The sequence below is a fragment of the Cornus florida genome, unplaced genomic scaffold, assembly GCF_030987335.1.
Source record: "Cornus florida cultivar Cherokee Brave unplaced genomic scaffold, ASM3098733v1 CherokeeBrave_3.0.0_Hap2_Chr05, whole genome shotgun sequence".
NCBI classification, from domain to species: domain Eukaryota; kingdom Viridiplantae; phylum Streptophyta; class Magnoliopsida; order Cornales; family Cornaceae; genus Cornus; species Cornus florida.
This window is the reverse complement of record NW_026775575.1, coordinates 69,436,530-69,508,618: the sequence shown is the minus strand read 5'-3', so window position 1 is coordinate 69,508,618 and position 72,089 is coordinate 69,436,530. Positions and strand designations below refer to the sequence as shown.

General features: G+C 34.0%; 6 protein-coding genes and 1 non-coding gene across 9 annotated transcripts; 2 read left to right on the top strand and 5 right to left on the bottom strand.

Moving 5' to 3' along the window:
* Positions 1-1,610: 1,610 nt before the first annotated feature.
* On the bottom strand, positions 1,611-6,033 carry LOC132306761 (large ribosomal subunit protein uL14). Its single transcript, XM_059804311.1, has 4 exons — positions 5,884-6,033; positions 5,413-5,697; positions 2,236-2,277; positions 1,611-1,905 (listed from the first exon to the last, which is right to left on the bottom strand). Exons 1-4 carry the CDS (start codon positions 5,894-5,896, stop codon positions 1,823-1,825), a joined length of 423 nt encoding a protein of 140 aa, XP_059660294.1. The 5' UTR covers positions 5,897-6,033; the 3' UTR covers positions 1,611-1,822.
* On the bottom strand, positions 4,271-4,402 carry LOC132310970 (small nucleolar RNA snoR137). Its single transcript, XR_009482797.1, has one exon. It is a non-coding gene; the product is annotated as a small nucleolar RNA snoR137 (small nucleolar RNA).
* An 8,576-nt stretch (positions 6,034-14,609) lies between the features above and the next one.
* LOC132306760 (protein XRI1-like) lies at positions 14,610-18,275 on the top strand. Of its 3 annotated transcripts, none has more exons than XM_059804309.1 (9): positions 14,612-14,974; positions 15,807-15,865; positions 15,954-16,070; positions 16,175-16,314; positions 16,766-16,829; positions 16,919-17,015; positions 17,106-17,146; positions 17,330-17,413; positions 17,656-18,275. In XM_059804309.1, exons 1-9 carry the CDS (start codon positions 14,955-14,957, stop codon positions 17,928-17,930), a joined length of 897 nt encoding a protein of 298 aa, XP_059660292.1. In that variant the 5' UTR covers positions 14,612-14,954; the 3' UTR covers positions 17,931-18,275. The 3 variants fall into 3 exon arrangements, with proteins under 3 accessions (XP_059660293.1, XP_059660292.1, XP_059660291.1); XM_059804308.1 differs by having other exon boundaries at positions 14,614-14,974; positions 16,916-17,015; XM_059804310.1 differs by lacking the exon at positions 15,954-16,070 and having other exon boundaries at positions 14,610-14,974; positions 16,916-17,015.
* A 12,532-nt stretch (positions 18,276-30,807) lies between these two features.
* On the top strand, positions 30,808-38,800 carry LOC132306759 (purple acid phosphatase 15-like). Its single transcript, XM_059804306.1, has 7 exons — positions 30,808-31,147; positions 31,896-32,087; positions 34,960-35,293; positions 35,446-35,663; positions 36,394-36,584; positions 37,019-37,303; positions 38,239-38,800. The coding sequence occupies exons 1-7, from the start codon at positions 30,883-30,885 to the stop codon at positions 38,383-38,385; spliced, it is 1,632 nt and encodes a 543-aa protein (XP_059660289.1). The 5' UTR covers positions 30,808-30,882; the 3' UTR covers positions 38,386-38,800.
* A 294-nt stretch (positions 38,801-39,094) lies between these two features.
* On the bottom strand, positions 39,095-39,970 carry LOC132309421 (uncharacterized). The gene has a single exon (XM_059807731.1). The coding sequence runs from the start codon at positions 39,968-39,970 to the stop codon at positions 39,095-39,097; it is 876 nt and encodes a 291-aa protein (XP_059663714.1).
* Positions 39,971-42,314: 2,344 nt separating this feature from the next.
* On the bottom strand, positions 42,315-44,862 carry LOC132306758 (UDP-glycosyltransferase 87A2-like). The gene is made up of 2 exons (XM_059804305.1): positions 44,278-44,862; positions 42,315-43,336 (listed from the first exon to the last, which is right to left on the bottom strand). Exons 1-2 carry the CDS (start codon positions 44,765-44,767, stop codon positions 42,438-42,440), a joined length of 1,389 nt encoding a protein of 462 aa, XP_059660288.1. The 5' UTR covers positions 44,768-44,862; the 3' UTR covers positions 42,315-42,437.
* Positions 44,863-48,696: 3,834 nt separating this feature from the next.
* Positions 48,697-52,361, bottom strand: LOC132306757 (UDP-glycosyltransferase 87A1-like). The gene is made up of 2 exons (XM_059804304.1): positions 51,729-52,361; positions 48,697-49,693 (listed from the first exon to the last, which is right to left on the bottom strand). The coding sequence occupies exons 1-2, from the start codon at positions 52,207-52,209 to the stop codon at positions 48,798-48,800; spliced, it is 1,377 nt and encodes a 458-aa protein (XP_059660287.1). The 5' UTR covers positions 52,210-52,361; the 3' UTR covers positions 48,697-48,797.
* Between the last annotated feature and the right edge of the window lie 19,728 nt (positions 52,362-72,089).

Sequence of the window (72,089 nt, the reverse complement as noted above, 5' to 3'; positions counted from 1 at the left end):
AAAACTTGTCAAAATTTTAAGGCGTCACAGACTTTCTTAACGTCTTATCGCAGAAGACAGTAAGTGATTTTAGGTTTTAAAATATTTTGTTAATAACAAAAGTACCCTCAAATATTATATTTTTAGGTTCTCCATCACTTTTTCAACTCTTGAAATTAAACATATTGATGTTACCCTTGAAATTAAACAATGACTTTCTATTTCCACTTTCCATTTCTATTCTCTTCCGATGATTTTTTTTTTTTTTTTTTAATTTACTCCAATTGTTTCATTGTACTTTTCTTCTCAAATAATGGAAATATAAATAATATTCAACAAAATATATATATATAAACTGTATGGTTCACTCAAGTTTATAATCAACAATTATGATGCAAATCTACTATAAATAAAAATTGAATGATTTGTGTGTGAATTCTAATCTCCTTTGCATAAATATTTCATTTTCATAAGTTATTCATTTTATATGTTGATTTTGAAATTTTTATGATCAGTTTTGACATAAATATCCATTGTTAAATAGATATATTTCTTTAGTGAAATTCATTATTTTATAAATATGTTTATGTTTTAATATAATATCTTTTATAATAATATTATGTGTAAAACATATTCAAGGCAAAAATGTAATATAAACAACATTCAGATTTCAACTTTTACATTTAACAAACAATATTAATTAATTCAACGCTTAAAATTAATGTAATATCAAACAAGTTTACATATTAATATATTCAGCACTTAAAATTTTCAGTTTAGATGTTCTGGTGTTAAAGTCCCCCTCCCCTCAGGAAAAAAAAAAAATTTTATATATATATATACCAAACTTCCTCAATGTCACTCTACGAAAACTGCAAGTTCTATATTAAATTATATCTTAAATTATATTTAGTAAATAACTGCATTAGATTTAGTAGTAATAATAATAATAATAATAATAAGGTTTTAATACCATATCCATCTCACTTGTTTTCAAACCATATGGATTAGATTTTTAAATTGGGTGCCTCACTTTTTTTTTTATCATATGGCACATATATGTTCTGTGTATACACGTATATACATTTTATTTATGATATTCGCTTGATACTTTCAGCTCCAAATATATGTTCTATCTGAACAAAGAATTGGAATTCAATTCAAGTAAATACCAAAGTTGTTAACAAGACAATTGGTATTGGTATTGGAATTGGAATTGCAGTTCAACTCCACATGAGTTCCAAAGTTGGTCCAATTTGGAAATTGAAAATTGGAACTGATGAATTCCAATTCCATGGAATCGAAACTCCCACTCAATTCCAAAACTGTGCAACTGCACAAAACATAAGAATTTGTAGCGCTTACCTTCGTTGTGATGAATGTAAACATAGTGAATTTGTATGCCTACATTGTGAGGAATGAAAACATAGTGAATCAGAAGACAGACAGTTGAAGCTTCAAAATCCAAATGAAACACGAAACATGGAGAATGGAAGCAAGAATGGATCAATTTGTCTGCCAACATATATGCGCACTCTCCAAACCACCATATGCCACAACTGGTGCTTAAAGGAAAATGTAGCAAAAGAAAAACTTTCCACAAGCAGACACATTTAAACAGTGGTAAGAAATGAAGCAAAACAAAGCCCATTTAAGCATTATCATATTTGGTGTCTTAAACAACAGCTAGACTCCGAGTTCAAACAAAGCCCTATAGCCAATAGCGACCAAATCTATAAAACAAACCATCCAGTTCGAAACTTTAAAACAGACCAACAAAACTTTAAATCAATCTCCTAAACAGTACTTAAAACAGAGCAACAAAACTTTAGAATTCAATCTCCTAAACAATAGCGTTGGCAGCACTAGCAATCCTTGGCCACAAATCAGCACATTCCTTCCCTATTGGCCCCGTAATTGCAGATCCTATAAACACAGAAACGGCAAAAAATATAAGAGAAATAAGACTAGAAAGAAAAAATATTATACGAATGTAAACAATATAATGACAAAAGTTTATTTGTCTCCAATATTCTCAAGCATCCTGTTAGGATGGCGAGTACTGAGTAATAGCCTTTATAAGCAAAACGTTTTTTAGATAGGTGATATATGCAGATATTCATGGATCAGCTTCAAAAATGTTATTCCTTGCTGCATTTTAATTATATTTTGGGTCAAAAAAAAATCCATTTTGCAATTTGCTTCCAATATTAGTACTGTCATTCAATCAGATATGGTATCACAGAGAAACAGTACCTTTCATTTCTCCCTTGGGATTGACAATAACGCCGGCATTATCTGTGCAGATAGTGGAAACAAGAGTTAAAATAAAATTTATCTAAAAAATCATAACTGAATAAGAAAATATTTTATACTTGCGACTTTGAAAAAGAAATTGAAGTTAGAACCATGACATGTGATTTGACATTAAAATCACAATAAGTTAATTATAATCAATGAGTGGTTGCCTAGCCCACATAATGGTGCTGCTAGGGAAAGGGGATGACCTAAGTTAACGTGGGTAGAATAAGGAAGGATGTGCTAACAAGTGTCTTGATGAAGCCTATGCGATTGGATAGAACGGAATGGAAAAATATGATTGATGTATCTGACCCATATACTAAGAAAAAGGTTTTGTTGAGTTGGGTTAATGAGTGGTTGGCTCTGATACATATAGACTATAGAGATTATAATTTTATGCAAGTTGTAACCACCTTTCACTGTTTCAAACCCCCATCCTACCACATGCTACTGGGTTTCACCAGAAACATCGGGTAGCTATACAAAAACCTATGATGCCATTGCTTTAATAATCTGACACCATAATTTTCTCTGATGATAGAAGTTTTGCAACATGTCAGACTGTTCAAACAATTGGCATAAGCAGAATGACCATTAAGAGGGCCATATTATCTAATGTGCATCAAGACTTGAAACAAGAACACCTCCATATTTGAAGAAATGGAACAAGATTCACAACTTGAAGCAGTCATATGCAAATTTCAGAATTAAATTAAGAAAGGATACAATAAATTTGCTATTTGTTCCCCATACAACAGATTTCATTGATTTGAGACTCACCATTTCATAGCTAAAAGTTTAAAGTTTTAACAGTATAGATGAGTATAATCTAGCTACCAACATATTGACTAAAATGACAATTTAGTGCACATCTGCCTTAACAGCTGACAATTTATTAAATCAGGTTGGCTGAGTGAATCCAAAAGAAACATAACTACTACGATGGATATTAGCTAGGAAGCACGGATACTTCTACAAGTGTTACGTGACGTACCCGGATAAGCCTCGGATACTCACGAATAAAAATCCGGTACTTCCTAAACATATCAATGATTAAAATATATATTTTTATTTATAACATGTAACTGATACTTCTCAATAATATTTATAAACAAATCTTAAGAACAATATATATAACATAGACTATATTATTTAAATTTATGCATGAAGAAATATATATTTTTGTACACCTCTACATTTATAAAAGTATATATACTGTCCTTGTGTATCAATATCCTCTTTTTTAAGAATCTGTCATATCAACGGATCCATATCAGATCGTGTCCATATCCCATCTGTATCCATGCCGTACTAACTAATCCAATATGGTTGAGTAGTGAGCGTTAATAGTATAGATGAGATTACTGAATGAGGTTGGCTTCAAATTAGCAGGGTAAATTGTTAGCAGTATAGATGAGTATCATCCAGCTATCTGAATGTTAACGATAATGAGGATTAAGTCCTTCACAGTTTAAAATTTCCCAAATCAGGTTATATGAGTCAACTAACAGTCAACGTGTCTTCACTATGCATATATACAAGAATAATATCTAAAAAATTAGCAACCTTACCACTTGACAGATAAGATAATAAAGTTGATATAGTATTGATTGTTGATAGGTCATACCCATTGGGCATGGGCTGAAAATAGTAAGCTGAGATTGCAATCAGTCTACACCAACAATGTCAGCACTAGAAACATGTTCTAGTTCAGTTCTGTTGCTCTTAATGAGAAGACATCTTTTACATGGAAGGCATGGCATTTAAAAGGTGCCGGACTTTTCTAATACCACTAAGGAGTTCTATGAATTTCTAAACATTAAAATTCTTAATCGAACATTCATCAAGGCTAGAAATAAAAAAATTCAAAACCTCATTTACTTAAACTCTTCCTAGATCCTTTACAATAACAGGTAAACTAAATAAGTCAATGATAAACACATCCAACCGATAATATCCACCAGTATTAGCTCCACAGGGAATACGACAGAAATTTACCAGTAGACAGGTAACACAATGCAACTAAATAACATTCTGCTGTTTAAAACTGGCATTAGATTTTTAGTATATGCTTCCTGATATGAATGACCAATCGTTAAAATAGTCATTCATCAATTTCATCTATAAAAGAAGAAACTTATGAGAAAGGGATATCTACTGAACTGTATAAAGTAGTGACGAGAAAACTGAACAATGCAACAAGAATTCTAAAATAAAAGCATGGAAGAAAGACTCTTAGAATGCAACATCAAACCAAGGAAAGAGATTGGAGAGAGAGAGGAAACAATACCAATGTACACCTGAAACAACTGAATTAGATATTCATTCAAGTGTCACAATCTAAAATCACCAGCACAGAGTCCAGTTTTGATAGATGTAAAATAAAAATACCGTCTTAAAAAGTTAGTAACTTGAACAGAAATTCCATATCAGAATTTACAACCTTTTTTTTCGGAACTGGGGTATCACTAATCCCCAAGACACCGTGTAAAGCATACGGGTCGGTAAAGCTCGGGCATTCACCCGCGGGCGTAACCCCAAGGAATTATTTGCACTCAAGTGGGGTCGAACCTTAGACCTTGCTTCATGAGGCAGCAAGTCCAAGTGACCAACCACTTAAGCCAACCCCTTGGGGTTGATTTTACAACATCTGTGATGACATAATACTGTCATCTGTCATTGACAAACTAGAAATCAGTCTTTTTGCAGCTGCAAAGATAGAATGACCTTATGGTAGCATCCGAACTCCAATGGAAATAAATTCAAACACTATGATGTCATGCTGGAAGGAATTATCAAACAAATATGATGACATGCTAGTAGGGAAAACTATGTCAATGTGCTATGGACTAAGTGACTGAAGTTCATCCATAACATAAGAAAGTAAATTATAGAGAAGCTCCAATACTCAAATTTTAAAATACTTAAAATGAAAATGGAATATATGTGACTGTATAAATTACTTGTTCCAAGTGATAATCAAGCAAATGAATAAAAGACCACAATATCAAATAACCCGGAAGAACCAACCACTAATATAAACAGATAAAAACAATATAATCAATAAAAATGATGAGCAGAGAAAAAAAATTAAAATTGATTATAAAAAGAAAATTATCATAAAAATTTTACCTTCGAAGTACATATAGACACCGTCCTTTCGGCGCCAGGGCTTGCGTTGGCGGACAATGACGGCGGGCATGACCTTCTTCCTGAGATCTGGCTTCCCCTTCTTGACAGTGGCCATCACCATGTCACCAACACAAGCTGAAGGCAACCTATTGAGCCTTCCTTTGATTCCCTTCACCGATATGATGTACAGATTCTTGGCACCGGTGTTATCGGCGCAATTCACAGTCGCCGCCACCGGCAGACCCAGTGACATTCGGAACTTGTTCCCCGCGGAACCTCCGCGACCTGAAACACCAACAGAGAAAGATACAAAATCTTAGAAGTGATCGGATCTAATGAATTTATGGTTTGTTTGGTTTGCGAGAAAATTGTTGGGAAACAAAGAGAGAAATGAGAAGAAAGGGGGTCTTGACAAAACAATGAGTTGTCGATCAGCTCGTAGGAATTGGAAAACTTGAGATCGAGTCTTACCTCGCTTCGACATTGGATCGCCTCTCTCTCTCCTCTTTCTCTTTCTAAGCTAGAAGAATGTCTTCGGCGGCGACGATGTGTATTTATATGGGGATCAACTTTGTGTCTGAGGTAGGAGGTACTAGGGTTTTGTAGGAATTAAGAGAGTGTTTGGATATGATGTCGAACTTGTCCTTTTCAGGAATAATATCATGTCATCGGTTGGTATAACGCTTTTGCAGGACAAATGCCTTCCGAGTAATTTATTTACTCCCTATTTATTTAGTTTATTACTGTATATCTTTTGATTAGAAATTTACATTTTACCTCTCCCAATAAAAGTGAGAGAGGTATTTCGATGATAAATTTATATTTAAGATTGTCGTTATGAAATTTCATTGTAAAGTCATTTTCTTAACATAATATTAAAGAATTTCAGAAAAAAAAAAAAAAAAAAAATTATTTTCATAATTTTGGACCTCTTCTCATTCATTTTCACATCTTTCTTTTCTCAATAATTTAAAATACACACACATTCATGTTTCCACGGTCTTTTTTAAAAGGATGAGATTCAATACTGGATCAACTTTTTATTTCTCACATAATAGAAAAATTATATGCAAATATTTTTCTGAAAACTATTCACAAAAAAATATGATTACTGAGAAATTCAATTCTAGAGTTTTTTAAAAATTGTTTTAAGAAAATCATAGCAAACAGAATCTAAAAATTGCTAATTTAGAAAAAAACGCAAAGGTTGCATTCGCTGCTTATCAAGACTTTAATTTCATACAACCGAACCGAACATAGCTAAAAAAATCATTTCAATCATGACTCAAAATCCCATGAAAATGACAACAAAACGTAAAAATAAACTCCTTAATTTTCCTACCTTATGTTTGGAATGATCGAATTTGACATAATTTAGATTCTAAAATAGCATTCATATGGTTTGAAATGAACAAAATTGGAATTGGAATTAGATTCGACAAGAATTTCAAATTCCAAAATACAATATATTGAAATTCCATGAAAAGTGGTCACGTGACGTTTCCCATTTTTCCTATTTTCCAATTTCAGGGATCTTTCGATTTTTCTGATTATTTATTTTCTTCGCCTCGTTTTACGTGCTAGACATCGTAGGGTGTACCGGATGAGTTCTGAGAGTCAGTTGAGCATTTCTTTGAGTTTAGAACTCTTAGAAATACATCGTTTAACATTTCCGTATTTATCTTTTTCCGTTTTCGGGCAGGGAGGTCCTAAGCAGGACCTGCAACCAGCATTGTTGTGCACAGGGGTTGTGTTAGGGGGGCCATTATATTTTGTCCATTATTAATTGATGTATATTGATGTGGCTATGTGTTTAAACATGTGTTGTGGTATGTTTGGTGTATGTACATTTATATATTAAAGTTATCAGAGATATTTTTTTTAAAGCTGTGGGACCCGCATGACATTAGCCATTTTGATGCCCAAATGGTCATCACCAGACCATTCATCAGGTATTTCTCTCCACGCCAGTTCTCTCTCTACTCCCTTTTTTTTTTTCTCTCTTTTTTCTTTTTCTTTTTCTACCAATTCAAGTCTTGATCTCTCTCTACCCACTTGGAATTTGATGAGGTCATAGAAGGCAAAGTCGAAGAGTTCAACAAGATCTACAAATTGATCGGACCAAAGTTAGAATTGGGTGACCTTGGTGGAATTCGAAAATTAGGGTTTTTGCTTCAAATTGAGGTAGAGTTGTTTAATTATCATATTCCTTGAATTTAGTAGTTAATTTGCTGTCCCCCCCCCCCCCCCCCCCCCCCAGCATGTCAATTTGTGGTTTAATTAGATGGTTTAGTTTTAGGGTTTGGTTTATGCATGAGCTTTGTATAATTGATGTGATAAAGTGGTTATGTGATTGTCTTGAGTATAAATTGTAAATGACATGCTATGAAGTGGTTATGTGACGAATTGTACATTTTTCTTGTATGATCGTTTTATGACATTTTGATTATACACTGCTAGATGATGTTATAAGGTTAAAATATGCTAAGGTTGTTAAATTACTTTGTTGTGCCATGAAATTGTTATTGTATAATGAAGGCATGATGAAAAATTGAACGATTGAAATTACAGTAATCCATATGCATTGTATAAAGGCATTGATGGACTTAATAGTTATGAAGGTATAGAAGAGATGTGTGGATGTGTGAGAGTGTGGAAGTGATGTGTAGATACACGATGGTATGGACGGGATGTGTGAATATGCGAGGGTATGGTGTGACATGTGTTTGCATTGACATTTTATGCATTGCATTGTATGTGATGGTGGTGAGGATTACTTGCAAAGTTGAGTGTCGTATTTGAATCCCTCGCATGACCCCTTACTCATTTTCATATTCATTGTGTGTAAAGCATTGGATTACTTACCTTGTTTGAGGAATGCCACTTAAGCAATCTCTACTGAGCCATTGTGCTCACTCCTCTACATTTTTCAGGTCATGGGGTTGAGTTGGTAGATGTTGATCTTTCACGGGCATGGACGGGACTAGAAAAGATTTATTATTAGTCATTCTGTATTATGATATCTCTTTTGTAAAGTTTTCAGCTATTATATCTAATTGTTTTATTGTTGTAACTTGACAATGTACCTATATTTTAAAACAGCAGTTGCTGTATTTTGGATATGGCCATGGAAGCATGTAATAATTATGTTAGTATATTGGGATGAACGGGATGACTATGGGTTATTTTGGGTTAATTTCATTGATGATGATGACACAGGATGTATATTATTAATGTTGCCAGGTGATTATCTCTTTCGCACCAAGTATTCTTTGTGGGTTAGTTGACTACCATACAGACGCAGTCTATGTTGGGAAACGTGCAAGTTTTGAAAACTTTTTGAGAGATTTTCATACATAGATCTTGATTCATCACATAGAGATAAGTTTTATACAAAAATAAAATATGATGAATCATTCAATTTAGGGATTGAATACTTACATCAAATGTTTGAGTAAATATTTAAATCTTTCCTCTAAAGTGAATGTTCTCACTTATTGTAGATCCCTTTGCTATATGCATTCTACTAGGATCTGCATCTTCTCGATAATGGTTTTGCCATTAGGAATCACCCATAAGCTTCCATAAATGACCTTGGGAAACTAGGCTTGTGGGAGCGTCCATTAGATGAGAACATTAACCCTAAAAATCTAAAGAGATAAAATATATTATTTTTTTCTTCCAAAAGTCCCACCTAAAATATACATGAACCATATGTATATAGGCAATATAAAGATAAGGAAATGAAACAATAAATCTTTCTCAATATCTAATTACCATATCTCAAATGTAATAAGATTCTAATATCAAGTTGGGCTATGAGTGAGAATCCTTTGGGCCTATTATTTTCTTGGCTACAATGAATTAATAATTGGCCCGATTTATGGACCTAATTCAATTAATTCATAAATTAATTTCTATTCCACTAAAAAAAACTTAATTGAACTCCAATTAAATAATAAATAACCTCTAAATCAATGTTGCATTTTGACCCATTTATGCATAATTAGTTATCGGATAAATAAAGTTATCAATCCGACTACTTAATTAATATGCTTATTTTGGTACCTTTGATTATTTCCGGCTTGATTACAATAAAACATTTGTTTGACAAAAATAATAATTTAAATAAATAAATATATAATAAACCATTTTGTCTAAAAACACACGAAGGCCTTCGAATTTACTTTGTGATCAATCATAATCAATACAAAATAAATACAAGTAGCAATGATTCAAATATTGAAAATATAACCCTCTAACTATTAATTACATAATTACCTAAAGTGTCGGTCTAAGGATTCGGAAGATTCCGTCGAACAAATCAAAGTAATTACTAATTAATAAAAGAGTCTATACTTCTCTCATACTTAAGAGTCAAATGCCATGACGGCGATATGGAGTAATTGTATACGACGATTCTCGCAATATATCTCAACCTAACGCGGATCCAGTTCAAGTCTTAGTTAATAATGAGTTTATTCATAATTACCGACTATGAACAATTTATGATTACTATTTATATTTATGTATTGCTCGCCATCACATACATATATAGATATCTCTTGTAATCAAATGGACACTATCAATTCCATAATGAATCGAAACATAATATATTGAATTTACCAATTATATAAATCATAAATATTTCAGATATGTCTGGAACATTTGTCACTATAATCCAAATAGGAATTTGTTATGTCAGGACATATAAATCCCAACAATCTACTGGGGGTTAGTTGACTACCATATAGACGTAGTCTACTGGGGACTACCACACAGGGGTAGTCTACTGGGTGTTGTAAAATATATATATATATATATATATATATATATATATATATATATATATATATATATATTATTTTCTTTTCTTCATTTCATTTCTTGGCAATCCTTTAAGGGTTTCCTAGTATCCATTCACGCACAAGACCTTTATAATTAGGGTCATTCCACCAAAGTGTACTATAAGAATTAGTGAGGTGCAATAATTACTTTTTAGCATTAGAAATGACAAAAATGCCCTTAGATGACCTTAGGTTCGGGTAAGGACCCGAGTAATGATTCAGACCCTCAGGTTCAGGTCGTTACAGGTCGGAATTCATGAGATTTTAAATTTACTTATATTATGTTTGGAAGATCCCAAGTTGCCGTGGTTTGGATTCTAAAATGGAATTTATGTTGTTTGGAATGAATAAAATTAAATATGAAATTGGATTTGAGGGGATATCAAATCCCAAAATATAGTACTCATTAAAAAAGGTCAAATTTCACAAAGTTTACAATTTATGTAATTTCCGAAGGATTTGATTCCAACATAGTGTTAAGGGGTCTATGGCCTTTGGTACCATAAGTAAAAATTCAAGTCGAATAGCAAAAAGTAATTGATGATGTATTTTTTGAGAGAAATTTTTCCTTTTTTTTTTTGAGCCTTTAATCTTACAATTTTTTTAGTCTCCCCATGATACTCTTTTTGTTAATTTTCTTTTTGTGACCCTTTATCTTATTATTACATTTTTATTCTCTCCCGAGGATACAATTTTTCATAATTTCAGTCTCACAATCTCAATTGGTTGGTTCAGAGCTCAGATGCCAAAAGTCAAGGTCTACTTTGTTACCTGATTTTTCACAACTTTTCTTAGAAAATGAGTTAACTAGTTAAAAGAAAATAAATGTACCAACATCCCAGTGACTTAGCCATACGTGGCCCTTATTTTTCAAAGAGAGGTCAGAGATTTAAGTCTCGGTGGAAACATGTGTGTATAAGTACCAATTAAGAAAATAATAATAATAATAACATGATGGTAGAGAATTATTTTCTATAGGTTCTTTTAATACAATTTAGAATTGAAGAACTTGGCACTTAAGTATGGTTGTTTTCGGTGTTCTTCATTCTTCATCTCAGCAAGGGAGATAAGTTGATGGGCGTGGTAGATATAGAGGGTGAGGCGTTTGGTGGTGGTGGTGGCGGTCGAGTACTATATATATATATATATATATATATATCAAGGGAGGATATAGAGAGAAAGTGGGATGAAGGGTAATTTAGGTATTTAATTTTAGGACTTAAATCATAAAACCCCACTATTGCTTTAAAAATTGATCATAAAACCCCAACTTGTTTCCAAAAACCCTTTGACACTTTTAAAAAGTGATCACATTGCCCCAATATTCGAGTTTGACCCGTTAAATATGTTGTGAAATGTCGAATTTGACCTTGTTATTTAATGTTAAATTAAAACTTAAAAATTATATTTTTTAATGATGATTTTACCCTTTCATGCATAACACGCTACAGAAGGTATGCCCACAGGGGATAAAAGCCGCACCTTTATTCCTATTAATGCACACGCAACACAACACATCAATCCCACCTTTTTCGTTCCACTCCTCTCCATCCACACAGTCTGTTTTATTGAACAATCTCATCAGCGACCTCAACAACGTCATTGTGCGTCGTTCACACCCCTAACCACCATTCCACTCAATAAACACCACCATCACCACTGCGAGGGAGCCACAACCACCACCATCAAATTGGTGCCACCATCATCAAATTTATAATCGAAATCATAGAATTTGAAGCAATTGGGATCAAATTGGGATAAAAGAAGGACCAAATAGGTACATGGTGGCAACGATGAGGGTATTCAGTGATGAAGAAGGTGGGAAATTAGGGTTTCGATGGAAGGGGTAGATGGAGGTGGTGGTGGAAGCATTTAAAAATGGTGTTGCATGGTGACGGTGGCACCGGTGGTAGTTGTGAGGTATGAATAGTGGTGGCGGTTCCGGCGATGTAACCAATCTCACGCAGTTGGGTTTCGTTCCGACGACTAGGAATTGGGTTCCGGCGCCGCCCTCCTGGTTCACTTCGCCTTGAGTAAGGCTGTACTCTATGACTAGTACACAACACCAATGAAACGTGTTATTAAAACCACCACCCCTTTGCCTCGAAAGTTAGCAGTGAAGATTCGATCGAGATCGAGAAGAGAGGTGGATTTAAGGATGGTAGTGCGGTGGCCGCCTTTGGTTTGGGTTGTAGTGATAGGGTGATATTACTGTAATTAGGTTGTGTTTGGTAGTGTGAAGTGGTTATTGCGATAGGTGATGTGTTGTCACAATACTATTGGCTCTTCAGATTATATTTGTCACATGAGCAACAACAGGTACTTAAACAATAAAACGATAGCATTCCACTAAAAGGTAATTTTGTAATTTTAAAAAATTATTTTCAAATTTTAATTTAACATTAAATAGTAAGGTCAAATTTGTCATTTTACAACCCGGTTAACAGGTCGAATACATATATTGGGCAATGTGATCACTTTTTAAAAGTGTAAGAGTTTTTGGAAACAAGTTAGGATTTTATGATCAAATTTTAAAAATAGTGGGGGGTTCTATGATTTAAGCCCTTAATTTTATTAAGGGTGTTAAGGCAAAGTAAACTAAATTTGAAGGGTGTGTGATAACAATTTTTGCTTAGATTTAATTAGAGCAATAAAATCAAATCTCATAAGAGTATCAGAGCATTTAGCTGAGAGCAATAAAACCAAATCTCATGGGCAGAGCTTTTAAGTGTGATGGGTAGTTATAGAAATGATGATGTAAAATGAGGGAATTGTCAATGACACCCTTTATACTTGTGTATTAGTTTATAAAATAAGAATATATTCCTTCCCTTCCTTTAATCAAATAAAAAAATATGTTGCCTCATTTTTTTTTATTGTTTTTTAAACAAAAATCCAACCGGCCATTACAAGAGCATCAACAAACAACCAGGAAGCAAACATCAGCGAATACGAACCACATAAGCATCAAAAACGAAAAAACTTCAAAGAAACTAAACAATAAGCTAAGACATGACCACTGCCATGAGAACCCTAGCTTAAACAGTTTCTGTAGGAGTAGAACTCCCTGCACCAACTAATATAGCAATTTTTGTTACAAAGGACTGGGAGGAGTCAGAGGTAACAAAGTCGGTTAGTTGTATCCCCATCCTTCAGATGAGACAGAATTGACACTAGCCAGACTACGTGGCGGACTCAAAGAAGCCATCTGACTCACCTCACCACTTGCTACACCCTTAAGTTGCTTATTCCCCTAAATCTGAGCCGCAGACGAACCACTCGAGACTGTATTTCGACGTTTGCAACCCCTCCTAACCATAGTAGATTCCTGACTATTGAAAGTGGCGGATGAATCAGATCGAGTCCCTATACCCCGAGCTAACTTCACTTTTCCTTTCTTCCTTCCTTTTGCCATTAGGTCCCACCTCTCCAATGGTAAAATTCGACCTTTAATGGGGGACATAACTGGATCAGAATTGATCTTATCCTCCACCCGCATCGATTCAACATGACTTTGAGAAGAAGAACCCCTAATCAGACCCACTTCAGGAGCAGGAATTTGGTCCCCACCAGGAGTAAAAGAGGAAGAACAAAAGCCCTAGTAGACCCTTCCCCATGACCATCTCCACCTACGAACCTATTCGGAATACCCACACTGGACAAGGCAACCACTGCATGTTGCATGTTAAGCGACTGGTTAAAGGAAGGAAGACCCAAAGGTCTCACATAAATCTCACGAGATTCACTAGGCCAGTCCTTCTCTTCCTTTTAATCGAAAAAAAAAATAATGTCGCCTCATTTGTCATTTAGAGCATTTTACACCATCACTTCCACTCATCAAACAAAAACCTAAAATCTTTTTCTTTCATCACCCATCCCACCTCGTCTTCCTTCGATCCTTAAGTTACGTAATTCTTTTCAATGAATGTCATTCACGCGTTATGAATGCAGTGTGCTCTCTCACATTCATTTTCACTCTGTGTAATTTAAATTATTCCGTTCTCGCTTTCACTTTCGTCACTTGCGACTCGCGTTGATTTGTACCAGCCATAATCGGGCCAAATTTTATTTACCAGGCCCATCACCATCAAACAAGTTAGGCCGAAATTAGGCCCAATTGAAAAGGCGACCAAAACGTGTCCATTCGAAGCGGATAAAGCGTGCAACGGCGAAACCGCAGTGTGGGGCCACGTGTCCAAGACAGTTTTGGCACTCATAGTCTCCCATCTCTCAACCACGCGCCCGTGTATCCACTCTCCTACGTACTGACGTGACTATGTTTGGTAGAAAATCAAATTATATCAACTAAATAAAGCAATTAACGCTAGATTTGAGCATGAGATAATTCTCACGAGTAACGGACTTGGAAGGGTCCACTGTGTTCTGTAATGGTTTCCGATATTTCTGTGTCTATATATATACACAGTACTTACTATATTAAATGCTTGTTGCTCAACAAAGAAAAGAAGAGAGAGAAAGTGTAGAGAGAGAGAGGGGGAGGAGTGAGAGTCGGCGCTTTCCTCCATTGCACACATCTCAAGCACCACTCTAATTTATAGAGCATCTATGTTTATGGGTATATATGTATATGGGCGTGAAATTGATCTCTTGTAACGGTTGTTTTTGATGGTGTAGTGGAGGAGGAGAGGGTTGTGATCCTCGTTTTCTGCTTTGGAGATTGGGGATAATACCCAAATGGATTACAACAATGACAAGTATGTGTTGACCTCTATTTCTCTTGATTTTCGGCTTTTGGTTTCTGGGTTTTTTATTGATGGATTTGTTATAGAAATGTGTGTGTTTTTTTTGGGTATTTGTGAATTTCTTTTGACTGAAATGCTGGGTTTATGGGACGAGTTTGCTTGATTTTATGAATTCTCTTCTGGGTTTCGTTTGATTATAGTCCGATTACAAAGCAAAAAATCAGTGTTAGAGTGTAGATTTTGATTCAATGATTGGGTCAATGTTTTTTTTTTTTTTAATGATATATTTTTAATTTAGTTTTTATTAGGCTCAGGGTTAGCAAATTTGTCTAAACACAGATAAACGATCACCTTCCATTTAATTCAGATATGTACTCTCTCTCTCACACACACATACACACTCTCTCTGTAACACACACACACACAAACAGATCTGATTGCTGAATTCATTCCCTTTTTCATGCATTTGAAGTTTCTGGAGGACCTGACTCAGTGTCCCTTTAGTATCCGCTTAATGTTCTGATTTCTCCTAGTAACTGGATCCACTACTACTCTTGCCCTTATTATGTGGTTTATTAAGTTTGTATAGTTCTTTCTTTTTGTTGTCATCCCATTGAATCATTATTAGTATTGTTTTTGTCTTTGTTGGTTCATAGGTTGTATTTTTCCCTTTTATTTATTTTATTCTTTTGAACCAATTCATTCTCTATATGTCACTACAATGGAGCAAATTTATTAGTTTATGGCCTGAAGATTGCTTGATTTTTTATTTTTTAACTTTATATGCGTAAATTTTATTTTTTAACTTTTTTTTATTTTTTTTATTTTAATGTGTGAAATGCAGTGAGATGTGGGATTGGCAGGGAGAGGATTATTGTCTCCCGAAGGGTACAACTAATCTTGGTGAGTTTGGCTTTGGATTTTGATATATTAGTAAGTCACGTACTCGAACGAGTTGCTAATGTTGAATGGCTCTAATTGTTGAGAGCAGACATGTCTCAATGCATATGGGATGGAGTGAGCCAGAATGGAGACCTTTCCTACATATTTGATGAAACTACCCCGATTAAGGAGTGTGGGGATATGGCTTACCATGTTACTGACAGTGGTAGTTTTTTAGTTATTCCTTCCTTCCCAAAATATGTCGATGTTAGCTTCTAATTGTTAGTGAAATTCGAAGGACAATATTTGATTTGAAGAGTTGAATTGCAGAAAACATGAACAAGGAGTCAGGACAATGCAGGGAAACTTCTTCACAAATAAAGAGGCGCCGAATGCTACAGTTTGACGACCAAATCTTGGATATTCCCATTTGCAATGAGGAGATGTCGTCCACGTTCTTAAAATCAAAGGTTGGTACCAAACTACCATTTCCTTGTTGAAACTTGAATTTGTGACATTGAACCGTAATGCACTGTCTGCAAAATGTGTTTATATTGATTATTACAAAAGTTATTGTGCAGGTTTATGCCTTATGTTTTATCATGAATTTTTTTTTTAACAAGCTGAAAAGAACTTCTTGTACACCTCATAGTACATGCATATCTCTTTTATATTTATTTATGTATCTCTTGAAATAGTTTAGATTTGGTTTGCGCTAATTAACTGATCAGTTGTTCTTTTATTTTATTATGCATACATAATTCATCAAGTCAGGTACAAGCTCTGGTGTTTTTAGTTACCAATTCATGGATTGGAATTACTTGTTAGTTCTTTGTTTGTGATATGGAATTAATTTCTATAAAATCATTTTACGTGTGCCATGGCTGGTGCTTAGGACTGTGTTATTGGTTTTATGTTTAGGAGAGGGATGATTCAATTGAAGGGGCTTTATCTGATATGTCGCAGTGGGTTTCAGGGTTTGCAGGTTTGTCTCTTGTAAACTCAGTTCTGACATGTATAAGAATTCAATGTTTATATGGGGGTCTTTAGTAATAATTTATTGTGTATCAGAAGAGGTATCTGCATCTGGTTACAAGGGCCCGGATCAGTCATCTGAGGGGTGGCTGGATTGCTTGAATGATGCTGAGATGCAATTCAGCCCTGATGATATGTATGCTTTCTTTTTCTTTTATCCTTCAACTTGCATTTCAAATCAGTACTATTTTCTCTATAAATTGACTCCTTAATATGTGCAACAAAGGAATCTGTCTGAGGCATCCGATGTTCAAATTGACATTACAGGTACGTTACCTCTGTCCAATTATGTTTTCTGATTTTTTTTCCCCTTCATTTCCTTGACATTTATTTTAGTCCATAAATGTCATCCAACACGTGAATCTGTCTTGGGCATCATCTCTTCTTTTATTTTTCTTTCTTCATTTCTTAATATTTACATTAGTCTGTAACATTAGTTCACTTGTGCAGAGTTCTGCAACAACACAACTGAATATGATGCTAATATGGTCCAGGAACGTCCCTCTCGAACTCGACGAAATGGCGTTTTTAAAGGTTCTCTCTCTTCTCAATTTTCTCTTTGTTCGCTTATATTGATTAAACTCAAAAGCTGCTATAGATCCTGGAGTCTTCATGGAAACTTCCCAGTTAAGGTCACTTTAATACCAAAAAGCATCCTGATAATGTCCATGGATCTGCACTGTCAATAATGTTTATCTTCAACATAATAAACACATAAACTTCATATAGTTGAGCTTATTTCACTTAACATCAATGGTTTCGTTTTCAATACTTAGGTAGGAAGTCATACATTCGAACTCCCACAAAGTTGGCTTCTTCTGTTGCCTATCCCTTTGCCTTCGTTAAACCATGTGGTGTCCATGGAGATGTAACCTTAAAGGACATAAACCAGAAGATACGCACTCCACCACCATCAACATTGAAGCAAAGTAAAGAAGATCCATCTTCTTTTCCCACGTCAGCATTTTCTGGGAAGCCTGTCGTTGGTAAAACTAAAATTCGCACCGAAGGAGGAAAAGGCTGCATCACAATCATGAGAACAAAAGGCTGAGTAGATTAGTGCCCCTTAAATTTTCCTTTTTGTTGCTTTGCTCCATTACTTTTGAGGTCGAGTTTCTATGTATCATCCTGGGGCCACCTAATATAGAAGTTACTGCTTCATTGTTAGGTCGGTGTTATTCTTAGGAGTTTATTGTTAATCATGTGAAATGTTCATATTTCCTGGTGGTTTTCTAGGTAAGAAATACTTGTTGTTTTGTTGGGACTGATTCAGAAATACCTGATTCCAATGAGGACCTTGCGTCTGAGAGATCCTCCTACCTTCTTTTGTCTTTAGAAAAACTTTGTTAATGCTTTTGCCTAATTTCTTTAATGCAAAGCCTGTGTTTTATTGGTATCTTGTGCTGCTTAGTCCTCTTCTTTTTTACATATTACTTATTCTTTCTTGATTTTGTGTGGCATGGTTGATTTGGTAACTGAATATTGAGCGTGCTAATAAATGAGACTCAAAGAAATGAATTTCCGGATTTTAGTATGGTTTGATTCATTTTAGTTCCGTGTACGGTTCTTGGGAGCTTTAAACTAAAGAATGGCAACAGTAACATCTTGGGAGGAATTTTGTATCTTACAAAGCCACATGAGGTATCAGTGGTTGAGAAATTTCTCTCATTTTCTGCTGTTTGGTTTCATATAAGTAGAGGGCATGTACAGAATTTAGAACACAAGCTAATTTGACTTCTTGCACAAACATGTGTAATGGACCATTCTTTTTTGCCTTTTCTGTTCATGCAAACTATAGTTTCAAATATGTTATGAGTATAATGCATATATTGATGTGCAGTTGTGTTAATGGGCTTCTCTTACTTGTTACATCAATCATTTCTAATTGTTGATCTATATCTATATGCTGAATTTGTCTGATGGTAGATGTACATAAGCTGCGGGATAATTATTTTATTTTTGTATTTTCATGTTTTAGTGTGTGTGCATCTTCATTATTTTATTTGTTGTTTGCTGACTTGCCTCTCCCCCTTATTAGTTTGAGTCTGTGCTGCTGAGCGTAAAATATTTTTTTTGACAGTAAAACCTGAAGTGCTTCCCCTCCCTTATTAGTGTTTGTACGTCTACATTATATTGATTATCCTCAGTAATGTCTTGGAGGATTTGGTGCTTTAATATGCTGCGCCAAATTCCTTAATGCTGATGAAAGAATTTTGCTTTTGCTTTTATTGGTAGACGGATAAGTTGAAACATCGACTCATCCTCACATGCATACTTTTGCCTACAAGCACATTCTTTGATGAGGGAAATTCAGAGTTTTCTCCCATCAGAATGAACGTCTTCGAAATACACGAGGTAAGTTTAAAATTTTTGAGGTAACTTTTGTAACAAAAGACCGTAAGATAGAGATTTTCAGCTTACTTATTAAAAAATAAAAAATAATATAGAGATGTTCAGCTCTTTAGGTTAAAAACCTTAGGTTTCTGTGTATTAAAGGTGAGTTTTACTAGTGTATCAATTCAACCAATTTGTTCATTAGTTTTTTTTTATTCAGTTTAGTTTTGAGTTCAGGTACTCACAACCACTATTCTTGTCAAATGTTAGGGCCCTGATGAGGTATTTATTTCGACGCATTGGTTATAGAATTTAAACTATAGTTAAAACATGAAGGAATATAAGTTTTACTGTCATTCCTTGATCAAAATTGTAAGTTCTTGTGGAAAGAGTGATGATGCTGTTAGATGTGGAAGGTATCCTTGTTATTGCAATGTTTAACTGTATGCAGAAATAGTTGAAGCATGGGTAAATAAAAAGAGTAATGCTATTAATGCCGAAGAGTTTGAACGAAATGGGGAGTTGAAGACTCCCCATTTCATGGATACAACACAATTGGATTCCTGGGGCTCTTAGTTGAGTGTATCTAACGGATATGGGATACGGAGTTTTCGGCTCTCCATTTCATTTAAACTCTTTGGACTTTAAAATCATTATCGAGTTAAAAATGGAAGCTTTTAGTTTTGTTGTTCATTAGTACAGTTACCTTGGGAATGGAATCGAGTTGTGGCAGGCTTGCTTGGTGACCAGCTTTAAGAGAAAGTAAAAAGTGAAAGATTGTTGAAGGAAGTAAAGGCCTGTCATGAACCCTCATGCTCTTCCACTTTCTTTGCCTGTATTGTTGAGTGTAAAGTTAAAGCTGTTTTCTCATGATGGAGATATGGGCATTTGATATTATAATGCTTTGGAAGCATGCAGCTCTTATTTTTAATCATAGGATGATGTTCAGCTTCGATCTCCATAAAATTTAGAATGTTAAAATCGGAATGTCGGGTTTGATTGGTTTGTTACTCGGAACATAGTTTTCGGCGTTAAGAAAACAGGTAACTATTTTTAGAGAACTATAAAGGACAAATCTCTTAAACAAGAGCCTTCTTGAGAACAATCGTTTATAATTATCTGGAAGTAGAGGGTCTGTTTGGTTTGTAACTATGAAAATAGTTTTCTAACTCTGTTTGGTTCAGTTTTAAAAAAAAAAAAAAAAAAACTGTTTTCTAAAAACCCAGTTATAAAAATACTCGTTTTTAGATAACTGTAAAAAAAATTGTTGTCTAAGAGTAATTTTTTGTTTTATGAGTTCTTAAGAAGTGTTTTCAAAGTTACAAACGTTATAAGTAATAAGTAATTTTTTGTTAGGTAATAATATTGTTTAAAATACTTCTATTATTAATTTTACAATAATCTTCTGTAATGGAGTATTCTAATATGTAGTAATAGTAGTCCTTTATATGTCTTTATAAAAATAAATAAAAAAAATTAATAAAAAAAAGAAGACAAAATTGTCTAAGGCCTCGTTTGGATTGAGAGAATTGGAGAGATTTGGAGAGAAAAGAAAGGGAAGGATAGAGTTTAGTGTGTTTGGGTGGAGAGAATTGAGAAGAAAAGAAATGATTGGAAAAGATTTGGAGGGATAGGCTATCCCTCCAAATCCCTTCAACAGTGTGAAACCAAATCCCTCCAAAATTGACTAGATTTGGAGGGATTTGGAGAGAAATGGTTCTACTGACAAAAATAGCCTTGAGAGAGAGAGCTTGAGGAGAGTTGAGAGAAAGGGGCCGGCTGAAGCTTAAGAACGGCGACTGAACTGGAACGGCGACCGAAGTGAATATATATATATATATATATATATATATATATATATATATATATGTATCATTTCAATCAATCGTTGAAAAAATATAAAAACACCTGAAATTCAACACATATATTCAATACTGAATTGAAACAGCGATGAATGGAACTAAACTCAATCTTGATCTTGCAAGGGCCACAATCGGGCGACGAAGGCTTCAAGATAAGGGGAGATTTGAGCGTGGAATTGACGGTGGTTTCGGAGTCGATCGGAGAATCTGAAGAGTCGAAGGTGATAGAAGAATCCAGAGAGCCATGAGTAATTGTCCAATTCGCTTCGGAGCTCCATGAATTGACGTGAGATATTTCCATTGTTTCTACTCTCTCTCTCTCTATCTTTTGAATTTCGATTGGTTCAAGTAGGAGTGTTGTGACTTCTGAATTTTCTTCTTCTGATATAGGGCTTGAGTTAACGAATTTTCTTTTAATATCTTGTGATATATATCTAATAATAATAATAATAGAAAAACACATTTGGAAGATTGAACATCCATTTAGAGAGAGAGAGAGAGAGAGAGAGAGGGGGGCTGAGAACGAGAATAGAGATGGAGGCTATTGGGGGAGGTTGAAATGATTTGCCCTATTCAGGTAAGATGAAATTAGGGTTTACAAAGGGAAAGAGAAAAAGGGGTAAGATGGTAAATTATTATTTTCTTTCTTTTCTTTTCCATTCATCCAAACAAAAATATTACCCATTCCTTTCTTTTCTTTCCTATCCATCCAAACATGAATATTATTATCTCTATCCCTTCCTTTCTTTTCTTTTCTTTTCTTTTCTCATATAATCATTCCCTTTCTTTTCTCTCCTGTGTATCCAAACGAAGCCTAAAGGAATGAGAAAAAAACAGTAACTTAAAATATAAAAACTCTTCTTGAAGTGGTGACGTTCAAAGTACATTATTCCAATTCTTTATGAATTCAAAGTACAATTAATGTTTTTTATTTTTATTTTTAATGTTTTCTTGTCCTTAGAAAGTGCAATGATACTGTTTATCACATGTATACGCTTTAACCAACAACAAGTGGGCCCACTTAAAGCCCTTTGTTGAATATGAACTTCGCATTTATCACATGTACACGCTTTCTAGTTTATTTCGCATTTTAATGACGGTCAAGCTTGTCAATTGAATAGAAAATAAGTTGTTAATTCTTGATGTTGTTTAGCATTGTTGAACCCTTCACATTTTATTTTGAAAGTTGGAAAAGAACAATTAGACTATAGCCTTCTGGTAATATAGGATCGTATTGGATTATATTTTTCACATTTAAATGTTACATTGACATGTTGTTTTGGATTTGGATATCAGTAATTGAGTTACATATTTGAACCCTCCCAAACTCGTAACACTGGGAGTTTCGCGCGTTAAATTAGTCCATTTTTCCAGAGCTACACGTTTGAGACTCTTTTTTAAAGAAAATTTGGCATCATTAGCCTCCAGCCTTTAGGATTGTGGGGCTCAAATTTGGTTGGATAGGACAATCATGTAACACATTGGTTACGGTTATGGGTTCATTAGAGAGGGAGTTATTTATCCATGTGTTAGGAACTTTGGATAGGCACGATACGACGAGTACAACATGATACGAATATGAGGATATGATAAATAATATTACAAAAAATAAAATTTAATTTTTTTTTAATAAAAACATACACATAAGGGGATTTCTCCACTTTTTTTTTATTTTTTTATTTTTATTCTTCTATTTTTTTTTTCTCTTTTAATTCTTCTTTGGGCTGTCTCTCTAATTAATTTTCCTTACATTTTGATATTAAAATGTGAATATTCCTTGATATTAGAAATATTCCTTGGCGTATACGTCTCAAACCATGTCCTTGCCATATACGTCTCAAAAAAGTAATCATTTTAAAATGTGAATATTTCTAGTCTCATCCGACGTGTGTCGGCCATATTCTCAGCGTGTTTGTATTCTCGACGTGTCCAATACTGTCATGACACCTTCGACACAGTATTAAACAGGTTATTTCACACCCTAATTCAAATGTAATCCAATTCAACCTTCAACAAATCCACAGTCAAATCTTCAATCTCCAATTGAGAAATTCAATTTAAAATACATGGTGGATTTAGGTTGCCAACAATTTTTGTTAGGAGGGAGATAAGAGAGAAGGTATAGAGCAACTCTCCATCATTTGGGTTGCGTTTGTTTCAATGTAACATATTTAGGTTGCCAACAATTTTTGTTAGGAGGGAGATAAGAGAGAAGGTAGAGAGCAACTCTCCATCATTTGGGTTGCGTTTGTTTCAATGTAAAATATTTATTTTTGAATTTTTTTTTATTTTTAGATAAAATAAATATTTTTTATTTTTACTTATTTGGTATTGAGCAGAGGTCTAGGTCGAGTATAAAATAACTTCTTAAAAATTGATGAATAAATTATATTTATTAGATTTTAATTTTTTGATAAGTATTTTATATTTGTTAGGAAATTGATGAGTATATCATCATTTGGTATAACATAAAGTTGGAGGGAAGCTGAGAATGCTTGGATGAGACACCATAGTTGGTCAAAAAGTGGAAGGAGAGAGAAGAATAAGTATGGTATGCTGTGTAAAGTGAGTTATTGTTCTTCATCAAGTTTTGTAAAATAAATATAATGTGAATTGGTGAAACAATATAAAATCCCTCATTTCCTTTTCTTACCTCATTCTCTTTCCTTTCATTCAAATAAAATAAAAAGGGTTCATCCATCCTTTTTACACTCTCTTAATTAAAATTTTTATCCTTCCTATCAAACGAAACATTAAATATTAAAGTACTAAAAAATAGAGTAATAATTATACTAGCCTCAAAAAAGAAAAAAGAAGGAAGAAGAAGAAGAAGAAGAAGAGTATGTATAGGGTGAAAGAATATAAAATCCTTCATTTCCTTTCCTTTTATCAAAGGTGTTGCCTAGTTCTCTTTCCTTCTACTCAAATGAAATAAGAAGAGGACACATTTTCTTCTTTAAGAACGTTTCATTCGTCATTTTTACACTATCTTCATTTAATATTTTCTCCTTTCTATCAAACGAAACATAAAATTTTAAAATAGTAAAAAATGGAGTAATAATTATATTAGCCTCACCCAATTTTTTTTTTCTTTTTTGGTGAGTCGAACTTGAACTTTGACATAAGTTAGGGGAGTACTGTAAGATTATTTATTAATTGTGTGGCCCACATGATTTGGACATGTGATATATTTAATTAATTAGTAGTTAAGTAAATAGATATCAGATTAATATTATATTATTTGGTCAACTTATTAAATTACCTTTTTGGTAATTAATTATTGGAGAAGTGTTTTCCTATTCATTCCTTACTTTAATAGAAAGTGGAATTAAGGTTACTGAAAGGAAAACTGATCATCTCTCTGTCTTTATAAAAGTGCATATATCCCATCAATTATGTACGCTAATAAAACAACACGTATAAAGTTTTATATGTAAGAAAAGTTAAGAGAGAGAAATCAGTTTTCACGCTTTGCCTATTGTTTGGAGTTGCACCTTAGTTCGTTGTTAAAGGATCTCGACGTTGGGCTTGATCTCAACAAGGTTTGCTATCATGGATTGAGGTATTTATATTTAACTACTTTATTTATGCATTATATGAATGTGAAAATAATAGAGTTCTAAGATCTTATGATTCATATTTATTTGTGATTAATGCTTGACACGAATTATTAAAGTTTATATGTGGTATCAGAATTATAATTTAGGAACTCATTGTTTTTCACTAACGTTGCATAAATAATATGTGTTTTTGTTTATGAATTACCGTATTATGCAATCATGATCCGAAACTGTACCTCATCTTCTAATAAGTAGACTTTTGGGACAATTTGGTATTACAATTCTATGTCATTCAAATAAGGTTTTATAACTTTTCAAATGCTTTTACAAAAGCAATGAAATGATATGCTAATAGACAAATATTAGGTTCTTGATTTTTGTGCACAATATGACGAATATATATACAATTGAAAAGTTAAGTTTCATGCATGATCTGTATATAAAATTGAAAGGTTGATATTTGTGCCTCATCAATTTATAGGATTGAAAAGTGTTGTTATGGTACTCAACGTTATATATATATATATATATATATATTATTAAATAAATAAAGTATTTGTATTTATTTATTTTAATGGAAATATAATTTTTTAGAATAATGTGTGAGTCTAAAAATTAAATTTTATGTTATTGGACATGCAAATAATTATTGTTTTGTACCCAAATATACATACATGATGGAGAGCCAATTTTACATTGATTCAATTATAATCTTCATGTCCGAAAATAAAAATAATATATTTTATTATGTATATAAAGTAAAAAGGTATTTTATTGAATTTTTGAACTATTAAGTTTCTGGGATCGAACCTACCTAAATTTGGATCCATCAGTATGAGTATGTGTGTATAATGTTAAATGGGTAAATTAATAATGAATTAGTAACTAACTAATTTAATATTCATGTTATATGAGGGTTAGTAGTTACCGAAGTGGCCTAACCATAATAGTTGATAAATATTAATTTTAGTAATAAAGATAATTGCAATATTTTATAAATTATTGATACTTATGATTTTTTGTAATATTCATGAATATTGAGTTTATTTAATTATGAAAAATAATTCCTCAAAGGGAACAGATTTTCAAGTGATTAAATGAAAATTAAGGGGTTGTATGTATTTTTTAATTAGGTAGATATATGATATCCAAAGATAACTTATCTGTTTAATTAAATAATGCATCACCAATAAAAGTATACATATAAATACATGTAAGCATCATTATTATTATTTTATAGTTGTCACCCAAAGGTGTACTAGTATAGTTATACATTGTATTTATATTTTAAGTTATATATACGTGTTGTTAACTCAAAGCATTATTGTTGTGCGTATTTTATCTTATTATATTTGTTTTATTATATCCCTTAATTCGCATGTTACATTTGTTATGATTCTCAATCGGACTAACTTTTCATAATGGAATGAGTAAGTTAAGTTCAAAATTTGGATGTGCTAAATCTTGATTTAGCATTTTAAATTGACAAACCTACTGTTATACTGATAAAGACAGTGACAAAGAAAATATTCTCCATAAAGTTTAGCAGAGATCGAACAGATTAAGCATTATGATTATGTAAATAATTATTCCAATAGTGATAGTGCTAAGAAATATTTGACTAGAAGAATATTTTCGTATTATACATAAATATCTAAAACGAAAAATTATTGATTGATATCATTACTATGCATTTTTTGTTAGTACTCGTTCCATGTATGAACATGTTTTTTAGATGACTAATGCTGTTGCATAATTAAGAACCTTATGGATGATTGTGGATAAGAATTTTCTTATTCAATTTATTCTCAATTTTTTATCTACTCAGTATGAGTCATTTCGAATTAACACTATTAAGATAAGTGGAAAGTGAATTAATTAACCATTATGTTAATTTAGGAAGAGACAAGGCTTAAGTAGTAAGGTAATCATTATATTCATCTGATGACTCAAAAAGTTAGAAAGAAATTTGGGAATAAGCCTGAAAAGACATTAAGTGAGTAACACCCAAAATTAAAAGATTTATGTCAATCTATTAAAAAAAGATAATGTAATAATGTAAAAGTGTCATTTATGTATCGAACATTTTTAGAAAGATTACATGAAACATAAAGAATGATTCGAAAAATAATAGTAAGCCTTTGACTTTTGTATATTTTAAATTACTTATTGAAATTATTTCTAGCACATGATAGGTTGACTTAAGTACTAATGTTTATATATTTAATAGATGCAATGATTACTTATGGCCTAAAATACAAATTCAAATGAGAATATCTTATTTATTAGAATTGGGAAAAAAAATTTATTGAAATCATTGAGACATTTTGTTTAGTCTTATACAATGGATTTTATTTAAATTATTTAAAACTCTTTATATTTTTTCAATTTCCCATAATTTGATTTTATTTTAAAACTTTATATTGATGTTTTTTTCTTTAAATTTGATAATGATTTTTATTCAAGAAATTCTAAATTATGAGTTATGGTATTCTTGTTGATGATTCCTGTAAATTCAAAATCGATAGTTTATTTATTAAAACACTTATGAGCTTACATCATAGTGTTAGAATTGAGCGTAACTTAATTAATGAAAATTCATTTATATTGTGGCAAAAAAGACTAGGACAATATTCAGTGAAAAGTTAGAAATATTAGTAAAGGATGTGATTCTTCTGAATCTAAACTTTACTGATTTTGGGGTGTGTGTGGATCGTATTAAGGATAAATAAACCAAACACACAAAGAAATGAGCAACAAGAAATACATAGCTTTTTAAAATTATTCGTACAGACATTTGTAGACCTTTTGATATTTCATCTTTTGGTGGAGAAAAATATTTTATCGCCTTTATAGTTGATTTTTTACATTACGAATATATCTATTTGTTGCACGAAAAATTTCAAGCAGTGGGTACTTTTGAAGTATATATAAATGAGGTTAAAAAATAACTACATAGAAAAGTAAAAATCATAAGGTCATATAGAGGTGGTGAATATTATGGAAAGTATGATGAAACGGGGTTAAAACTCTAACCGTTTGCTAAACCCCTTGAAATGTATGACATTTGTGCTTAATACACTATGCTATACATGCCACAGCAGAAACGTGTAGCTGAAAGGCGTAATCGTACTCTTTATGGATATGGTTATGAGTATGTTAAGTAATTACTCGTTACCCATAATGTTATGGATGTTAAGTAATTTAAAGAGTACAAGTTTTACTATCCTAAATATAGTACGATAATTATTGAAACCGGTAATATCAAATTCATTGAGAATGGTAAAATCAGTGGAAGTGATAAAAATAAGAATATGATCATTTCAGAAGTTAGGATACAAATCTCTTTACCTATAACTTCTAAAGAAATAATTGTTCTTTCAATTATTGAACTGTATAAGAACGAAAAACAATTGAATGATCAACAACTCCATGATGAGATTGTCACCAATGAATAGATTGTAGAAGAATCATAAGGAATAATATCAAGACGATCTCTAAAAAAGAAAAAAAAGATTTGTTATTCATGATGACTATGTAGTATATTTGTAAGAATTTGATTTTGATATTGAGATATATAAGTATTCGGTTTTATATTCAAAAGTCATTAACAGTAATAATTTTACTAAATGGATTAGTATCATGAATGAAGATATTATAAAGAAATCTTCTTTCCTGTATCTAAGAAAGACTTTTTTAGAATTATTATGGCATTAGTAGCTTATTATGATTTAGAGTTACATCAAATGAATGAGAAAACAACTTTTCTGAATGGGAGTTTAGAAATAAGAAGTATATGTGGATCAAACTGAAGGCTTCACATTAAATGGTAAAGAATATATGGTCTGTAAACTTAAGATTTCAATATATGAACTTAATCAAGTTTTCCAACAATGATATATTAAGTTCAATGATACCATTATTTCTTTTGGTTTTAAGGAAAACACTGTTAATCGGTGTATATACCAAAAGGTTAGTGGGAGTAAGTTTATATTTTTGTTTCTATATATTGATGATATTTTATTTGTTAGTAGTGGTATTAGTTTATTATATGAAACGAAAGGTTATCTCTAAGATTATATGCTCATACTTACATTTTTATGAATATGTGGATAATAATTAATTCACAATTGGTTATTTATTTCTTTTGACCGGAGGAACAATATTATGAAAAAGTGCAAAGTAATTTATTATTACTTTATCTATTATAAATTTTTTTATTTGACACCTGCTTTGAGGATACAATTTATGGTTGCATAATTTATTTCAGAAGTTGGAGTTATGGGTACCATTTCAGATTGCTGAAAATTTATGTTTCAATTGTTGATCTTCTTATACGAAAAATGATATGTATTCTAAAGTTGAAATATTTTATCATTAAAGAAGATGTTTAGAAACAATGAGTATTTATTGAATATATAAGTACACAACTTATGATTGCAATCCATTAACGAATAGACTACCAGCTAAGACATTTATGGAACATATTGAAAGAATGGATATTGAATGTAGTCAATGATGATTATTTTTAATTGTAGATTGCTTAACAGTGCTTATATATATTTGATATTTTGCGCTCATTAAATGTGTTTATAATATTTCTTATTAATTAATGTACATGTACGTATTACTTTAATAAGTGGTAATATGAATAGTCTTAGAAAAGACATTATTATTAGATCATTATTGATACTTCTCATTTATAGACTATGTTAAATAGGTTACTAGTGTTGTGGTACATGGAAGGGAATGTATCATTTAGTGATATATAACTGCCATGACTCGCATTGGTAATTTATTTACCATAGTATTATGATGACCAATTTAATTACCCAATCTGATTTTATGGTGCACACTAATGACTATTTTACTAAATAAAAGTTATCATATGGTCCAAGTGGGAGAATGTAAGATTATTTATTAATTGTGTGGCCTACATGATTTGGACATGTGATATATTTAATTAATTAATAGTTAAGTAAATAGATATCAGATTAATATTATATTATTTGGTCAACTTATAAATTACCTTTTTGATAATTAATTATTTTAGAAATGTTTTCCTATTTATTCCTTACTTTGATGGAAAGTGGAATTAATGTTACTGAAAGGAAAACGGATCATCTCTCTGCCTTTATAAAAATGCATATATTCCATCAATTATATATGCTAATGAAACAACACGTATAAAATTTTATGTGTGCAAAAGGTCAGGAGAGAGAAATCAGTTTTCACACTTTGCCTATTATTTGGAGTTGCACCTTAGTTCGTTGTTAAATGATCTTGACGTTGGACTTGATCTTGACGTTGGATTGATCTCATGTATCGAGGTATTTATATTTAACTACTTTATTTATGCATTATAGTAATGTGAAAATAATAAAGTTCTAAGATCTTAAGATTCATATTTATTTGTGATTAATGCTTGACACGAATTATTAAAGTTTACAAGTACCTCTACCAACTGGGTTATTTAACTCACCCCACCTTCACTTGAACTTTCGAAAAACAAAGAAAAAGAATGCAAAATTTCACCATTTATTATCTACCTTAAATTTACCATTTGTTCCTTATAAAATGATCAGTACTTTATTATTTGATATTATGATTTTAATTTTAAAAATAGAGTTACAAGTTAAAGAGGTTGAAAAATAACTCAAAATCATCAACTAATAAGTTTTGTCATAAAAAAAATTGAAACAACCTCTTTGCAAGTCAAAGGGTATCATAATCATTTTGCATTTTAAAGGTACTCTGACAACTGAAGACATTTGAAGTATGAGCGAAATATAGATCAGAACTTCAAAATGTGAGAAAAAATAATTTTTATATTAAGTAGTTACTGAATTACTAGATTTATTGTTTTTAATTGGTCATTTATGTAATAAATAAGAGAGTGAATCCTTCACTTACTTGTATTTTGCATAAATAATTAATAAAAAATATTTAATACAAGTTAAAATCAAAATGTTCTTAAAATTTAACCTTAACTTAGAATGTCAGTGTAATTTGTTCTTATTATTAAGAGGGATCCTTAGACACAGTATTTTTCCTGACTGACTCAATTTAGTCCCTTTTTTTTTCCCACAACAAGTGGATAATTCAACTCTCACGTGAGAGAATATATATTTTTATGATATTATATAAATCGTGCCATTTTAGTGTTAGTACCACATTCCTACTATTGAGTGTGTGTCGCGTATATCTAACACGCACACACTTTCTCTCTCTTCTTCAGTTTCAATTAATGGGAACAAGACTGTTCTATGCTTTAGCGATCTCCTTATTGGTTGTCTTCAACATTCCTGACATTCAGTGCAAGATTCCGACGACTCTGGACGGTCCGTTCAAGCCTGTTACCGTCCCTTTTGATCGGACCTTGCGCGGTAATGCCGTCGATTTGCCGGACACCGATCCCAGGGTTCGCAGGCGCGTCAAAGGATTTGAGCCCGAGCAGATTTCTGTTTCTCTCTCTGCGACCTATGATTCGGTTTGGATTACTTGGATTACCGGTTAATTTCATTTGCCTTTTCCTCATTCGCGTTCAATTTGACTGTGTCACTCGATAATTTTACTTCTCTTCCAATTCATTGAATTTTAAAAAAAATATATATTTCCTTTTTTTTTGTTAAAGAACTGTACTTGATAAAGTGAATATTAATTGGAGAATTAGTACAATGTTATACATGTTGATATATTGCTTTGAGATATAACTGTTCCAATTGTTCTGTTTGTTCATCCTAAAATTCTGTTTCATTCCAAGGGAAGTTCATCAAAATTTAAATATATATTGTGTGTCAGTGTGTGTATTTTAGGTTTTGGTATATCGTCCATGCTGCTTGTGAATTAGGGTGTAGTATGTGTAGTGGATATAAGTAGCATATAAGTAGCCATTCTGGTTTGAGGTAAAAGTTGGTGCTAAATGTCATAATTTTATTGTTTGTAGTTTTTATGTGGCTGCCATAGGAATTTTAAATTGTTTATTGCCTATAATGTTTTTATAGGCAATATACAATTTAGCCATTTGAGTGAGGACATGGCTTTAAATAGAGTGGAATAAAAAACACAGGATTCATGTAGCAGACTCCAATTAGTTGGGAAAAAGGCTTGGTTGTTGATGTTAAATTGCCTATAATGTTTATGAACTCGCACAGGAATCCCAAATTGGTTGCAACGTTAACTTGTTAGATCCTGAAACTTCTTGTTGTATTGCCTACAATGTTTTTATTTTAAATCTTAGATATGTTTATGAATTTGCAGGGGAATCCCAAATTGGTTACAACGTTAATCCGTTAGATCCTGAAACAGTCTCTAGTAATGTTCGTTATGGGATGTTAAGACGTCCCTTGACTCATCAAGCCCGGGGCTACTCTCTTGTCTACAACCAGTCATATCCTTTTGCAGGCCTTCAGAACTATACTTCTGGGATCATCCATCATGCTCGTCTTACAGGTGTGATCTACTTTCTTTCCCTTATATTATTTTGTAGGTTTGTAGTTTTTGTGTATAAGAATTTCATTATGTGAATGAGTATATAATTTGACTGCAAGATTGGAAATAGACTCACTCTGTAATGAGAACCAGATAATGAAAAAAGCAAGATATTTTCTTTACCCAATGTCAAATAATAGTCTTGCACTTTAAGGGTAGTCTAATTGGTGGAAAGTTTACTGGTTGGTCTGTTTTGCACTGTACTTCATAATTCCTATTGTACTTTGGCTATGATAAACTTATGCTGGTCCGAATGTTAGCACCTAAGTAATAAAATAAATGTTGGTTGCCAATGTTACAGTTAATGCTTTTAAATTGCAAAGATATTTTCTGGAAGGATTGAAGTCTTTGGTTATAAAACATGGTTATTGATTAACTCTGACGTTATGAGAAACCATGTCATTGTTGCCTTAAATAAGTGAAATTAAAAGAGACATCCAATCACCTATAGCACTGTTGCCCTTGAAACGATAAATGTTTGTCATAATTATATGTTCACAATCTAAGTTCTTAAAACCATCAGTGTTATCTTTTGGGAGCTCTTTTCTTGACTTCAAACTTTTCTGTGCATCCATTGCACATATTAAAAAGTTTTACAAAATCAATAGCTCATTTATCCACTAACTACTCTGTTCAGCAATACGTTTTCTTTACAAATTCTAATTTGTAGTTCATATTTCATTTGTTTTTAGAGGATAAAGACGGATGCAAATGGAAGCAATACCAATAAATACACAAGTTTTACTTCAACTGTAGGGAAGGTTGTGATGACCTTGTGGACGGGTGTGCCGTGGGCGGGTGCGAGAGACACTGTTAGGTTACCACACTAGCGAGTTATGGGTGCACAGTCCCACATCGCCTGGGTAGAGGAAAGGTGAAGTGCTTATATGTAAGTGTGTCACCTCCAATTGGTATGAGGCCTTTTGGGGTGAAATCCAAGAGCAAAACCGTGCGGGTTCAGGCCCAAAGCGGACAATATCATATCATGTGGTGGAGTGGTCGTTACAAATGGTATCAGAGCCTGACCCAGCCAGAAGTGTGCCGACGAGGACGTCGGGCCTCCAATGGGGGTGGATTGTGATGACCTTGTGGACGGGTGTGCCGTGGGCGGGTGCGAGAGACACTGTTAGGCTACCACACTGGCGAGTTATGGGTGCACAGTCCTACATCGCCTGGGTAGAGGAAAGGTGAAGTGCTTATATGTAAGTGTGTCTCCTCCAATTGGTATGAGGCCTTTTGGGGTAAAGCCCAAGAGCAAAACCGTGCGGGTTCAGGTCCAAAGCGGACAATATCATACCATGTGGTGGAGTGGGTCGTTACAAAGGTGCTATTATATATATAATAAATATTGAAAATTTGATACAAATATTAAGATGTGAAAAGATACCTGGGTAGTATTTGGAGTTTCCTTATTTAAGTTTAATGCTTTCTAATGTACAAGTTCAAAATTTGGCTTATGATTATCGTTGTGATCAGAAAAACTTGATGTTTTGGTTATTCAAGACTGTTGATATAAGCATTTTACAATAAAAGGGCAAATACATAATTTCTTGCAAGACAGAAGTTTAGAGATTGAGTTGAAGTTCATTCTTATTTTTTTCCCCCTTACTCATTAGTTTTAAGGCAAAGATACCTGGGTAATAAATTTTTATTTATTCTAAATAGTTATATTGCTGGTGTACTTTTATGTGTTAATAGGAGTTTAGGCGTAGATTTGCTGGACATTTAAGTATAACAGCATTCCATGAGTGAAGTTTAGTTCATGTTGTTGGATCTTTATATGGAGTCTTTTAAAGGTCTTGAATGGTCGTAGTAGTCAAAATGTCAGAATTTTTATTTGGATTGTTTATCCTGTTAGAATTAGAAGAAGTACAACCTATATATATGTATGTAATCTATATATTTAACGAAATTGTTCTGTGAAAATGGTAGTTTTATTTGTATTGAAGTTGAACTTAGGGAGTGAATCATTGGGACTTCTGGGTGTGATTCATTGATTCTTCTTCTTCATCATCTTCTTCTTCTCTTCTTATTTTCTTTAATTACTATATGTTTACTGTACACAGCCAGATTAGCCCCTCTTTCAACACCAAACTTCTGCCCTATGTAGTGTAACCAACCCTAACCCTTTGTCTTCAAATAACACTCAGACACTACAGCTAGTTGTCACGCTGAATTTTCAGGTTTTAATTTTCTGAAATTCCAGCAATTGCCATATTCCAAAAGGAACCAATTCCACCATCGCTAACAATAATGCTTGGTATCTCTTTGCCACCAGTCTAAATCCTAATTTACAATCTTTCTTGATGTAAGTCTTCCATAAAATCAATACAAAGCACCATTTTGATTTTTCCAGTGCTCTTTTGAATCACTGTGGATCCTCCATATAGGTGCTTTTTAAATTTTTTTTGGGGATCCTTTCAGATCTAGTGCTTTTTAAATTATCAGATCCTCCATATAAGTGCTTTTTAATATGCATTTTTTTTTGGGAATCCTTTCAGATCTAGTGCTCTTTTTTTTGAATTTTCAATTCTAGTGCTTTTAAATTTTTTTTTGGGGATCCTTTTATATTTTCCATAATATAAGTTAAAAACATCAAGAGTGCAGGGGTAAAATTTAATTTTTTATTTTCTCAAAGAATAATAACCGAATTCCATAAATTTTTCTACGAGCTAGCTTGACAAGTGACTAGGTTCACTACCTATCTCGCCTTGCCTACCTATCAGTTTTAGGTAGCATCTCTTTACTAAAATGATACTACAAAAACAGGATGAATTAAAAAGTATTATGGTGCATTCTAAACTTTGCACTAACTATATTGTGTTCTATGTAGGGTTGAAACCTGGCACACTATATTATTATCGGTGCGGTGATCCTTCTATACCAGCAATGAGTGATACATTCTCTTTCAAGACAATGCCTGTTTCTGCTCCATGGAGCTACCCAAAAAGAATTGCAGTTGTGGGAGATCTGGGTCTTACATACAATACAACAACAACAATCAGTCACTTGATTAGTAATAATCCTGATCTTGTCTTATTGATTGGCGACGTCAGTTATGCGAACCTATACCTCACAAATGGAACTAGCTCTGACTGCTACTCTTGTTCATTTTCGGATACTCCCATACATGAGACCTATCAGCTTCGTTGGGATTATTGGGGAAGGTGAAAGTATTTCATGTACCTATTTATTTTTCCTGCTATCTTTTTGAAAGAAAAAAAAAATTTGAAGAAAAGAAAAAAGAATTTCCCTCCATTTATTGTGTACCTCTATGAATATGTTTGTTTATGTTGCTATCATGTGATGTTTATTACAGGTTTATGCAGAATTTAGTTTCAAAAGTTCCATTAATGGTGGTGGAAGGGAACCATGAGATAGAAGAACAGGTTGAAAACCAGACTTTTGTTGCTTACAGTTCTCGATTTGCTTTCCCATCTAAAGAAAGTGGATCTCCATCCACATTGTATTACTCCTTCAATGCGGGGGGAATACATTTTATAATGCTTGGGGCTTACATTGCCTATAATAAATCAGGTCTTACATATTTTGCCCTTCTTTTTATTTATTCTTCTCCACCTTGTGTTGGACAATGTTCTATTGACTCCTGAAGTGCAGGCTCCCCATATTATAGCTTGTTTACAGAGTAGCTATTTGAATGCCATCCAGAATTGGAGCAGTTTTTTTTTTTTTTTTTTTTTTTTTTTTTTTTTTTTTTTTTCACACAAAAACGGAGCAGTTCCATTGTTTTTGGCATTTGAAGGCATAGAATCATGTTTAAGAATTCAATCGCTTCAAAATGAAAGATATGCCCAAAAAAGTGAAGACATTTTTGCAATATTGCCATTAGTAGAATTGGATGTACAAATCCTCTTCTACTGGATGGTGTGCTGTTTGATGAATAAATTAGCACGTGACAGTGGAGAATAAAAATTTATTGATGCATCAAGTATAGTTCCTCATATTTTTACCCTGGGATGTGATTCAGCAGTTATGGACACAAGTCCAATCGATTTAGAATTATGTATCAGTTATTTATCAGAGTTGACTAAAATATAAAATGTAAATATAATTGGGGGCTAGAGGGTCGATAGTTAACTATTATCCAATATCAATTATATACTTATTTTCCAAAATAATTGCGAGATGCAGGGTTGATTGCTATTTGTTATTCAGTACCTCTTGCTTGTATGAAGTATACACTTTGTCCATTTGAGCTACCACAAAATTGAGCAGTTCTTTATCTATCGATTTCTTTTTTTAACAGCTGATCAATACAAGTGGCTGGAGAGAGACTTGGCTAATGTTGACAGATCCATAACTCCATGGCTGATAGCTGCTTGGCACCCTCCTTGGTACACTTCTTATGCTGCCCATTACAGAGAAGCAGAGTGTATGAAGGTGGCAATGGAAGAGTTGCTCTACTCTTATGGTGTTGACATAGTCTTCAATGGACATGTAAGTGTTGATATCCACCTGATGATGATGACTATCCGTCTTAAATTCTTTTTATGGTCGACGTACTTGTGACAGAGCTGCATGTGAAAAGTGGAATTGGATCAATTAATTTAGTGTGTGCAGTTCACATGTCAGTTACCATCTTTTACAAGCAGCTGATATAAAGTTCATTTGAATACAATGAAAACCAAGTAAAACATATTTCAATGCGTTACGAAAATCGTAATGATTTTAAGCAACCCTTTAGACTTTGTCTACATTCTTAAATGCCACCATTTTGTATATCTCCTTACATCTTTGTTATACACAGTATGTAATATTTATAATGAATAAAATAAAGAAAGGAAAAAGTAGTAGTGGTTATTACATATGCCAGCAGTACATTTCTGACTCATTTAAAGTTCTGTTTCTGTTTGTGCAACAATTATGATCAGGTTCATGCCTATGAGAGGTCAAATCGAGTTTACAACTACACGTTAGATTCATGTGGTCCTGTTTATATCACAGTAGGAGATGGGGGTAACCGAGAGAAGATGGCCGTTGAACATGCTGATGAACCTGGTAACTGTCCACAACCATCGACAACTCCAGATCCATACATGGGAGGCTTTTGTGTGTCGAACTTTACAACTGGCCCAGCAGCGGGTAAGTTCTGCTGGGACCGGCAACCTGATTACAGTGCCATCAGAGAAAGCAGCTTTGGCCATGGAATTTTAGAGGTACCTCTCTCTTTCTCTCTCTAATTCAGTTTAAACCACAAACTTCTCCAACAATTGAACTAGTATCTTAAATTGCAGGAAAATTGAACAACAAATAACAAGTTCGAATTTAAACTCATGAAAGCAGTTGAGTCTTGCTCTAGTTTGTCACTAGTAGTCTGACTCCCTTCTTGATCAAAGCTACACATTGGGTTGTAGTGGACAATATTAAGAATTTATGGGTTGACTTTTCTGTAACTTGTCCTTGAACCAGCCTTTTTAGATGCAATTTTATTTTATTTTAATTTTTTATTTGTTATTATTGTTTTAATAAAGGGCAAACCTAGTGCACGAGGCTTCCACTATTTACGCAGCCATACCTCTACGTGCAGAGAGACTGTTTCCTTGCTTTGAACCAGTGACCTCCACCAGGTCCCAGTGGAGCAACCTTACCATTGTGCCAAGGGCTTGCCTTTTTGTTTAAATGATTACACAAATTAGTATGGATAATAGACAAGTGTACGATAAATTTGGATGAATGAATTAGGATGGTCAATGGTGGGGAGATTTAAAGTAAGTAAACGATCAGTTGCCTTATCTTTTACATCTGCTCAAATTGAGAAAAGACATAATGTAAGATTAACGTATAAGATAAATGTGCATCATGTGACTCCCTCATAGCTAGACAAAGGGCAGTTGTACATAAAAGTTTTTATTCAAAATGTGAACTTTCAGTTACACGTATAAGCTGATGGTGAGTTGAGAAACTATGTGAAAAATGTAATGAGATTGGATAAGGTTTGAGCTTGACAAGAATTGTCTAGACGAATTTTTTGGTCCTTAGGTTCTTTAGTCCTGCAGTTGGGACATGACAAGATTTTTATGACTCATATTCTAAGATCGAGTGAAGCCAATTTATGATCAATCTGATTATGATTATGATTTATGGAATACAGGTGAAGAATGAGACTTGGGCCTTGTGGACATGGTATCGGAATCAGGACTCGCACAGTATTGCTGGGGATCAGATTTACATTGTCAGGCAACCAGATATATGCACTGTCCATCCAAAGGTAACTAAAAGCTGGTTTGCATCCAGGTGAACTCTAACCATAAACACGGTTTCAACGGAATAGCCATAAACTATCCAAGAGTCAAAATATAGCAAAGTAGAATAGGATTTGGCAGCATCTTGCCGCGATTTATGGGGCTTGCCTTAGCCCCTTGTAATGCCACAGATTTAATGATAAATTCTGCGAAGTTACTATGGCGCCCTTCCCTTGTGTAGCGTCAATCCACAGTGGAATGTAAACCATATATTTTTGCAGCAGTCATTACATTATTGTATTGTGAACCTTAATGTGAAAGTGCCATAGGGTGCTCTAGCATAACACACAGTTGAAGAAGAAATTACACATGCTCACACAATGCCATAGGGTGCTCTAGCATTCTGTTGTGTATTTGTATTTTTGGATGTGTGATAAAACTAAAAGAGAATGCTAAAGTTCTATTTATCAATTGGCTTTCTTGGATTGCTTCAATTTTACCAGAATACTTACTTCGGAAACTAACAAACTGTTTGATTCCAGAACCTTGAGGTTTTGGTTGGTTGGAGTTCACACACTCACTTTGTCTCGGACTTCAACCTTCAATCTCTCACTTTGAACCCATTTAGATTTTCAAATCTCTTTGTCAAGTATCATTTTACCATTTGATTTATGATTGTTCACAGTTGAAATCAAACTTTTTATTCACCTTCCCAATTTAGAGCTGAATTGTTGTTGAACATGATGAAGATATACATAACATCGATCAGAAGAAATCAAGAATCTCCATGACGAACCGATTACAGAGAGGGCAATTACTGCCCTCAACAAAAAGCTCCCTTGAGCACAGCCTGCAATATGTGTGGCCACAAGCCAGAGAAGATGCCCCTTTGTGCCTCACTCTGCACACACAGCAATTGCTGTACGCTTCGTCCTCGTCCTCTTCTTCCTCATCATCACCATCCATCATATATTTGGACCCATCCGACCCCATTTCTCCATCTGCATCCGCCAACAACGCCATCAGTGACATCCTCACTGGCTCTTCTTCTCCATCCTCCTCAGCCACCGCCTTCGTCTCTGTCTCTGCCTCTGCCTCTGCCTCCGCCGCCACTGCCCCTACCTCACGGCCCGCTCGCGCCATTTCTGCCTCTATTCGTCGGACCTGCTCAGCAACACCGCCTTGATGAATCATTGAAGGGGAGGCTGCCATGGAGGGAGTCCGGCTCAGGTTCCGGTGCAATGCTGGACCCGAATTTGATTCAGACTGACCCGGTTCCGGTGTCCGATCCTCCGGAGTTGCCTGCCGGACTGAATTTCGCCGGGAAATCATTGTTTTATTGTTTTTTTTGTTGACAATTGGAACGTCGGAGGTGGGAGTTCGAATGCTAGATACCCAGGCGGCGCCGGCGCGGCCGAGACGGATCTTGTCTCGGAAAAGCTTCCAACTTTTCTTGTTGTGTCTGAAACTGCCGTCGTCTCGGGTGAGGTGGAAGAGCGTACGGTTAGCCGGAGTTTGTACTGGCGGTCTGTGGTTCTCAAGGACAGCGGTTAGGGTTAGTCCGGCTAACGAATTAGGGTTGGGTGAGTCGACTTTTACGTCCAATAGCGAACGCAATCTGTGACTACCGCTCCTTTCCATTCAACATGACTTGCAGTTCCCCAGAAAAGTTCGACTTTTTAGTTAACTCCGACAAAATCGAATACAAATGGGCACACAGTATGAGAAGAAAAATGTGGAAGTTTTTTTTTTTAGGTGGGGGAATCTATGGTTTCTCAGAAAATTCAGAATTGAATTTTGATGCTTTCAAAGGTTTTGATTTTTATGGAAATGAGGGGAAATAAAGGTGTACATTGCAAAAATTATGAGAAACAATGACGAGAAAGCAAGAGAGAGAAAACAGAGACGGTCTGAAAACGGACATTGGCAATTTCCTCTTTCTCTCTCTTCTCTTCTAATTCCATTTCTTTCTCAGAGTGAGAAAGAAAGAGAGAGAAAGAAAGAGAGAGTTGGTGGAGACGGAGGGTGGCTTTGTGGGGAATTTACAGTGGAACGAGTCTTACGGAATAGTTGTACCCTGATTATCCAAGTGTAAGGAATTTTAAGAATCTGAAACAAGGGAATTGCCCACCCCTCACTGGTCAATGTTAGATAATTAATATATATATATATATATAAAATAGTAGATAACAAAAATATATAACAATCATGTATAATATATTTTAATATAATAAATATATATGTATAATTTTAATCGGATCGTATTATTATTGGCTTTAAATTATTATCAAATTATTAAATTTTTTATTTCATTCATGTTGAGATAATCGAAAGCTCAGGTGAGTAATGCCTTTGTGAGTAATCAAGAGTCGGATTTCGTAACAAACTATGTGACTACAAGAAAAATGATTGATTGAAACTTTCACTGTGTTCATATCATAGTTTTTCTCTAATTCTAAATGTACTGAGTTTTAATTTATAGTTGCATTACTGCATGGTAAATTTGAGAACCATGAAGTCACACCAGTGCTAGAAAACCTAAAAAATATTGTAAGGATTAAGTTTGGAATTTGGATATTTTATTTTTTTTATTTAAATTGGAATGGATTATAAATTCATTTTGTATTGATTAATCCATGTTGAACCCAAATACATTTTGTCATCCTTAATAAATTGACATCCTTCTAGTAAAATAATAAGTTGCTGTCAAGTGTTGTCATATTCATGATCATTTTAATCAAATTTTCTTTTTAGGGTTCATAAATTACACAAATACTCTCACTATTGTCCCATTAGAGACTCAATCTCCAATTTTTTCATTTGAAAAGAATGAGATAAATACCATTTGGGTTAAAACTCTATGTGGGCATTTTCATAAGCCTTTTCCCATAGCTTAAACTATCACATCCATCATGAAAATTTATAGCATTTATCTTTTGCTATAATTAGGCAAGGGTACAATTTGAAATTGAATAGTGTTATATACATATTTGCCAATGAAAATATTTATTTGTATAAAATATTGTCAAAAGCAAAGCTGATAAAATTAGTACTAACTTCTTTAACGTCCTTAAACATATTGAGAACGTACATCAGGAAAGGTTGTAATTAAATGGTAGATTTTGAACTTTATAAAGTGGAAGTTCACATGTTTAAATCTTTATAGAAACAAATGATTGCGTGTGTTATTTGTCAAGAAAATTAAATAATAAAAAATATGATTGAGAACATGATAATAATTTAAAAAAAAAAAAAAAAATGTAACCTTTCTAGTCTAAAACTAATTCACATTAATGGAAATGAATTCACAACTAACCACTTGTTAAACTTAGCTTAATGTAAAATTTGTGAATTAGTTATTAAGATAAGTATTTACTATTTTCTAGTCATTACCTATTTAACACCTTTAACCTTAGAACTAGCATGCAATTAGGTTGCACAAAATGACAGGATATTGCTTTTCCAAATTAACTATATAGGGCCTATTCAGTGGCCTAGTTGCTAAGGCCCCCAACTCTCGAACAAGTATCCCCTTAATTTGTCACAAAAATAAAATAATATAAAATACTAGCTAACTATATATATACACATACATATAAAATTAAAGTCGAATATGACTTGCCAGCACTTTTAGGTGCTCCTTCTTTTGCTATAGTCCATTAATCTACATGGATTGAAATGCCTACATGGATTGACATGCCTAATTAAGCATGTTTTAAGGACGACTTCGTTTCTGAAGTTGGGACCTTTATGTTTTATAGCTATGTTTCAAAATAGAACAGTTTATACATTCAAACTTAATATAGGTAGACATCATACATGTACCCAAAAAAAAAAACAAAAGCATTAAAATCATGTTTTGGGACCAAATTAGTGCCTTAGAATTAAATTTATGTTATGTTTGACCGCATTGAATTGACATCTTGAATTTAAAATTGGAGAAAATTTAATACAGATTTTGAACTAAACTTTCTTCAATCTCACATCCAAGAAACCAATTCCGTACTCTCAAACATAACATTACAAAAAATGTAGTTGAAACTCCAAATGTCATGCGTTAATACAATAGTGCTCATAATGTTTGATCAACCTTAACACATTAGGTAAATCAACTTAGTTGCAAAATATCCCTAATGAAAACACCAAGATTGACTTCAGAAGATCCTCCTTTTGCAATTGCTTGTCGAGAAATTCCTTGAAGTTCTCTTACCCTTCTAATCATTTCCCTTCTCTCTGGACTTTCCAAATCCATGAACCTCCTCACAAGGTCAGCAATTTCCTCTCTCCCCACCAAATTTTCCATTCCCACCTCCCTCTTGAGGACCCTCCACCCAATCCTCCAATCTTCCACTATAGTCTTACTGATTGGGACTTGATCCATATGCATAGGGAAAGTGAGCATTGGCACGCCCGCGAAAACACTTTCCATAGTCGAATTCCATCCACAATGACTCCAAAATCCTCCTACTGAAGAATGGCACAGTACCTTCAATTGGTCACACCAGGGCACTACCATTCCCGAGTCTCCACAAGCCTCCTTTAGCCTCGAAGCTTCCCCACGCGCCACCCACAAAAACCTAACACCGATAGCGGACAACCCAGCTACAATTTCATCCATTTGAGCACTTGAAATAGAAAAGTAGCTCCCCATTGAAATGTACAGAACAGAGCCTTGAGGTTGAGAATCTAACCATTTGCGAGAGTTGGTGTCATTGTGGCTAGTCATATGATCAGGGGCATTTTCTTGATCTTCGAGGGTGAAGTGAGGTATAAGAGGGCCAAAAGAGTACATTGGAATTGGCAATTTTGGTCTTAAAGCATTGATGACTTGAGCTTCGAGCTCCAATATGGAAGAGAACAAGCAAAATTGTGCTTTTGAGACATCAGAAATCATTTTTATACCTTGGGACATGAAGTGTCGTTGGCTCTTGTAGAAGATTGTAGGAAGGTCTGCTAGACGGGTTGATGATATTCCAGGGATGTAATCCACCAACTCATCTCCTCTTTCTGTCACGTTTAGACATGCACACAACAAATTTTTATCAATATTTTTGCTTATTTTGAATAAAATGTTTTACAGCGTGACATATATTTACTTTAAAAGGCCATATTAAAATATCACTTCTATATTTTTGCTTTAGATTATATTCATCCTGCCCTCATTTTACCAAACAGATTTGTTAAAAAAAAAAAAAAATACTAATGCTTTGTTTGTTAGGAAGGACAAAAGAGGGGTAGAAGGAATATAGGAAGAAATAAATAAATTTTTTTCGTTTGGTAGAGACGCTATAAGAAAAGAAAGGATAAATTTTCATTTGTCCACATTTGGGCCGAAGAGAGGAGAGAAGACAAGAAGATTTAAATTACCGTATCATCTTTCATAAATATTTAATAAATCCCACAAATAAAATAAGTGATGGGTTTAATACTAAAAATAACTTCAAAATCTCGCTTTCCTTTTATCCTACCAATCAAATTAAATAGTCAATTTTTCTCTTCTCTTCCATCTAACCCAATAAAAACAGGGAATACATCTTTTCTTATTTAAGGATGTCTCATTCATCTTTTCTTCTCTGTCTTCCATTCAATTTTCTTTCTTAATACGGAAAAGAGGCATAAAACACGGCCACCACCGGCCAAAAAAAAAAAGGACAAAAAAAAAAATTTCTTGAAACACCCTCCAAAAATAATTATGTAATATGTTTGTTTGGATGTAGAATATATTATATATAAAAAAAACATTTCACATGTAAAACAAGTTTGTTTTTTTTTTTTTTTTTTAATTTTTTTTTCAGTGGGGAAAACAAAAGAAGCTGTGAATATACATACAATGATACAAAGCCATTTTGTAAATTTTTACTATATATCATGCTATGGAAATTATTACAACTTTGTAAACATTTTCATGTTCCTAACACTAATTTATAATATTATTCAGATTCACGTACCTGACAAATCAAAAGGATAATGCTGGTTCTCCACCAAGAGGTCAAAATGGTAAATGAAGGAAAACACGGCCACCGGCATAGGCCAAAGCGCAGCCACCGGAATATTCCTCCGATTCCCGACAATAATCGCCCACGAAACACAAACATCAGCCATGATGACCGTTGGCGGTGGCTCCAGCCGGTCCAGCAGCTTCTCAAACGGCTCCTCCATCTTGGTTAGAGTGGCTTCGACGAAGCCGAGCATGTCGGAGGCTCGGACCAGCTCGGAAGGCAAGACGTTTGGGATTGTGCCGAAGCGAAGGTTAGCCGGCTTGGACTCGGAGCCAATGAAGCCGAGCCACTCCTCCGTGACGACGAAGGTGATCAGAAGATCGTGGCTCCGGGAAGCTTGCAATTTGCAGAGGTTCATCATAGGGTTGATGTGTCCTCTTGCCGGATAGGGCAAGGCCACCACATGGCATCTACCGATTGGTTCCATGTTAGCATTCATATATATACATATATATTTATATATATATATATGAATCTGATCGTCTACTGAGACGGAGGAGTAGGAGGAGATCTAGTGAGAGAAAAGTCAGAAGAGAGAGAGACAGGAGCAATGATCTACAATTGTGTGTGTGCATTTATAGCATCTTCTGCATGTGCGTGTGTGAGTGACTCGTGCATGTGCCACAATTAATAATACTTTACTCACCAAACATGGCTTTTTACTATATATATATTTTTTCATAATTCTTTTTACTATATATATTATACTCTTCCAAAATTTTGTCTAACTAAACATTAAAGACGGGTCATAGTAAAAAAAAAAAAAACTTCCACTGTAATTCAGATATGAAAATCAGAATTTTAGTCAAAAGCTAATATATAGTTGAGCATAATTTAAAGGAGTTGTTCTTGTTTGAAGTAGCCAACAAGAGACCAAAAAAATCAGCCACCATATTTATTAAGGGTGGGTAAATAATATGTGAATTCACGAATTCGATTTGATTCGATCTAATTCGTACAGATTGGATCGAATTGTTACATTCACACATCCGTAATTCACGAATCGGATAACGGTTTGGATTATTAAAATTCGATCTGTAGGTTGATCCGCGAGATTTTTATATATATATATATATATATATTCAAAAAATATATTAGTTAATTTAATTAGTTAATGATTGTTTAATGGAATCTAAGAATTTATTAGTTAATTATCATTAAATATATGAATTAATGTTGATAAATTTAAATTTTATTGACTGGGTTATGGTTAAAAAATTAAATAATATTGGACAATTTAGAAAAAATTACAATACTTCACTTTACGGATCCGACCCGATTTGTCATTTTACGGATCTGATCCGTTCTCCCACAGATTGGTGACGGATTATGATTTTTTTAATTCATTGAAAGCAGATCGGATTAAAATTAATACTTAATCAGATCCGATCCGTGGTCACCCCTAATATTTACACACGATAAGAAGAAATTCATGTTCGAAATCAACCACAAAAAACAAAATAAGGCATATGATCTAAAATTCAAGAAATAAAGCTAAAGGTAATCATAATCCCATAAAGTAATCTAGGTTTTTTTTTTTTTTTTTTTTTGCTTGCGTGCTTGCTCTTATCGTCATCGTCTTTGTTTGGTTTAAGAATCTCCTTGAAAACCCGAGTCAACACGCGCATGTGTGTGTGTGTGTGTGTGTGGCAAAGTGAAAAAAAAACCTAATGTTTAGATTTTGGGTAAATAACACCCTATTGTAGTATTGTTTATGTTGTGCATACAACTTCGTTAAGCTAAAAAAATGAGTAAAGAAGGTTTTGAAGTCACTATTTCATAAAAAATTTAGCCATGTGTTTTAAAATATAAAATTCTAAAAATACTCACATATCTTTTGATAATGCTCTTATACACACACACACACTGATCCGACACTTTAATCATTTTATATTTAATTATTATTTTTTATCTATTTTTTTTTAATTCCAATTATAAAGGTATATTTTAGTTTTTTTAGCAATTAAATTCTATTTGCTCCAAAGCACCCCCTCCCCCCCCCCCCCCAAAAAAAACACACACACACACTCATTCAAACCCTAGTCTAGGGTATTTAACTTCATGGTAGTATATTAATTTTATATTTACTAGTTTAGTGAATTTAGTCCCCCAAATGAATAATTCTGGCTCCACCCCTCTGAGAGCTTTGAGTCCCACACTTTTGAATGAAATGGCTGACACTTTCTTCTGACTCCCAATTTGGCTAGTTTTGTGGGTTTACTCGGCACAACTCATCTTGCTATTGTCCATGCTAATTTTGGAGTGGAGTGGTAGAATTAAAAAATAAAAAATAACAAACGTTTTCATTTAGACGTAAAATATTTTTCAAAAAATATTTTTTTATTTTTTGGTGTTTGGTTATCGTAAAATATTTACTAAGAAAAAAATATTAAAATTTAACAAAAATAACTTATTCATTAATTTTCGACAAATTATTTTATATGCCTCATTCCATGGACTCGACCTCAATTTCGACGTAAATCTCAGACAAATATCAACAAAGTAAAAATAAAAGAATATTTTACCTGAAAAAGAAAAATATTTTTCAAAAATAATATTTTACGTCGAAACAAACGAAGCCTAAGTTTCGAAAATGAGAATGTTATGGTGAATGATTAAGATAAGAAGTGACGGAGAGAGCCACTAATAAGAATTTAAAAACCCTCCTATTGTGGGGATCTTGTTCCTTGGCCTTGTGTTCCATGTATATTGTACATTGCCCGTGCAACATATGCATAAAAAAAAGTTATTGCATAAGCAATGTAATGTAGTTCTTGTGTAAGTAGTAAAAAATTGTTATATAAGCGATGTAATAATACATAATGAAGTCACAGATGATGAAAAAAAAAAAAAAAAAAAAAAAAATTGAAGAAGAAGAAAGAAAGAAAGAAAGAAAGAAAGAAAGAAAGAATATCACTAATACTTTTGTAAGTGAAAAAGTATGGGTGACACCTGACAACAAAAAATAAGAGAGAGTATGCATAAATGGTTTGGACACATGCAAAGGAATCCTATAAACGTGCCAGTAAGAGAAAAATTAGTATTTAAAGAAAGTAAAAAGCAAAAATGGCAATTTAAAAGAACATGGAATGAAGTTATTAGAGATTTAAAAAAGTTCAAGATATTAGGTGAAATGGTAGATTCACAATTGTTCCACTGGATAGTGGAGACTTAATCTCCAATCTTGCATTTGAAAAGAATAAATGTCGTTATTTGTGAAAATTGAAAAAAAAAAATAACTCACAAAATTAGATTAATTTTTTTTTTTTTAATTTCAATTCTAAGACTCCAATCCTTACACCCAGATACGCCAAAAATTATTCAACGTGATCATTTTCGTAAACTTTTTCCATATCTAAACCATCACACACCAGCATGAAATTTTATAGTATTATTCTTTTGCTATAATTAGACAAAGGTACAATTTGAGATTGATGAGTGTTATATGCATATTTGGCAATGAAAATATCCATTTGTTAACAAATGATCCTCCTTCAATAAATACTCTATGAGTAGCATATTGATACCAACGAGTTAGTGACCTAGTGGTATGAGCCTTTTACTTTTTAAAGGAGGTCACATGTTCAAGTTTCGGTAAAGACGTGTGTGTGAGTACCAACTAAAAGAAGAAAAAAAAAAGAAAAAGAAGCACATTGGTGGCCACGTTCCCTCCGAACATCCAACCCTTCTGGTCACACCTTGCCAACAACCCATTAACCATTCCCAAACATCAATTCATTCTCTGGTTAGTAGTCCAAAAGCGACTTTCTACTATGGAACGAAGCAAATCTGCACACTTTGAGCCATGATCACCTGTTCTTCAAATGCCAATACTCAGCTCCGATTTGACGGTTTGTGCAAGAGAAGTGTCACTTTTATGGAACTCCTTGAACTGGAAAAACTTTGTCCGCTGGTTAGTGGTTGGTTGTTAAAGGAGAGGAGAATTATGCAAAGACTCAAGTACAGAAAGCAACTCAAACACTTAGACAACACGGCACTTACAATATTGTATTTCCTGATTAGCCATAAAGATACATTTTTTTTTCTATAAAGATAAGTTGTATTGAATTGATAGAAAAATGTACGCAGGCCAAACCCCAAAAAACAAATGAACAAAAACAGAGAGCCGAAAACACAGCCCAGAACAGAAGGAAAGCTAGAAGCCCAACCCATCCAAGACAGGTATAGTCTAGAAAGCCTAGACTAGTGTTGCCTCCATACATCCGGTATAAAGTTAGCACCTGTATGTTTCCAAAATAGTTTAGTTTATAAAATCAAACTTAATATAGGTAGAGATACAATCATACAAATGAAGGGGAAAAAAAACACTATGTTTGGGGTACCGAATTAACGTTTTAAAAATCAAAATAAAAATTAAAGAAAATTTAATTCAAATTTCAAATGACATGCATTAATACAGCAGTACCCATAATATTTGATCAAAACGCAACACAATACATAAATCAGTTTTATGTTCTTGTAAATTGTGAAATGTCTCTAATGAAAGCACCGAGGTTGACTTCAGAAGATCCTCCTTTGGCAATTGCCTGTCGAGAAATCCCTTGAAATTCTCTTACCCTTCTATTCATTTCCCTTCTCTCCGGGCTTTCCAAATCCATGAACCTTTTCACGAGGTCCGCAATTTCCTCTCTACGCACCAAATTTTCCATTCCCCCCTCCCTCTTCATGAACCTCCACCCAATCCTCCAATCTTCCACTATGATCTTACTGATTGGGACTTGATCCATATGCATAGGAAAAGTGAGCATTGGCACGCCCGCGAAAACACTTTCCATAGTCGAATTCCATCCACAATGACTCCAAAATCCTCCTACCGAAGAATGGCACAATACCTTCAATTGGTCGCACCAAGGCACTACCATTCCCGACTCTCCACAAGCCTCCTTTAGCCTTGAAGCTTCCCCACGCGCCACCCACAAGAACCGTACACCGCTAGCGCGCAATCCGAAAGCAATTTCATCCATTTGGGCACTTGAAACAGAAAGGTAGCTCCCCAATGAAATGTACAAAACAGAACCTTCGGGTTGAGAATCTAACCATTTGTAGTAGTAGGTCTCATTCTGGCTAGTCATATGAGCAGAGGCATTGTCTCCAAGTGTGAAGTGAGGTATCAGAGGGCCAAAAGAGTACATGGGCATTGGCAATTTTTCTCTTAAAGCATTGATTACTTGAGTTTCGAGCTCAAATATGGAGGTGAACAAGAAAAATTGTGCTTTAGACATAGGAGAAATCATTTTGATAGCTTTGTGCAATAGTTGTTGGTCTTTGTAAAAAATTGTAGGAAGGTCGGCTAAACGGATTGATGATACTCCGGGGATGTAATCAACCTGCTCATCTCCTCTTTCTGTCACAGACACACAATAATTTTGTATCAATCTTTTGCTCAATTTGAATTAAAGATTTTAAATCATAAAATATGACACATGAGAATGGTTGTGGCATTCAAGAAATCAATGATGTGAGAATGTTTTTGAAGAAAAATTACTTCATTTATGCATGGGTAGCTCAATATAATTTGAGGTTTTAGGCAAAAAAAAATAAAGTGACCTTTTAATTAAATCTACTCATATATTTATACCAGTAATATGTTAATTATTTGTTTAGTGATTTTTAAATCTATCATTAATTTTTTTCAAACTTTAGTTCCATTGTTAATTAATTAGCTATGTGCTTTCTAATAGTCACGTTTAACAATATAAATAAAAATTATAAACAAAAAATATATTTTTATAATAACAAAAATTAATAAAATTATAAACTAATTTAAGTTATAGAATAATAGAAACTGATTTCAAATAATTTGGTCTAATGCTCTAATAAATTCTTTAATAGAATATAAGTGTATTCAAAATCTTCTTATAGACTGAGATTGTAAATTGTAGCAGTGGAGAAGATGAAAAAAAAAAAAAAACTATAATGAGAGAAGAGAAAAATATATAAGAAGTAAGAAAAAAAGAGAAAATAAAAGTTAATAGGAATCTTAAAAAAATATAGAAAATTTCACTAATTTTCATTTAAATATATATATAATATTCAGTGTGTGTATATATGGTGATGTAATGAGGATGAGAGAGGGCAAAAAATTTAAAATAAAATAATAATAATAATAATAATAATAATAATACAAGGATATAAATATTTTGGGCACACTATTAAATTTTGTATTTGTTGAGGTTTAATAATATAAGAAAATAAAATATTTAGGTAAGTTATAATATATAAATAAAAAAAAAAATTAGGAGCCCTTAAAAAAAAGATAAAAAATATAAATCTTTTAGGTCAACTGTCAAATTTTTCTATGCGTTAAAATTTAATAAGTAAAGAAAATATTATAATTGTTTTAGAAAAGTTATAATATATAAATGAAATAAAAAATTATGGAGCCTTATTATTGGTTGGGGCTTTAGAAAACCACTTAACTCGCCTAAGGCTCCAGCCGCCCCTTCATTTCTGAGAAGCACTTAAAAACATTTCTTGACTGGCAAAAAAAATGATTCATTTTTTTTTTGGGAGGTGTTCGACAACGATTGCCTATTTATTCAACTAGCATAACTTATCTAGATGTCAACTAGTATAACCTATCTGGATGTGAGGAGTGACCAGGGTGGAGCCAGTAGAGGGCCATGGTCCACCACACTCCTCAATTTGTTTTTTAGTAGCTCTCAAAAATTGTTATCTTGTAGATAAACCTAATTTATGCCCTCAAAAATCATAAAAAATTTTAATTGGCCCCCCAAAAATATTTTCAAATTCAACTTGTATTCCCTCAAACTTCATAAAATATCAACTAAAATATTTTAGTCATAATTTTAAAAACTCAAATATTGTGAAATAAAAATGTAAGTTCATTATTATTGCAGTACCTATATACACAACAAATTATTTATAAAAAAAATATTTAGGATTATATATTAATCTCCATCAACAAATGTTGGAAGCATGAAAAGAAAGAAAAACTAAGGTATTATGGGAGCATGACGGGAAAGAAGGAAAATTAAATTTTTGAGAAATTGAATGAATTGGTAAGAGAAATCGTCGTGTATTTTTTTTTTTTTTTTTCGCTTTCTTATATTAGTTTTTCATCTTTGTTTTCGTGTTGTACTGTTCTTATTTTTGAATTATTTTTTAATATATATATCTATAAATATATACACACATAATAACCCAAAATATTATCCATACTCTTATCCCAAAATAATTATTTCAATTGAAAAGTCAATATATTTGGCAACCCAAAAAAAACTTTTTAAAAAAATAATAATTAAAAAAATAAAAAAAACTTTTAATCACAACTCTCTTATTATACTAACAAAAAAAACATATACGGAGTATATCTTTCTTTAATCCGGCCAGTTTCTAATATCATTAAGTTCACGCACCTGACACGTCAAAAGGATAATGCTGGTTTTGTACCAAGAGGTCAAAATGGTAAAAGATGGAAAACACCGCCACCGGCATGGGCCAAAGCGCCGCCACCGGAACATTCCTCCGAATTCCAACGTTAACCGCCCACGAAACAAAAGTATCCGCCACGATGAAGGTTGGTGGCGGCTCCAGCCTGTCCAGGAGCTGCTCGAACGGCTCCTCCATCTTGGTCAGAGTGGCTTCGATGAAGCTGGGCATGTCGGCGGCTCGGACCAGCTCGGAAGGCAAGACGTTCGGAATTGTGCGGAAGCGAATGTTAGTCGGCTTGGGCTCGGAGCTGATGAAACCGAGCCACTCCTCCGTGACGACGAAGCTGATCAGAAGATCGTCGCCGCTCCGAGAAGCTAGTAGTTTGCAGAGGTTCATCATAGGGTTGATGTGTCCTCTTCCTTGATAGGGCAAGGCCACCACGTGGCCTCTACCGATTGGTTCCATGTTGTCCTATAGGCCTATAATATATACATATATATATATATCTCTCTCTCTCTCTCTCTGATAGTCTACTGTAATAAAGTCTGTAATGAAAGACCGGAGTAGGAGGAGATATAGATAGAGATGAGAGAGAGGAGTGAGGACCACTGATTCTCTTGCGTGTACATAAAGAAGTTGGCAACATATTTATTGACCAAACTAAGTTGCTGCGCCACGTAATATGGGTTTTTACCAATTCTTTATATTATATTTCCTCGTTCCTCCTATATTAGTAGTCTATTTTTCTCTTTTTACATGTACCAAATTAGTTATTCTCTTTAAAAAGTCAAACCATCTTTTCATTATATTTTCATTACTGTCCTCTATCTCTTTAAGAAAAATTCAGACTTTATAACTATATATATTTAAATTAAAAAAAATAATTTGGTAATTTTAAAAAGGAACAATGTATTAATTGCATGTCCTCTTAAAAATTTCAATTTCTAAACATGAACTTCTATTATGGGACGGAGGGAGTATGAGTTTGGACTTTTATGCCAAATTAAATTCAATAGTATGAATATGTATCTTGATATATTCCATACTAATATTGCATCATAAGAATATCTCAAAATATTCTTAAATAATATAATGTGAATAGACTCATGAATTATATTTAATTTTTTAAAGTCAATTTTAAAAAATAAAAAATGATGTTCATTTTTTTTTTTTAGTACAAAATTACACTATTTTATCATGAATTATTTTTATTTACCTTCTCTGATCTTAATACTATTGTCACAACTTTATATAACTATATATATATTTATTTATTTATTTTAGAGCCTCTCCAACCGGTACTTCAAATTTCATACCTAAAAAAAAAATTTGAGATATGATGTGACAAATTAGTATTTGGTATTTTGGTATACTCCACCCTATATCTCAAATTTATTAATTTATTACTATTTATCATTTAATTAAATAACAATAATACATTATAAAATATCTTTTAATAGATAGTTTTATTCAATTACGATAATAAAACGGTTAATTTTATTGCAATTATAAAATATGAATACAATAGATATATAAACAATGACGAGTTTAATCCAACGGCTATAAAAAAAAATGGCATACCACTTTTTGATATGCCAAATTTAACATATTTGATGGTATGCCATTGTCAAATGCCAAGTAGACATTTGAGTCATTGGTTGGAGGAGTTCTTGACTTCTTGATGTCAAAAGTATCTATTACAAATACTACTTAAAATTTGACATACCAGTTGAAAATGCTCTCAAGAGTTTGACAGAAATGATAGTTATTTTTCATTTCTCATATTTTATTTTTCCTTGTATGAAACTACCATACCTGCTACTTTGTGGCTGCGAAAACTTAAATTTTTTACCATCTACCTTGTCTTTGGTAAGAAGGTGCATCTATACTTTAGCTCTTGGTGGGCTCATTTCTTAATTTTTATTATTCAGTTATTTAATTAATATGCCTATGTAAATTGTTGTAATTAGGTATCTCATCTTTTTTTATTTTGCTTCGTATATAAATTTTATCGTGTTGTGAGGAATAATTTATAATCATGTCAATGCATGAGTATTATGAAATAAATAAAATAAGATTTTTCCTTGATAATTTCCATCATTCAAGGATTACATATGAGTAAACCAAGAATAGTTTAGGGTAAATGTTAGGACAACCAATACAAAGCCAAGAACACACAATCAAGAAACCAAAAGAGTAGATCATGTACTGCACAACACATAAAGATTTACACATTTCGATGTATAGGTCTACATCTACAATGACGAATGGTGAAGAAATTTCTATTCAAATAAATTCGAAGATTATAAAATTTTAAGTTCGCAACCCTTTGTTTCTCTCACTATTTATTTCGGCTTTCAATGTCCTTTTGTACCCATCCCTCAACCCTAATGCCTTCGTATACTTAGATTACAACATAGACTAAATTCTGGGGCCACGACCCGTAAAACAGAACGGGTCAAATTTTTTAGTAGGTTGCAGGGTGATTCGGTCCCAAAAAAAAATTTCAGACCACGAATTCACACATAAATATTTGTGTTGTAGGGATAAAAAAAATGAAAAAAAAGAAAGATATGGAGTGAGTGGAAAGAACAAATATCATGCATTAATACAGTAGTGCCCAAAATGTCTGATCAAACCAAACACAGTTAGCAAATCAACTTTATGTTTTGGTCAATTGAGAAATGTCCCTAATGAAAGTACTAAGATTGACTTCAGAAGATCCTCCTTTTTCAATTGCTTGTCGAGAGATTCCCTGTAATTCTTGTGCCCTTTTAATCATTTTCCCTTCTCTGTGGGCTTTCTAAATCCATAAACCTCCTCACAAGGTCAACAATTTCCTCTCTCCCCACCAAAATTTCCATCCTCCTCTCCCTCTCCATGACCCTCCAGCCAATCCTCCAATCTTTAACTATCAACTTACTAATTGGGACTTGATCCATGAGCATAGGAAAAGTGAGCATTGGCAAGCCTGCAAAAACACTTTCTATGGTCAAATTCCATTCACTGTGACTCCAAAATCCCCTAACCGAAGAATGGCACAGCACCTTCAATTGGTTACACCAAGGCACCACTATTCCCGCGTCTCCACAAGCCTCCTTTAGCCTCAAAGCTTCCCTGCGCGCCACCAACAAGAATCGTACTCCATTAACGCGCAGCCTAGATGCAATTTCATCCATTTGGGCACTTCAAACATGAAGGTAACTCCCCATTGAAATGTACAAAACAGAGCCTTAAGGTTGAGAATCTAACCATATGTGGGAGTTAGTGTCATTTTGGTTAGTCATATTGTGATGCCCCAAATTCTAAGAACGGATGCATCAACTGAAATACCAAAACCCGACCCGATATCGAGTCCGAAATGCGGTTACCCAAATGTGAGGAAATTTGACTCTAAACAAGTCAAACAAAATGAACTCAATTCAATTTAATCAATTCATATCATTCCAAGAGGTTTTAAGTCCCTTAGTTGAGGTTTCTTGGAAGTAACCCGTCCCGGTCGAGCGATATCCCGACACTGTCCCACTAAAACAAGCATATATCTCAGTAGGATTGGAATCTAAATATGGGATTGATACAATTGGAAAGCTACTCAAAATCCTTAAATTTAGACTTAAGAATGACTTAATTTGGATCTGGAATGAGGGAGTTATGAATGTTGCAAGTTCGGGTGAAAAATATGTCGAGCACATGAATAGTAGCTGCACATTCTACTCAAACACTAAAAGTAAGCCCCCGGAAAGGTTTTTCAAGGTCTAAATTGAATATGCGGTGTTCAAATACACCCAAATGACCCTAGAATGTCCCAGGGTGGTAAGTTCAGTTGTAAAAAAAAAAAAAAAAAAATGTGGATGAATAGTAACCGTGACCAAAATTTCAAAAGAGAAAACCCAATTTTTGGTACATTGCACCCCTTGCCTAAAAATGACACCTAAGGCCTCTAAGGTCAATCCAAAAGGAAATGAAGCATAAAATGGTATAAAAACACTCCGAAGTGCATGAATTTCCACAATTAGATATTTAAATACAAAAAATACATTTACATACATTTAAAAGAAATGGCCCTTGGTATAATTTCAGCACAAGCTATGAGAGCCTTCTTCCTTCCAAAAACTCTTTTCATTGGTGTTTTTCCAGCATCCAGAAGTAGCTCAATCACATTTTACTCTAAGTCTAGTTTCTAAATAATTTTAGTTTGTCTCGTATCGATAAAAAATTGAATTTTCTTAAAGCTAAGCATTGTTATTCCATTTTCATTTTAACCTTATAAATTACGTCCAATGGTTTTGGGACACATGACATACCTTAGGCCAAATGAGGGCATATGTCCCTCAAATAATTTAAAAAAAAAATAAAATAAATTATGAGATTACATAATTAGGCCTTAAAATTAAAACGTAAGAGTATTTCTTAGTTGTATTATGTTATTTGTGCAGTGAATTCAAGTGGAAGAGTAATTGCACAGTGAAAATATGATAGGGACAAAATTCGAAACGTCTTTTGTTTGAAGAATATTTTTTCCAGTTATAGTTTCTCTGGCCATGATCATGATCTAGGATTCTACCTCTTCTCCCTCGTCTCCTAGAGAATGATTTACTTATATCTTTATAACATTTTAAAGGTTTCACTTAACATAACTGAAGTAATTAACCCTTTTTGGCATTCTTGCAGAAGATTCCACTTAACATCACATGGATAGAAGTATTGTCGTCTACATACTAACTCTATTCAATTTAACTCACTTGGTTTTTCAGGTATCATTTTTTTTCACTTTAGCAATCAAGTATATAAAGGTTACTGAAGTTTTCACTTCTTGCACCTATGCATTCTGGTGGTAGTAATTAGGCTGCAATTATTATAATGAGCACAAAGACATGGCATGTAATCTTAATCTTGATAGTAAAATAATCATACTTGTGATTAGAATGACACAGACACACATGCAAAAAAAATAAAAAAGTTCTAATTCCAATGTTATGAATTTATGGCTAAAGTGCAACTTGACCTTAATAAGTGAGGTTTGATAATGGTATATTTCTATTTGCAACCTTTACCTATTAGTAACTATGATAAATTATATTTTTTTATATACTTGTAATAGGCAAAACTGCAAGCGGAGAAATGGAGAACTACATCTATTAACAATTATGATAAGTTGCTAAAGTTGTTTGCAAAAGATAAAGTGACTGGTGATGAGGCTGCAACTACTAAGGAGAAACATTTTCAATGGGCTAACTCAACCAATGATGAGTTAATGGGAAGCATTGATGGTAATGATCAGCTATTAGCAGAAAATGAGGTAACTTTGGAGAATGCTGAGCATGTGGCTGATGAGAATGAAAGGACAATGTCCCCTAAGACACCTTCTAATGCATCTTTAAGTGCAAAAGGAAAGAGGAAACGGACTTCACTTGGTGTCTCTGATGATACCCAAGAAATAGCAAATACAATTTCCTCCGTTGCAAAATCTATTAAAGAGGGAAATGCTCTTTATGGAAAATATAATCATAAGGTGCACTCGGAGGAGGAAATCTATAATGAGTTAGTATCAATTTGACTCGAGCCATTTTTAATTGATGATGTTTACTTTTATCTCGCTAACCATCATGATCAAACGAGGCAATTCCTTGGTGTTCAAGTTGTTGCAAGGCGTAAGAATATTTTGGGAAAAATGGTGTATGGTTCAACATGATGCTGATTGATGATGGGTAGTCTTTCTTTTAGTTGGGTATGGGTTCCTTTTTTGAGAAACACTTACGATAATTTACTCTGGGAATTCTATGAATTTATTATTATTATTATTATTATTATTCTTATTATTATTATTATTTGTGAAACTTTGTGATGTTATATTATAGAAAAATTATGTATTGGGAACTCTCTTACAATGATGTAAATTTGAGAACTTGACTATGATGTAATAATTATTATCTACTCTTTTGGTTATGGAATTTTATAATGATTATACTTTTGGTCTCTTGGTTCTATTTAACAGGTGATGTTTGTGTGTATGTCAAATGTATTTTTAGTCTCTTGGTTGTCTTTAGCATGTGAATATTTGTGTATGTAGTTAGGGGCGGAGCCAGAATTGTATCTTAGGGGGGGCATAGTGTATTTGACATAAGGAAAAAAAAAAAAAGACTGACTAACAAATAATTTTTTTCACACCAAAAGGCAAACAATAAAAATAAAAAATCCTAGCAAAATAACAAAATTATCAAGCATCAGTATAATATTCTTGATCTAATTTGTGATACCCTCGAATTTCCGAATGCGGGTTGGCTAGGCCCACGCCCGAACGCCCGAAGATATCAAAAACAAATCGGTAATAAACGAACACAGAGTACAAAAGAATAAATAATTTGCTGAAAGAAAACTAAAAGAATAATCCAATAATAAAACCTTTTAATAAATTTCCATTAATAACAAAATCATTTTGATACAATAAATCCTCCATTAATACAACTCGGGAATCCATACTATGTGGACCCTTAAAAACCAATCTGAACAAGTGACAGCAATAACTGTTTACAACTGAAAAACAAAGCATAAAAGAATCTCTTATGTAGAATCGGAAGAATGAAGTAGACTGATCCCTACTCAGCACGAACAACCTCTACTCCTGACGAACACCTGAAAAATAATGGTGGGTCAAGCCCACAAACAAGTTCTACTCTACTACAGTCCAAGCAGAGATTCGATACATGTATTCATTCAATCCAACAATAACTAGTAGTCCGTATATATATATATATATATATACACACACACACACTAAATGAACCTCACTAGACTATAGGGTTGCCTCAACCTGAATAGTAGGCAACATGCAAAATGCATATATAGTGGGTATGAGTGACTAGACCTACCAGGGCACACAACTACACTATATCTAACAACACATCATTGGTGATATACGCGCCCTAACCACTGATCCTGAGACTCAAGCTCATATGATGGTACCATAACTATATATATATAATCCAGTATAAATTAATCCTCTACAAGTAATCCTCTATAAGTCATTCAACTTGTTCAGCTGACCTGACTTGAATATAAGTAGGACTTAACATTTTAGTTAATCCATTCCCTTATACAAAATAGGTAGGACTTAACTGATAAGTTAATTCCTCCTTAAAGTGCCACCATCTCATACTGGTGCCCTACATCCACACAATCCAATAGTTGATGTAACAATTAAGGAAATACATCAAATAATCCAAAAATAAATATAATAACATAATGTATGCTATCATAGAATAGGAATGACTTATAATTTATTTAAGCTTCCTGTATCATATATCCTATACAAACTAAATCTTACACATGCTGATATTTTATTATACAGTCACGTAAGCATTTTCCATATCCAATTCATCCTACACATTTAATCTTAATTGCTAGAACAATTTAAAAGATTAAATCCATTCGTTTGTTTAAAACATTCAAATAGCAAGTATCGTTATAATCAAATCTATTTAAAATTTATTTAAACTCATACCTAGTCCCTATTAATGTTAAGGACCCTTCAAAATCAATTAAGATCTATTTAACGCTGTTTACGAAACTTCCCAAGGTAAGGCTCGAGATTTTGTCCTAATTGCTCGAGCATCCTGTTTCAGGCTCGAGCATTCTACTTTAGGCTCGAGCATTTCACCTAATTGCTCGACCTTTCCCTTTCAGGCTCGAGCTTTTCATCTAATTGCTCGAGCTTTTCCTTTCAGGCTCGAGCATTGTAACAGCGGTCCAAGCACTGTTACGCGAATCAACCTAAAATTTCAACTGTGATCTCAATCTTTATTGTTTAAGGATTCCTAGGCATGTTTCTACGTTCCATCAATCCACAGATATGAAAAATTACATTATTTAAAACATGTAAAAATTTATAAAGAAATCAGATCAAACCCATGAATTTAACAATTCATACAACAAGAACAAATATGAACTAAATTCAATAAAACTTATGTTCTAATCCAATTAAACGTGCATAATTATTTAGTTTTATGTGTTTAATAATCCTGGAATCTCCTAGGCATGTATAGAAACACAAATCTAAGGGAAAGAGATGGAAGAAGAACTTGCCTTACACCTTCGGATAGAAAGTTAAACTTCTTCTTCCTTACTCTTCTTCTATAAAGGTTCTTCTCCTCTTTTCTTCCTCTTCCTCCTTCTCTCTCTAACTCTCTCTCTAAAATATATTACGTGATATATTTTAACCCCCTTTTATAACCTATAGTTTAGTTGTGTATTTATAGGCTAAATAATAACTATATTCTTATGATACCTCTCGGATCCGAAACACGGGTTGATCAGGCTAAAGCCCAAACTCGAGGGAATATCAAACAATTAATATATAAACGAACACGGAAAAGAAAATGAAATAAGAAATAAATAAAAGCTGAATGAATTCTAAATATAAAATCCTTTAAAATTAAAACTTAAAATCCAAAACCTCCAATATTTAAACAACTTGGGAATCTATCCATTGGACCCACAATATAAAAATCCAAACTGAAGTAAAAATAATTAAAAGAACATCCGAAATGAAACCATGGAGAGAAGTCCTATGTCGTTGTAAGAGTGAGTAATAGTCTCTGCTCAGCACTATCAGGTCTAAGTTTGGAACTGGCGAATACCTGAAAAATAGAAGTGGGTCAGGCCTACGAACAAGTTCTATCCTACTACAATCCAAGCAGAGACTCGACACGCATATACATCCTAAGCAATTCAACAATAGCTAGTAGTCCAAACATAAGTATATCCATATTACAGGACTCTCACCGGACTATGGAGAGAGTCTCAACCTGAATAAAAGGCAACATGCGAAAACGCACCCAAAGGTGGGCATGAGTACTTAGACCTAACAGGGTATGCCTCAACCAACATAGCCAGCTACACATCCTATTGCATAAACGCTCCTTAACCAACGACTCTGAGACTCAAGCTCATATCGCGGTACAGTAAAGATATAATTAAAGTTTGATCCTATCCATCCATAAGAAATCCAGTTAGTCGTTCAGCTTATTCAGTTGCACAGATTACATATAAGTAGGATTTTATGTTAATAATCCGTTCCCTTATTCCGATGTAGGTAGGACTTAGCAATTTGAGCTAATCCATCCCTAGTATGCCACCGTCCTATACCGGTGCATACAATCCAATCCATCCAGCAGTTGATAGCATAAATAATAAATGTAAGTATCAACTAATGCATAAATCCCACAATTTATAACATAAATATTAAATAAAAGCATCAATTGTTCCATGAGTCCATCATAAGTATAACAAGAATATGTATATAACATGCTTGTTCTGTACTACCGATACATGATTCTCCAATAAGTTTAAAAATACATAGAATAAGTGTAATCCATCCTTTAATCCACTATAAGCATAATAATAATAATATCAGAATTAACATGCTCACTCAAAACCATTCCACAATATCCGGTAAGTTGATAAGACACAAGAATTTATAGTTATCAACTAAATCCCATTAAGCATAACAGAGATTATAATAATTGGCATCCTAATTTTTATACCACTGTGACATGATTTAAACCATACAATCCCTAAGTCAATTGCTAATTTAAAAATGAGCAACTTGAATCATTTGCATCCAAGCCAACATACAACTTCCTGAAAAGTTTCCTACTGTTTCCTACATTAGCTTCTTATGGTATATTATGTATTACTATGCCTCCTAAAACTTTAATAAGGGTTTATACATTACTAAACACCCCTAGAACAAGTCCTATTTCAACCTGAAACTTTAAGAATCCAACCCCAATAGCTCAGGTCTCGCAAAGAACAAAAAAAACTGAAACCACGAAGGAACCGGCTCCCTCAAAGAGGGAGCCACCTCCAAACAAGATGGAGCTGGCTCCAAATAAGTTAGAGCCGCCTCCAAGGCCTTTAGAGCTGGCTCCATGCTTCCATGGAGCTTTCTCTTTGTGAAGGAGAGCCTGCTCTCTTTAACTGAGAGTCAGCTCTCACCCTTTTCCTCACCTGTTTCGTCTCTGGTGAATTCCATTGATTCTGTCCCTTTCTGTTATAGTCTCTAATGGTTTTTATTAGGTTCAGACTTAACTAGAAAAAACTTATCCAACTCCTTTATGCATGAATTAACAGCAATTAAAACAAGCAGATACACAGTCGAACACAAAGGCTAACAATTTACAATTCGTTTCAACACATACTGCTTTAATAAGATTTAACATGCATAATAAATTAATTCTTACGTTTAATGATCCCTGGAACTGCTTTAGGCATGTGAAGAACACAAGTAAAAGGGAAAGAGTTAGGATTAGAACTTGCATTTAGGTCTCAATTTGAAACCTTACGCCGTCGTCTTCCTAAATTCTCCGGCGAACGTTCTGTTTTTCCATTCTGTTTCCTCCCAGACTTCTCTAAACGTATTTCTGCCTTCACTATGCTGTGAATAGGGTTCTAAAACCCTAGGCAGACTCCTAAAGATGTATTTATAAGCCACCCTTAAACCTAAACCTAAGTGTAATATAATACAGAGAACTAAGTCGGCTAAATTAATACGAAAAACCCTAAATTAATCCCATTAACGTATTTCACAATTTAACAATTATAATAAACCAATTAATACTTTAACTAACACATATTACAATTAATTCAATTACTAAATTTTACTAAAGAAAACAATTAAATCAAATACACAATTAATTGAAATAAATTCTATTAAAGAAAACAATTAAATCAAATAATTAAATAAAACAAATACTGCAATTAACTTAACTAATTTACAACAATTAAAATCACCAAACAATTAGCTAACTAAACACATATAAACAATTAAACATTAAAAAAAAAAAATGCACGTAAATAATTTAGTAAAATACCAGGATTATCATTTGTAAAATTAGGGGTATTACAATTCATTTTCTCAATCCAAGTCAACTTAATAAATAAAATAAAAATTAAAATTTTAAAAAGGTAACTTAAAATATGTTACGTATATAATTTATGTATGACCTTATTAAATAAACAAATTATATACATCCGATTATTTATTAACAAATTATTTAATAATACTTAAATTATCATAATATTAAAAGGTGACTTAAAACATGATACGTATAAAATCTATGTATATCCTTATTATATAAATACAAAATATATACATTAAATTAAATATTAATTCTAAAGTTACCATAAAAGTAATTAACAAATTACTTTTCTTTTTATATATGTATATACATATATATCTATATATATATACATATACAACTATCCATGGGTAATTATCCATACCCATTAAACATCTTATCCAAGTAGTCCATGAGACCAAATTGGTTGGCCATTACTACTAACCATAACCATAACCATAAAATAAAATAAAATATTTAATCATTTAATTTACAATTAATTACAATTAATCAAATACATCATTTAAGCACACAATCTAATTAAACAAATAATACAAATAAAACCTAGACAAAATACAAATAACACATAGACAAATAGTCAATTAATCAAGTAATACTTAATTCAATTAAACACATAAACAATTAGTCAAATAATCAATTAAACAATTAAAAATGCAATAACAAAAAAATAAATAGCGAGACTATTCTTTTAAAATTAGGGGTATTACATTCTTCCCCCCTAACAAAAGGATTCCGTCTTCGGAATTCGCTCTTACTTTCTTCTATTATGTTTGGAAACTGTGAGCAAAAAACATCCTACTATTCCCAAATAGACGCAACCTCACTATAATGGCTCCACTTAACTTCAATATACCAAGTAGTATACATGGTTCCTATATTTAAGAAACACAATACTCACACAATTCATAGGTTGTATTGAACAACATTGTAATCCTTCCAATTTGACAAGGTAATGATCTATAGTTCTCCAAGTGCTATAGAATATACACACAAAACTCCTATGCACCCAACGCTAATGATTTGGTAACGCTAATCCAGAGGCGACTACCTCAATCTATAAACACCATCATCTAAAAGTTAATGTCAGAAGTAAAATTGACGTTTCTCCAAAAATTGCCTTGCTTCCTATATGGAAAACAGAACGAGCAAACTACTATTTAATAGAAAACTTTAGTATATGAGTGCAGCTATTTACAACATCCCACTACCGCCTCAAAACCGCGCGCAGTCCATTACAAAAGGGAGTATTTCTCTCCGATATATTTTTAAATGAAGTCAAGGTCTGATTGTATAATCCTTGCTTCCATTTCAAACCAACAAATGAGAGGTAATGCAAGAAGTAGTATACAAAACCTCAAACGTTGTCACCCTAACCTCCTTGTGCCAACAATACCACTGACAAAAACTGAAAAGCAAAGAAAATGCTTCCAATTGTCCATAAAAACCTAGGATATACGCCTCAAGCATATCCTATATGGTCTAATTTAATCTCTCTATCGATTTTGCCGTCTAGAGATATGAAGCAAAGCTGTTGCTCCATAATCTTTATAAAGTTCATTCGAAATAGCACTTTGCATCCACTATAATGGACATCCACATCCTATAACACCACTATCGTTATATTAAAGAACTACTATGAAGCTCTAAAATGAACATCACTCCAAGTAATGTCCTCAAGCAAACTTTTTCAATCCATCACTCTTATTCCATATGGAAAATTGAAATTCCAAATCAATGTCGATAATTTCCACCAACCGTCTACTCCTGTTTAGTCCTACTTCCATATTCGTTATAGAAAGTGGCTAAAGATTCCTATGATATCCAATGATCAACTTTCCACATTTCGAGCAGATGTTACACTTAGGGTAATTATATACACGTCCCTATCCATACCTGTTCACCAAAACTGACATTTGATGTCGTGATATACCTTTTATTGTCTGAGCGCACCGAGAAAAATTATAAACTTTCCATCTCAATTGCCTGACCGTCATATCACTATTTACAAAAACTATTGTGATACGCCTCGACTCCGAGACATGGGTTGATCAGGCCCAAGTCCAAACCTGAGGGAGTACCAAACAATTAATACTTAAATGAACACAGAATACAAAAGAATTTAATGAATAAATAATAAGCTGAAAGAATTCTAAATATTAAATCCTCAAAATTAAATAATTAAAATAATCCGACAATCCAAAACCTCCAAGAGAACAACTCGGGAATCCATCTAGTGGACCCCTAAACAAAATCCCAACTGGAACTAAATAACTAAAAATAGAATCCACAACTAAAACATAAAGGGAAATCTTACGTAATCGGAGGAATGAGTGACTGTCTCTGCTCAGTACGATCAAGCTCTAAAGCTGGAACTGTCAAACACGTGAAAAAAATAAGAGTGGGTCAGGCCCACAAACAAGTTCTATTCTTACTGCAATCCAAACAGAGACCCGATATGCAGATACATCATAGATAACTCAATAATATCTATCTAGTCCATACATATATATATATCCATACTAAGGGACTCTCATTGGACTACAAAGAGAGTCTGATAAGCGCCGAATATTACATATTCAAACGCCCTTACTTGCATTAGTTAAGTCCATTAATGGAGTCTAATGTATAGTTTAGTTTTATTTGTGTATTTTTGTCTCTTTTAGGATGGTCTCCCCTTATTTTGATCAAAAGAACAATTTTGGCAAGCTTTTGTAGAATCAAAGATAAGCTGTTGATGGGGACTGTTGGTTGCATTCAGATTTTGAAGCCATCGTGAGTATGAAATTGATGGCCTTGCATTCACTTCATGATAGTGTTGTGGCACCAATAAAAGACATTAAGAAGATGGTTGAAGGAGTTGAGGCCAAAGCCCTCGCGGGCACCCGCCAAATTGCCCTTCTTTCTGCCTAGTTTCGCGGGGTCTCGCCGCAGGTTCGTGGGCGCCCGCTGAGCTCTTGCGGGTGCCCGCCGTGCCACCGCGGGCGCCCGCCGTTCCTGCCAGTAGCTGCCTTCGATGACGCCGGCGCCCGCCGACGCCCGCCGATATGCAGACAGCAGGTCACCTGCTTCTTAATTCCAGCTGCATCTTGTCTCCTAAGTAATTTTCTGTGGTTTCAATTGCTCAAGAGGAGGGAGCTCGTGGGAGAGGGGATGTAGGGTTGATTTTGGGTGGATAAGAGAGGAGAAGGTTTGTATTTTTGGAATCACACATTCTACATTATGCTTTTTTCGAGAGAGAAAGAGGGTAGAGAGGTTTTGGGTGTTCTTGGAGCTCAAGGTGCAACATTGGAGAGTTCTTTTTCTTTATCCTCTTCATTCTTTATAGTAATGGGTAACTAAACCTCCATCTAGGGAGGTGATGAAGCCTCCTTTGTAATCATGTAGTAGATTAGGCTCTATTTTGGGGATAATAATGTATAATTTTTGGTCTTTTCATAATCTAGAGCATATTACTTCTTGTAATGAATTCTAATGTTTATAAATGATTGATGTAAGTTAATTATCTTGTCTTAGATTGTTCTTATATTAATCAAAATGCTTGCATTTTCATGGTGACAATGGGAATAATGATGCGGTATGTCGCCCTACCACAAGCTTAAGAGTGTGAATTTTACAAGGCGAGGGCCAAGAGTTTTACATTTATAGAAGCCTCCACTACCTTTCACTATAAATATAGCTAGGGCGAGTAGGGATCGTCCCAAGGGATTATGAGGATCGAACAATGTCGTGGAATCGTTATTAGGGCTAGTAGGTCGAGTGATTAAACAATTAGTTGGTTGGTTGATTAAAGAACAACTAAATTAAACTAAGTGATAACAAAAGAATGCAATTAAGAGTAAGTAATAGAGAGAGAGATCTTGGGGTTTAGAGATCACCACCAAGCAATGCATTTCTATATCATTGACAAGTGATTAATGAGGGCAAATGGTGTGTTGCAATATTGGTATGTGTGTGTTTGGTTGATTTAACAAGTAAGGATGACTAGTTAAGCATGTATTGTCTAAACATCATGTGAAAGGCACAATATATCTAAGCAATGAAGCATATATTGTCTAAACAACATGTGAAAGGCACAATAGATCAAAACAAGTCATTAATCCTTTCATTAAGCTCACAATCCAAATACAACACAAGGATAGAGACATATACTACTACTACTTACATTCAAAAGCTTGGATCATCAAAGAATGAGCACATATTGTCCTCCCATTTAACACTACACTACATCTACACTACTAGCATGAAATTAAACTAGGGGAGAGGCACCATCCATCAAGGAATAAGTATGAACCATCAAGAGAATCACAAGAGCATTCATTTAAGCACTATGTTTTGACAATCTCCAAATCTATAGCATTAATACACATAGACATGCATCAATAACACAAAATCTAGAGACAAGCACATGAACATCTATTCTAGCATACATAGACATATGGATAGAATGAAATAATTAATTGGAAGCATTAAACCACATAAATCATTGAAAAAATAAGATCTATATATATCAAGGTGTCAAAACATTAATTACAACACTAATCCCTCAATAATACGCATGATTAAGATATAGAAAGTATGCTTGAGGCTAAATCTAGCCCCAAGAGGATGTCTAGCCACTCATGGTGATGTTGCTCCAACCCTCAAGGGCTAACTCCATGGAAGAAGCTTGCTCCTTGGTTGATGAAGAGTCTCCAATGGTGTCTCTAGCCTTCTCCTCCTCTAAGCTTGCTCTCCAAGAGATGATATGAAAATAATGTTGGCTCTCTTTGCAAAAAACAATTCTTATCCTTGTATAAGTAGGTTAAAATGACACCCAAAATGAGCTGGGGTCGTGCACACAATATTCCCTAATAATTGGATAAAGGATAACTTTCAATGAGATGGAAATTTAACTTTTTCGCACTGGAGGAAGTTCGATTGATCGAACCTTGGACTTGGATCGATCGAACTGGCTGAGATCCATCGTACTTAGGCTGGATCGATCCAACTAGCTGAGCTTTTTGGGAAAAGACAAATTCGAGATATTTTGGGAGATATTTTTGGGAAAAGGACAAAAGTGGTTAGTGGGTGGTACAGTTGTGGATATGATCAATCATTTAAATAAGGACAAAAGTGTTCGATCGATCGAAGGGTGGTGTTGGATCGATCGAACTTTTGAGACTTTATGCTTTTGGGCCAAGGCTTGGATCTATCTTGAAGTGCTGAGATCGATCATTTTTCGATCGATCGAACCTTGAACTTAGATCGATCAAACTTTACTGCTTCCCACCTTTGGCTTCATTTGTTTCTTTCTTTCTCCACTTTGCTCATTTCTTTGTTTAATCTCAGAATTGCTTCAATTAAGCTCTTATTTGGCTGAGTTAGCTTATTTTCGGGATAAGTGCCTGAAAATAGAAATAATACGAAATCAATCTAAAACAGTAAAGTAAGATAGATAAAGGTACTAGAATGCCTAAGTTTAAGGGGTTTAAATACACACTTTTCAGCGCTCATCAAATAAGAGCTTGAATGATTCTCATGGCATGTTGATAGAGAAACTTGATGTTTGGCCATAGGTCACTTTCCTTACCAACACTCGACTCGCCAGTTGGCATAAATTCATTTAAAAGAACTCTTAGAAGAAACCTTAGGGAATCTACTAGCATAAGAGAACTTGAAACTGAATTTAACACAATGGCTGAAAATGTTGGAGATGTCAGAAATGAGGGAATCCATAATAATAGAGCTGAAATTCCAAAAGTGGTTTCCATGACTCTTAGGGACCATTTCATCCCTACCACTTATGTTTCTTCCTCTTGCATAGTGATGCCAAATATTGAGGCCGCTCAACATGAAATCAAATCTAGCACTATCCAAATGCTTCCATTTTTTCATAGCTTTGAAAATGAGGACCCTTATAAGCACTTTGATGAATTCCTTGAAATATGCTCTACCATCAAGCTGAGGGGCTTCCCTGACAATGCTCTCCATTTGCATCTCTTCCCATTCTCCTTAAAAGATAAGGCAAAATATTGGTTGAACTCCTTTGCTGCAAATTCCATCACAAATGGGCTCAATTACAAAAAAAAATTCTTAAAAAAATATTATCCAGTGAGTAAGACCAATCTAATGAGGTGTTCTATTATTAGCTTTTCACAAAGCGATGGGGAACAACTCCATGAGACTTGGGAAAGACTACAAGACCTCCTTAGGAAATGTCCGCACCACCTAATTCCAAAATGGCAATTGGTGCAAGCTTTCTATGCTGGTTTGACCGACACCCATAGATTCATGGTTGACTTATCATGTGGAGGGATGTTCATGTCTAAAAGTGCGGATGAGGTATGGACCTTACTAGAGAATCTGAGTGAGAATTCATTGCAACACAATTCTTGTAAGGCTCCAGCCTCAACCAAAGCCAAGAACACCAACCTTTGTCAACCGAAGACAATGAGGGAAGAATCATCTTAAGTGGATGCCATAGCTCATAAATTCTATCAATTGATGGCACCACATCTCTCTCCCTCTTTGTCTCAAAATTCAGCTAGTACGATGTGTGCATCATGCACTAGTCCTTTCCATCTCTCGAAAGATTGTCCCACACCGGAACAATTTCCTAATCCCACTCAAGAGCAAGCAAATGCGATGTTCTTAAGGCCCGGGAATAATCCATATTCTAATACTTACAATCCGGGATGGAGAGATCATCTGAATTTCTCGTGGAGGCAACAAGCCCCGCAAAATTCACAATTTCAAAAAGGGCATCAAAATCAGCCCTCTTCTCAATTTCAAAATAGGCCATTTCAGGCCTCGTCAAGGTACCGTCCTCCGTATAATCCAAATGTCTCTAATCAACCTCCTGCGTTCTCAACTGATGAGATTTTGGCTGCAAACAAGCAAATGATGGAATCTCTAAACAAGCAAATGATGGAATCCAACAAGCAACTCTTGTCATCTTTGCAGCCCACTCTCCAAATGGTTCATTCCCACACTCAGTCTATTGCTAAACTTGAGAATCAAGTGGGGCAAATAGCCACTTCAATGAACCAACTCCTTCGAAGAGATAAAGGAAGCTTCCCGCTCAACCATTTGAGAATCCTAGAGGGATTCATGTGATTAATGAAACCCCTCCTCCGAGTGGGCCTACTTATGAACAAGTCCAAGCAATCACCACCCTAAGGAGTGGTCGAGTTGTGGACAATAAGGTTGATGGAGAGAAAGATGGAACAACCCTTCCTTCCAAAAATCTAAATCTTCTCTCTTCTAATCCAAAGTTCACTCCAAAAAATCCAAAGTCTAATGCTGAAAATTCCAAGTTTGTCAACCCAAATGTGGAAAATTCTTATGAGCCTAAGGCTCCGTTTCCTCAACATCTCCAAGAGTCGACACATTTTGGGAACAAGAATTACAAAATTTAAGACATGTGGGAAGTTTTCAAGCAAGTAAAGATTAACTCGCCTCTCTTGGATGCTATAAAGCAAATCCCTCCCTATGCAAAATTTCTTAAGGATTTGTGCACTAAAAAACGCACTTCCAAAAATCATTTGCTAAAGAAGGTGAGATTAACTGAAAATGTGAGTGCAATCATTCAACACAGTACTCCTCCAAAGTATAAGGATCCGGGCTCCCCAATTATCTCGTGTGTCATTGGCGACAACAAGATAGAAATGGCCCTCCTTGATTTAGGAGCTAGTGCAAATTTGATTCCTTATTCAGTTTACTTACAACTAGGTTTGGAGGATTTAAAGCTAACCTCCGTGGTCTTGCAGCTTGCCGACAGATCTGTCAAACACCTACGGGGCATTCTTGAGGATGTCATTATCAAAGTGGACAAATTCTACTTCCCGATAGACTTAACACGGAACCGGTCCATGACCCAAAGAAGCATATTCCCTTGATCCTCAGTAGGCCATTTTTAGCTACGGCTAACACTTCAATTAATTATTGAACCGGGGTGATGGACATTGCCTTTGGCAATATGCAAGTCAAGCTCCACATCTTCCATGCAACTCAACATCCTTCCGATGAGGATGATTGTTTTCTTATCGATGTGGTAGATGAAGTGGTTGAGGAATCTCTCCCCTTCATTCTAAGTAAAGATTGTCTCGAAACTTACATGTCTCATTTCAACTTCTCAAACTTTGATATTGACCAATCCATGCAAGAAGTAAATTCTTTGCTCGACGTGGGTGCCATCATGGATACTCCTCTTTAGAAAATTCCAAAAGAATCTCTTCCTCAACTTTCCACTATTCCTCTGGTCCGTCCCTGAAATCTCCACCACAACTTAAGCTTAAGCCGCTCCCGGCCCACATCAAGTATATGTTTCTTGGTGCGAATCAAACTCTTCCGGTCATCATTGCATCGGACCTTCTTAAGGACCAAGAAACCAACCTTTTAGCGGTGTTTCAAGAGCATAAAGAAGCTATTGGTTGGGCAGTGGCTGATTTGAAAGGAATCGACCCCTCTATTTGTATGCATCGCATTCATATGAAGGACGACGCAAAACCTACTAGAGAGGTCCAGCGCCGGTTGAATCCTAACATGAAGGAAGTGGTTATGAAAGAAGTGATCAAATTGCTAGATGTAGGAATCATTTACCCCATCTTTGATAGCAAATAGGTAAGCCCCACTCAAGTTGTCCCCAAGAAATCCGGTCTCACAGTTGTTAAAAATTAAACGGGTGAGCTTGTGCCACAACAAACCACCACCGGGTGGCGTGTGTGCATTGACTACCGGAAACTCAACTCTACCACTAGGAAAGATCATTTTCCACTCCCATTCATTAATCAAATCCTAGAAAGGCTAGCCGGCCAAAACTACTGTTGTTTTCTTGACGGTTATTCTGGTTATAACCAAGTGGCAATCGCCCCCCAAGATCAAGAGAAAACAACTTTCGCATGTCCCTTTGGAACCTTTGCCTATTGACGCATGCCTTTTGGGCTATGCAATGCACCGGCAACGTTCCAAAGGTGTATGATGTCCATATTTTCCGATATGGTTGAAAAGTTCTTGGAAGTTTTCATGGGCGATTTCTCCGTCTTTGGCTCCTCCTTTGACTCATGTCTCCACAATCTATCTCTTGTACTCTAAAGATGCAAGGAGACAAATCTAATTCTAAGTTGGGAGAAAAGCCATTTTATGGTCCAAGAAGGCATTGTTCTAGGACATGTCATTTCTAACGGGGAATTGAGGTGGACAAAGCCAAAGTTGAGTTAATCTCCAACCTCTTTCCTCCAAATTCTGTCCGTCAATTCCGTTCCTTTCTTGGCCATGCTGGCTTCTATCGTTGCTTCATTAAAGACTTTAGCAAAATTTCTCGGCCCTTGTGTAATCTTCTTGCCAAGGATGTTTTGTTCAATTTTGATGAAGCTTGTATGGAAGCTTTCGTGAAACTTCGCACTCTTCTATCATCCGCCCCAATCATGAAACCGCCTAATTGGTCTA

Coding starts and splice junctions, on each gene's coding strand:
- LOC132306761 (XM_059804311.1), bottom strand. Junction 2,278..5,412: donor TGTCTATATGTACTTCGAAG/GTAAAATTTTTA, acceptor CTATCTGCACAG/ATAATGCCGGCGTTATTGTC. Junction 1,906..2,235: donor TCCCAAGGGAGAAATGAAAG/GTACTGTTTCTC, acceptor CTGTGTTTATAG/GATCTGCAATTACGGGGCCA.
- LOC132306760 (XM_059804308.1), top strand. CDS start 14,955: ATGGATTACAACAATGACAA. Junction 16,315..16,765: donor CCACGTTCTTAAAATCAAAG/GTTGGTACCAAA, acceptor TTTTATGTTTAG/GAGAGGGATGATTCAATTGA. Junction 17,414..17,655: donor ACGAAATGGCGTTTTTAAAG/GTTCTCTCTCTT, acceptor TTCAATACTTAG/GTAGGAAGTCATACATTCGA.
- LOC132306759 (XM_059804306.1), top strand. CDS start 30,883: ATGGGAACAAGACTGTTCTATGCTTTAGCGATCTCCTTATTGGTTGTC. Junction 31,148..31,895: donor TTGGATTACTTGGATTACCG/GTTAATTTCATT, acceptor ATGAATTTGCAG/GGGAATCCCAAATTGGTTAC. Junction 35,664..36,393: donor CATTGCCTATAATAAATCAG/GTCTTACATATT, acceptor TTTTTTTAACAG/CTGATCAATACAAGTGGCTG.
- LOC132309421 (XM_059807731.1), bottom strand. CDS start 39,970: ATGGAAAGGAGCGGTAGTCACAGATTGCGTTCGCTATTGGACGTAAAA.
- LOC132306758 (XM_059804305.1), bottom strand. CDS start 44,767: ATGAATGCTAACATGGAACCAATCGGTAGATGCCATGTGGTGGCCTTG. Junction 43,337..44,277: donor TTATCCTTTTGATTTGTCAG/GTACGTGAATCT, acceptor TAAACGTGACAG/AAAGAGGAGATGAGTTGGTG.
- LOC132306757 (XM_059804304.1), bottom strand. CDS start 52,209: ATGGAACCAATCGGTAGAGGCCACGTGGTGGCCTTGCCCTATCAAGGA. Junction 49,694..51,728: donor TTATCCTTTTGACGTGTCAG/GTGCGTGAACTT, acceptor TGTCTGTGACAG/AAAGAGGAGATGAGCAGGTT.